The sequence below is a fragment of the Anomaloglossus baeobatrachus genome, chromosome 2 (assembly GCF_048569485.1).
Source record: "Anomaloglossus baeobatrachus isolate aAnoBae1 chromosome 2, aAnoBae1.hap1, whole genome shotgun sequence".
NCBI lineage: Eukaryota > Metazoa > Chordata > Amphibia > Anura > Aromobatidae > Anomaloglossus > Anomaloglossus baeobatrachus.
The window spans coordinates 235,327,058-235,399,146 of NC_134354.1; the positions used below are offsets into that span (position 1 = coordinate 235,327,058).

General features: G+C 47.7%; 1 protein-coding gene across 1 annotated transcript; it reads right to left on the bottom strand.

Annotated features, from left to right (window-relative positions):
* Nucleotides 1–35,993: 35,993 nt before the first annotated feature.
* Nucleotides 35,994–50,201, bottom strand: LOC142289762 (interleukin-10-like). The gene is made up of 5 exons (XM_075333694.1): nt 50,040–50,201; nt 46,761–46,823; nt 44,902–45,054; nt 39,909–39,974; nt 35,994–36,141 (listed from the first exon to the last, which is right to left on the bottom strand). Exons 1-5 carry the CDS (start codon nt 50,199–50,201, stop codon nt 36,049–36,051), a joined length of 537 nt encoding a protein of 178 aa, XP_075189809.1. The 3' UTR covers nt 35,994–36,048.
* Between the last annotated feature and the right edge of the window lie 21,888 nt (nt 50,202–72,089).

Genomic DNA, 72,089 nt, shown 5'->3' on the forward strand with positions numbered 1-72,089 from the left:
GATGATGGGGGTTGTAGTGCCTGCATGTGTGCGGTGATGATGGGGATTGTAGTACCTCCATGTGTGCGGTGATGAGTGCAGTACTGCCGGTGTTTGCCCGTCCGTCCATCCGAACAATCTGCTTCTAGATTCTCTACTGCTATATTACTAGTATACCTTGGTCTTAACTGTGACTGTGATTTGTTCATCTGATTATCTGATTATCTGTTATGCTGATGGTCTCAGTTTTCTGGACACTCTGTTGAATACTTGTCATCATTCCATTCAGTGGGGTTTGGGCTCTTTGAGGGTGTGAGGTCTCCTTTGGGTGTCATACCACTGGCACCCTTTATGTGTGTTTTCTGTAAGCTGTTTGCTTTTTTAATTGATTTTAATTGTCTGTGGCATTTGTGTCTTTGCTTTAATAAAGATATTTTTGTATATTTATCTATTTGGTGATCCCACTTTTTGCACATTCTTTTCCTTGTTTTTGTAGATTCTCTACTGCAGTATAGAGGTAAAGATTACCAAATCTTCCTATGCTTTTCATGAGAGGCAGTGGCTCAATGGATAGAGCTCATGCCTATGGAGAGTTCGTTCACAAGTTTGAGTCCCAGCCGTCCCGGTAAAGAATTTAATTAATTTTAAATTATAATTATTATTTATTTATAATCATAATTTAATTTAACTATGCACTGAGGGGAGGAGCCGGACATCAGCTGTGAGCCGCGGGACACACCTCTAAAATCGGAGAAGTTCCCGGAATGAGGCTGCATTGCTCGCTCCTCTCTCTCTTCTCTCTCTCTCTCCCCCTCTCTCCCTCTCTCTCTTTTTCTCTCTCTTTTTCTCTCTCTCTCTTTCTCTCTCCTCTCTCTCTTTTTTTCAAATTCAAATTCAAATATGCTTTATTGGCAGGACCAAAATACAATTAGTGTTGCCAAAGCAAGAGAAATAAAGTGAGTGTGGTGGGAGGGGATCAGGGTTATGGGGAGTTGGGGGCACAATTTGGGCTCTGAAAGTCCATTTAGGGGCCTTATGTTCCCCTCAGCTTATGACATGTGGTGACATATTGGGCGGCGATCTCCACCATTGATTCCTCTTCCCCCAGTAGGAAGCGGAGTTTCATGTCCTCGTCCATGGATGGAAAGTCCGGGGTATGGGTGGTAAATTTCTGGAAGTGGGAGGCCCTCACTGCTGAGTATTTGTCACAGTGCAGCAGGAAGTGCGCCTCGTCCTCCAGAGCCCCCTGCTGGCAGTGCTGGCACAGTCTGTTCTCCCACAGCTTGTATGTCTGTCGGTGCCGCCCTGTTTCCACCTCTAGGCTTTCTCTCTTTCTCTCTCTCTCTTTCTCTCTTTTTCTCTTTCTCTCTCTCTCTTTTTCTCTCTCTCTCTCGTTGTCTCAGTCTCTCTTTTTCTCTTTTCCCGCCTCTCTCTCTCCTCTCTCTCTTCTCTCTCTCTTCTCTTTCTCTCCTCTCCCTCCTCTCTCTCTTCTCTCTCTCTCTCCTCTCTCTCTCCTTTTCTCTCTTTCTCTCTCTCTTTTTCTCTCTCTCTTTTTCTCTCTTTTTCTCTTGCTCAGTCTCTCTTTTTCTCTTTTTCCCTCCCTCTCTCTCCCTCTGTCTCTCCACTCTCTCTTCTCTCTTCTCTCTTCTCTCTCTTCTCTCTCTTCTCTCTCTCCTCTCTCTTCTCTCTCTTCTCTCTCTTCTCTCTCTTTTCTCTCTTTCTCTATTCTCCTCGTCTCTCTCTTCTCTCTCCTCTCTCTTCTCTCTCTCTCCCTCTCTCTCTCCTCTATCTCTCTTTTTCTCTCTTTCTCTCTCTCTTTTTCTCTCTTTCTCTCTCTCTTTTTCTCAGTCTCCCTTTTTCCTTCCCTCTCTCTCTCCTGTCTCCTCTCTCTCTCTTATCTCTCTCTCCTCTCTCTTCTCTCTCTTCTCTCTCTTCTCTCCTCTTCTCACTCTCTTCTCTCTCCTCTCTCCCTTCTCTCTCTCTTCTCTCTCTCCCTCTGTCCCTCTCCTTACTCTCTTCTCTCTCCTCTCTCTCTCCTCTCTCTCCTCTCTCTTCTCTCTCTCTTCTCTCACTCCTCTCTCTCTTCTCTCTCTCTTCTCTCCTCTTCTCTCCTCTTCTCTCTCTCTTTCCTCTCCTCTCTCTCTTCTCTCTCCTCTCTCTCTTCTCTCTCCCTCTCCTCACTCTCTCACTCTTTTTCTCTCTTTCCCTCTCTCTTTTTCTCTCTCTCTCTTTTTCTCCCTCTTTTTTTCAGTCTCTCTTTTTCCTTCCCCCCTCCTTCTCTCTCTCCCTCTCTCCTTTCTCCTCTCTCTTCTCTCTCTCTTCTCTCTCTCCTCTCTCTTCTCTCTCTCTCTTCTCTCTCTTCTCTCTTTTTCTCTCCTCTTTTCTCTCTCTTCTCTCTCCTCTCTCTCTTCTGTCTCTCTCCTGTCGCTCTCTTCTCTCTCTCGCTCCCTCTCTCCCTCTCTCTTCTCTCTCCTCTCTCTTCTCTCTCCTCTCTATCTTCTCTCTCTCTCCTCTCCCTTCTCTCTCCTATCTCTCCTCTCTCTTTTCTCTCTCTCCCCTCTCTCTTCACTCTCTCGCCTCTCTCTTCTCTCTCTCTTCTCTCTCCTCTCTCTCTTCTCTCTTCTTTCTCTCTCTTCTCTCTCTTCTCTCTCCTCTCTCTCTTCTCTCCTCTTCTCTCTCTCTTCTCTTTCCCTCTCTCTCTTCTCTCTCTCTTTTCTCTCTCTTTTCTCTATCTTCTCTCTCTTTTCTTTCTCTCTCTCTCAGACCTGGCGATGATCAGCTGATGCGGTCACCTGACGGAATCAACTGACACTATAAGTCGAGCAGTGAGGCCGGCTTTTTACCTCCCGGCCGGCTAAACTATCAGCTGCTGCTGTCGGACAGGAGTCTGCATAGAAGTGTGTAGTTTGTTTTTTTGCACTGCTGCATCAGCTGATTGTATAAAAGCCATTTAAACAATCAGCTGCTGTGTCATGTGATTCAGGCCCTTGAACTTGACACATCATCTGATCGCTTTGCCTTCCAGCAAACCGATTAGATGATATTGGATCCGGATTGGATGACACGGGACCTTTGACCCAGGATTACTGCAGAGGGGGGTTCTTTATTTCAATAAAGATGGAGTCACTAATTGTGTTGTGTTTTATTTCTAATAAAAATATATTTCTGTGTGTTGTGTTTTTTTTTATCTGTACTAGAAATTCATGGTGGCCATGTCTAATATTGGCGTGACACCATGAATTTTGGGCTTAGGGCCAGTTGATAATATACAGCTAGCCCTAACCCCGTTATTACCCAGCGAGCCACCCGTCAACAGGGCAGCTGGAAGAGTTGGATACAGCGCCAGAAGATGGCGCTTCTATGAAAGCACCATTTTCTTGGGCGGCTGCGGACTGCAATTCGCAGCAGGGGTGCCCAGAGAGCTTGGGCATCCTGAGCTGAAGATTCCAATCCCCAGCTGCCTAGTTGTACCTGGCTGGACACAAAAACACACGCCATTTTTTTAAATTATTTCATGAAATTCATGAAATAATTAAAAAAAAAAGGGCTTCCCTATATTTTTGGTTCCCAGCTGGGTACAAATAGGCAGCCGGGGGTTGGGGGCAGCCCGTAGCTGCCTGCTGTACCTGGCTAGCATACAAAAACATGGCGAAGCCCACGTAATTTTTTTGGGGGGCAAAGAACTCCTGCGTACAGTCTTGGATGGAGTATGCTGAGCCTTGTAGTTCTGCAGCTGCTGTCTGCTGTCTGTCTGTATGTATGGAGGAGAGCAGACAGCAGCTGCAGAACTACAAGGCTCAGCATGCTCCATTCACTAGTGTATGCAGGAGAGCAGACAGCAACTGCAGAAGGCTCAGCATACTCCATCCAGGACTGTATGCAGGAGTTTTTTGTTCCTCAAAAAATGACGTGGTCTTCGCCATAATTTTGTATGTTAGCCAGGTATAGCAGGCAGGAACGGCTGCCCCGAACCCCCAGCTGCCTATTTGTATCCAGCTGGGAACTAAAACAATAGGGAAGCCCTTTTTTTAATTATTTCATGAATTTCATGGAATAATTAAAAAAAAATCGACATGGGCTTTGCCCCATTTTTGTGTCCAGCCGGCTACAACTAAGATTGGTATCCGCAGAACAGGTTAGCCCGAGCTTTCTGGGCCCCTCTGCTGCGAATTGCAGTCCGCAGCCGCCCCAGAAATTGGCGCTTTCATAGAAGCACCATCATCTGGCGCTGTATCCAACTCTTCCAGCAGCCCTGAAGCCGGGTGGCTTGCTGGGTAATAATGGGTTAATACTAGCTTTGTTTTACTAGTTAGTATTAAGCCAGAGATTCTTAATGTCAGGCAAGTTTGACCCGGCCATTAAGAATCTCCAATAAAGGGTTAAACAAAAGACACCGCACAGAGAAAAAATACTTTAATAGAAATAAATACACAGACACACTTAGAAACTCCATGCTTATTACTCCCTGTCAGCCCTCCATGATCCTGGTCTTCTGTCTTCTTTCACTTTCAACCCATGCAGCTCTGCTACATTAGACAGCACTGCATGGGAGGAAGAACGCTGCTGCTCCCGTGCAGTCTAATCACTCAGTGAGAGTGAGCAGAGGCTGGGGGCTGTAAGCGGTGATGTCACTGCTGACAGGCGGGTTACCATAGCAACAGTGCTCCGATCACGTGATTCCCGATGCCGCTATTCACCGGCTGTGGCAGCTAGTCCTTGCACATGGGCTGACTCTGTAAAGAGCGCCCATATGCAGGAACGGGGAAGCCGACCATGTGCCAGAGCATCTCGCCGGTACACGGAGATGCACAAATGAGCACCGCGTACCGGAGAGATGCACTGACAGGACCTAGCATAATGTCTAGCCATGTGACCAGTCTGTAGCCAATGAGATAATAGACACGTGACTGGTCACATGCTTTTTTTGACGTCACGGAAGGTCCTATCATCAGTGCTGGTTACCGGGAGGACGCAGCGATTATCGGAAGGAAAAGCGGCGGGTGACAGAGTGCAGGACGCGTCGTGGGGACCTGTAAGTGTAATGGCAATATTTATTAACTGTATGTGTACATGTATAATGTGTTTTTTTGTGTTTGTGTTTGCCTCACATTGTTTTCAATGGGTTTCGAATGGTTCGTCGAACCGAACCGAACTCGAATGCTAGGGGCGTGGCTCATCTATAATTCTGAGGTAAAAACTCACTAATACTGAACGTGTGCACATGACCTTAGCCTATGTTTACACAGAGTTTTTTTTTTCTGCAGCAAAATCTGAGCAAAAGCTGCAGCTTGTTATTAGAATGTATTTGCATTAAACCAATGGAAAAAAAAACCAATGGAAATAAAACTACAAAACTGCCCTATGCGAACATAGCATAACAAATACTAATGTAACAAAAACACTAATACTGAATGTGTGCACGAGGCCTTGGGCCATGTGCAGACACTGAGTATTTGGTGAATTTTTTACAACAGGTCACCACTCACCGGTCTCTCTCCACTCTTCAGGCTGCTGAACTCCAGCGTAGCCTGCAACAACGCCGTCTGCCGTCACGATTACAGAGGACGCTCCTTTTCGGCAGACAGGTGGGGCGGGACTCCCTCAGCTGCACCGCACCCACACCCGTGCCCTGTATATTGCTAGTACGCAGGGGTGGACACAGACTGCAGAGGGCCCCTGTGAAAGATCTTTCTGGGCCCCCCTTCATACCACAACAAAATGATGCAAACAAATAGATTTCACTGTTTATTACTAGTTTAGGACACAAGTACCAAATCTAGACAATAAATAAGCTCCATATTTACCAACTGAACATAACACAGAACAGTCTTGCCACCCTATTACCTTGCTGCAGCTTCAGCGCTGTCTCCATTGCTTCTATTTACATTGGCTGGAGATGGCACAACCTGGATACTCTGTGTGTTTTGCAGCTTGTCAGTGGTATGTGGCTCAAGTCTGAAGCCATTGATTGTCTGCAGCGGTCACATGAGACACCTGGGATGTGATGTCTGCAGCCATTGTACATAGAAGCATCAGTGAATGTGTGACGAACTGGACTAGCCAGGTAGTCACAGACATAACACCACACACACCCCCTCCCCTGGATAGTAACACCAGTCAGACAAAAAACCCTCGTTGCCTCCCTCCAGGGCCTGATGTCCACACCAGGTGGGGCGGAGCCAGGCGGTTGGCCCCACCCACCAAGGAGTTCACAGGCCTGGAGGCGGGAAAAGTGTCAGATTCGTTTTGGAGGTGAAAGTGTGAGGAGTAGAAACTGTCGGTGTCTGGGTAGGGGCCCAGACACAAACAGCAAGGTTGGCAGACGGTGGTGGCCGTCTGCAGGAGTTAGTGAATCTTTGCAGAGCCGTAGGACCGGGGTCGGGTGTTGGCCCGTCGGTGCCGAACCGGGGAGCAGAGTGAAGCTAAGCACACAGGCAGGGCCATCGGACCCCGACTAGACTTGGAGCCAGGGGTTTCCCAACAACCAAGATCCGACAGAAGGCAACAGTCCACACTGAGAGGATATACAGCCACCGCCATAGGCTAGAGATTCAAGGGCTAGCACCTGTGGGCAAAACGGGCTCCTACGGCACCTATACGCCGGGGAGCGGACTACCGGTGGGCAACCACAGGAGTCAGAACAGTCTAACAGTTGCGGTGAAAGACAGCCACCATCAGCCGTCCGGGGAGAGCACAACACTGCAGCCGGCTGCGGGACCCGTACATCCAGCCGTTTGGTTTACCACAGACTCTGTCATTGATTGTCTGAGTGAGTACACCAGCGCCGCGCTGTCCCTGCAACCCTGCACCCCCAGCAATCCAGCCTCCCTGTATCACCACCGGGCCCCGGGATCACCAACCCCTACCCACGGAGGGGACAACATCCTAGCTGCTCCCTGCCATCCTTCCTGGGATCCCCGTCACCAGCAGCGGTGGTGCTAATAATCACCACGACCCGTGGGTGGCATCACGAACTATCTCCCTAAACAAACCACCCTCTTTTCACTCGTGGACGAGGAGCGCTGCTCGAGTCCCCGGGTCGAGCCACCGAGCAGCAGCAGAAGCCCCGGACCCGAGCATGGCGAGCGCGTCTCCTCCGCCCGCGACAATTGGAATACTAGAGCTGTCAGGTGGAAGAAAGATAAGGATTTATAGTTTATTAAAGGGATTGCCCAGACAAAGGTCATTACCTGGAGGCCAGAGTGTGTAAAAATAACAAAATAAATTATTCACACCTGCTGTTGACACGCCCACCAGGGCCGTGGGGCACTTGGAATCGGGCCGGTTCTGTCTGGGGGATCACGGCGGCAGGGCCCGGCTCCGTGACCCTGGTGGTGTCGTTTTAAATGTGGGATATTTACAGGGGGATAAGTCATGATGCCACCTGTGGTATTCAGTAATGTATGGCCGACGCTGCTGGATGGGACCGCCGGGGCAGATGGTGATGCAGCAATGATGGTACAGCTCCCCACAGGTGGAGCTGGGCCCCAGTGCAGCCGTACGTAGGCTTTAGCAGATGATGTGTTTGAATAGCATGGGGCTTGCGGAGCAGACAATGAATCCAGGACAAAGTGGGATGCAGTCGTTAGCTGTTTACTCACAGTTGGCAGTTCCAGATTATCAGGCCGGCCAGTCAACTGCTGCCCTTAGAGTGCTAAGTCCTGCGGTAATGGGATCCAGCCGGTCCCCTGGTAATTTGGAGGCACAAATCCTGTGTCCCTTTCTGCAGTCCCTTTCCTGGTCGTCTTCGTGTGCTGGCTTCGCCTTCCTGCTCTGCGCCTCACACGTAGTGCCCTGAGCTGGTGTCCGCGGGCCTTGCTTGGGAGACTCCTCTGCCCTATCTCCTAGCTCTCTGTGGACATCTGTTCAGCAGATCCGCGTGTGGCTGCGGCTTCGGCACAAAAGATACCTTAGCCTCCAGTTTACTACCTGAGTCTGGTTGTTGTCCATTAGTCTAGGGGCCGGTTCCCCCTTGCGGCCTAGTTCCTCCACACCGGTGCGTTGGATATGGATGCGAAACCCATGAGTGGATCTCTCACTGCCCGTGGCTCTGGGACCCCTTCTTCCTCTCCTGCTTCCTTCTTGTCCTGGGATGAGCTCCACCGGCTCCAGTCCTCAGGACCTCTCTCTCATCAGACTGTCTTCCTTATTCTCTCCTCTGTGTCCTTCCTTTCTTACTTATTCTCTCTCCTGTTCTTCCTGGTTCCACTCACTACCTAAGCCCCACCTCAGACTGGCTCCGGTGCTGTGCTCTCCCTTAGGAGCATTCTTGCCCTCAGACTGGCCTGAAATGGTGTGTCTATGCTATGTGTGTGTGGACAGCGGTCTGTGCCCCCAACTTACTAAGGAATGGGGTACCACACCTCTGGCTAAGGTGCAGTACCTTTGTTGCAACTGGACCCTCAGGGGCGCCACACTGTCACCCTCCTGGACTCAGTGCAGGCCGTTCTGTGGTCTGCGGCCGCATTAATTATGTCACCATTCTAAGGGATACAGCATCACTGTAGCTTGTGATGTCTGCAGTTCAAGTCACCTGACAGCTGCAGCCGATCACAAGCTGCAATGTGTGTCTGGTGGAATGGTAACATAATTAATGCTGGCACAGACCACAGGATGGCCTGCGCTGGATCCAGGAGGGTGACAGCAGGTGGGAATAATTTGTTTTGTTAGTTTTACAAATTGTAATCTCCATTAGATTATTTCGCCAGACAATTTTTTTACAGTATATGTATTATTTCAGACAACTTATTTAAAGGGAACCTGATAGCTGATACCCATGAGCCATTGGCAGCCTGTACCAGGCAGTGGCTGTATGATCATAGCCAGGCATGTGTGAACCTGATAGCTGATACCCGTGAGCCGTGGGCAGCCTGTACCAGACAGTGGCTGTTTGATCATAGCCAGGCATGTGTGAACCTGACAGCTGAGAGCCATGAGCCGTGGGTTGCCTATACCAGGCAGTGGCTGTATGATCTCAGCCAGGTATGTGTGACCCTAAAACGCTGTGGAGATTTAGAGAACACACTTTAATAGATGTTGGGGACTGAGCCGCATCAAATACTAGTCAGACAGATGTGATGTCTAATACAGGCTGCTTGATCCACGGGCCACATGTATCCGCTGGCAGGATCCTTTTAAGCAGCGCTCTATACCACAGGTGGGTGCAGAAGAGATACAGAGGAAATACAACAAAAAATGAATGTTGTATTTTGTGGAGGCCACTGGAGAATCGGAGGCCACGGTGAGAGCAGCAGCACATGCCACTGCAGCAGCAGCTGCAGCTAGAGCACAGCCCCAACCAGCCACCCCCACCCAGGTCCAATGGTGGGAAGAGGAAGCAGAAAGGTAGAGAGAGGAGAAATGGCACCGTGCCAGGGTGGCAGCCGGATAGGAAAAATGGATGTCAAAAGAGGCTGCTAAAAAAAGCTCCCTTGAGGCTGGAAGAGGTCTAGCCAAGGATCAGGGACCCAGATGACCAGGGATGCCGCCGTCGGACCATCCCGGTCCCCTTCACCACCTGCTCAAGTATTTGCTCCTGCTGTCCGGCCCCATTCTCCACTTCAGGCAAAAACAGGCCCTGCTGTGGTTACTGCCGAAAATCATGGTACCCAGCACATTACCCAGCTGTTCACAACCTAGATGGTGATGGAGGAGAGCCCCCTGGATCCAGAGGAAGAACAAGACCGTATGGCCAATTTGAGAGCCCCCTGGATGTGTAGGAGGCCATTGTCCCCTCGTTCTTATGAGGCCTGGATGAGGAGCTTAGAAGCAAAAGGAAAGCTGCCTATGTGATGGCGGCCTTGTTGCAGGGGTTCGGTTGAAGGAGTGACCCCTAGAGGCTGTTGATGTTGAAGGCTGCGAGCATTGTTGGGCTTAAAATGTTGCCCATGTAGCCAGAAGTGCCAGAAGAGTTATGTTAGAGGGATGTTGCAATGTCCCTTGTGGCCAGGAGCGGCTTGAACTGTACTTTTCTTTTTCTTTGTTTTACCCCATCCATGTTTGCGCGCGTTGCACCCTCCTCTGCTGAATTCAAGGGACTGCAAACTTTGGAGCTGGAGCAGGACTTTGCCCTTGGCCCTGGACTTACCCTGCAGCTCTCATTAACCCCGTCTCATTGCACTGTGGACCTTGTCCTGTGACTTTTTCTAATCCTTTTTATGGACCTAGCCCATCCCCACTTGTCCCCGCCATTGACTTTTTCCTTTTTGTCCCTGCCATGGACTTTGTCCCTTATCCCCAAACTCTGAGAGACTATGTCCAGCATGTTGGGAACAGAAACAGGACATTGATGTAGAATGATTTAGTGCTTCCAGAACTTTTTGGAAGATTTTATGTGTTTTAAGTTTTTACCCCCACTGTCGTAGCCAGTGGGAGATACAGGGACTGTACCCTTGGACTGGAAGGGTCATTATTTTGGTTGATTATAATTGGACTAATTGTCTATTTCCACAAAGGGTCATTCAGGACTGCGGCTTCTGGGAAGAGCAAGCATAATAATGTGTCAAAATTTTATTGTTTGAGCTAACATGTTTTCATCTTGCAGGTTGCTGCATAGCCGAGGAGGGCTATGGTTAAAGAGGGGGGAAATGTAGGGGGTGACCTGACCCCTGCAAGCCTCCCTGAAGACCTGTGATCTTACACTGTGTACTTTTATATTGTGATTGTGTATTAATGTGTTATTGGTTTTACTTGTTATGGAAACAATGTGTAGGTTGTATTGGATATGTCACAGTCCCACCAGCTACCACAAGATGGCGCTGCACTCCCCTAGTTAGAGGCAGGAGTGTCAGGCACAAAGGGATAGTGGTGGGGTTGCTAGGGCAAGAGAGATACTCTGGCCCACGGTTACAGAAAAAAGAGGAGGGGAGGAAAAAGTACAGTTAGTGGTAGTGGGAAGAAGAGGAAGGAAGATGTGCAGACAGATTGGATCCTGGGAGTGAGAATAGAGCGCTCCTGCAGCTAAAGGGGAAGGTGGAAAGTGCACGATACGCAGAAAGCATGGGGCCATGTCTTAGGGGCAGCCGCCGTGACCACAGATTTTAGGGACTCCTGAAGTGGGAATCACCCTAGCCAGAATGTCCAAACCCACAGTGAGAAGGGTAGGTGCTCCAGGAAGCCGTTTGGACTCTGTGACTGCCAGAATGATGCAAATGATATGGAAATGTGTGTCCCGTCCAGAAGAGAAGTTGTGCCTCCATTATGGGGAAGAAGTTGTGTCTGAAATTGTGACTTGTAGTAAAGTTCAAGTGTTGGAAGAAAGCACAGAGTATGTCATTGTTGATTGATGAGGAGGAGGATTGATCACAAAGGTAGTGGAACAGCAACGCCTTATAGTGTGTCCTCCACTGCCTACATTCCACATGCAATCCCTTTTCCATGTAGCGCATCGACTGGGGACTCTACTAGAGATGAGCGAACCGGTCGCGGTTTGGCTCGAGCTTGGTTTGCCGAACGGAGATCTGGTTCTAGTTCGGTTCGGCGAACCGGTTCGACGAACCACTCAAACCCATAGGAAACAATGGGAGGCAATCACAAACACATAAAAACACATTATAAATGTACACATACAGTTAATAAACATTGCCATAACACTTACCGGTCCCCGGGATGCGTCCTGCACTCTGTCTCCTGCCGCTATTCCTCCTCATAATCGCTGCGTCCTCCTGGTAACCAGCAGTGATGACAGGACCTACGTGACATCATCAAAATAGCATGTGACCAGTCATGTGTCTGTTATCTCATTGGCTACAGACTGGTCACATGACTATGACGCGTCATGCTAGGACCTGTCATTGCATTTCTCTGGTACACGGTGCACGTTTGTGTATCGCCGAGTACCGGCGACATACTCTAGCACACGGTCGAGACCCCGTTCTGCTTCCCCATTCCCTTATTGACCGGCTGACACAGCCGGTCAATAACGGAGATCACCGTTGCCATAGCAACTCACTTGGTAGCGGTGACGGTGATGTCACCGCTACCACACGCAGCGGCACCGGAATCATGTGATCGGAGCAGCGTTGCTATGGCAACCTGTCGCTTACAGCCGGGAGCCTGTGGTCACTCTCACAGAGTGATTTCTGCACGTAGCACAGCGTCCTTTCTATCATGCTGTCTAATGTAGCAGAGCTGCATGTGTTGAGAAAAAAGACAGAACAGCATGGATCGTGGAGGCATGAGAGGGGGTAATAAACATGGAGTCCCTAAGTGTGTCTGTGTATTTATTTCTATTAAAGTATTTTTTTTCTGTGTGGTGTTTTTTTTTAACCCTTTATTGGAGATTCTTAATGGCCGGGTCAAACTTGCCTGACATTAAGAATCTCTGGCTTAATACTAGCTAGTAAAACAAAGCTAGTATTAACCCTTATTACCCAGCAAGCCACCCGGCTTCAGGGCTGCTGGAAGAGTTGGTTACAGCACCAGATGATGGCGCTTCTATGAAAGCGCCAATTTCTGGGGCGGCTGCGGACTGCAATTCGCAGGAGAGGCGCCCACAAACCTCGGGCTAACCTGTGCTGCGGATTCCAATCTTCAGCTGCCTAGTTGTACCCGGCTGGACACAAAAATGGGGCAAAGCCCACGTCGTTTTTTTTTTTTTTAATTTCATAAAATTCATGAATTAATTAAAAAAAGGGCTTCCCTATATTTGTAGTTCCCAGCCGGGTACAAATAGGCAGCCGGGGGTTGGGGGCAGCCCGTAGCTGCCTGCTGTACCTGGCTAGCATACAAAATTATGGCGAAGCCCACATCATTTTTTTTGTAGTTTTTTGGCAAAAAAAAAAAAAAATGCTTCCCTGGATTTTCCATTGCCAGTGAAGGTAACACCAAGCAGTGGGGGTTAGCAGCCAGTAGCTGCTTGGATTACCCCTAGTTAGCAATACAAAAAATGCAGCGGGAGCCCATATATATATTTTTTTTAATTATTTATTTAAATAACTAAAAACAAAAAGGGCTTCCCTGTATTTTGATTGCCTGACATCACAGTGCCGTAAAAATAAATCATTAAAAAAATGACATAGCGCTCCGCGGTATTTTTGATTCTCAGCGCAGTTAAAGCAGACACCTACGGGTTGCCACCCCCATCTGCCTGGTGTTACCTTGGCTGGCAATCAAAATACAGGGAAGCCCATTAATTTTTTTTATTTAAAAAAATAGTTAAAAAAAAAAATGACGTTGGGTCCCCTCATTGTTGATAGCCAGCTAGGGTAAAGCAGAAGGCTGTAGCCTGAAAACCACAGCTGGCAGCTTTACCGTGGTTGGGGATCCAATGTGGAGGTCGCCCCAGGCTCTTTTTTATAATTATTTTAAAAATAATAATAATTACAAAAAAAAGTAGGGTCCCCCCCAAATTGGATCACCAGCCAAAGTAAAGCGGACAGCTGTGGTCTGGTATTCTCAGGGTGGGAAGGTCCATAGTTATTGGCCCTTCACAGCCTAAAAATAGCAGGCCGCAGGCGCCCCAGAAGTGGCGCATCCACTAGATGCGCCAATCCTGGCGCTTCACCCCAGCTCATCCCGTGCCCTGGTGCAGTGGCAAACGGGGTAATAAATGGGGTTGATACTAGCTGTAAGGTCACCTGACATCAAGCCCAGCAGTTTGTGATGTCATGGCGTCTGTCAGATACCCGACATCACAAACTGTCAGTACTAACAAAAAAAAATAGACAAAAAAAAATGTATTTGAAAAAACATTCCCTCTTTCACCAATTTATTGTAAGAAAAAAATAAGGGGGTCACACGACGACTCTGGACCGTCTAGAATATGATGGGGTCATGCTCAGGGAACGTATCCCCCATTTTCTAGGAGTGCAGACCCTCCATGTGAGGAGTGTGGGTGCAATGAATCTGCACCCACTCTCCCCGGGTCCACAGCAGCAGAGTCCATGTCGTAACGGTTGCTACCAAAGCTGCAATGCCCTGCTCATGAGGTAAGGGCATGCCTAATCAGGATAACTATTCTACATTTCCAAATATTGGTATTTGCTGATATTATTGCTATTCCACCTACTATATATTGGGGATAGGATCTTGGAGATGGAATACCCCTTTAAGTCCAGTTATCCAGCTGAATGAATACTAAACAACAGAGCTCGCTATTTAGAAATGTTTTCTTGTGGCGTATAATGGACTCTCATGTTGGGTAGTCGTTCAGCAGGGCAACTATAAAATCAAATACCTCCATTTGGAAATGTAGTATAGCTCTCCTGATCAACTATATTCCTTACCTCATGAGCAGGGCATTGCAGTAATAATTATAATAATAATTTATTCATTTATACAGCGCTATTAATTCCATAGCACTTTACATACATTGGGAACACTGTCCCCATTGGGGCTCACAATCTAAATTCCCTATTTGTATGTCTTTGGAGTGTGGGAGAAAACCAGAGAAAACCCATGCAAACACGGGGAGAACATACCAACTCCTTGCAGATGGAGTCCTTGGTGGGAATTGAACCCAGGACATTTAGCTTACAGATGCATAACCACCACTCACTGTGTCTGAACACAGGAATCTGAGCTGATAGCCGCGCTGTGCATGCGGCAGCGTCTATTGTGAAGGAGAGGGCCGCGGGGGATCAACGCTGCGTAGGTACCGTAGGACACCGGGGAACACCGGTGGGGTTGTAGGGGGTGACCTGGCAGGGCCTGGGGAGGAGTTTTCTGTCGCATGTGTCATGGCACATGCGACAGAAATCAGAGGAGTAGGGTGAATGCGGCCGGCGCGCTGCTGTGTGCGCGGCCATCTTCAATTTCCGGGAGGGGTTGGGGGGGCACTTTGGCGACACCGGGGGACCGGAGGGGACCGGGGAAGAGATTTATCTCCCATCTGACATGTTTGTTCATGCCAGATGGGAGATAAATAATTTTTTACCGACGCTGTCATTTACTGTAACGTGATCATCGGTATACGGTGTATACCGGGGATCACGTGAGTGGGGACCTGAAAAACTGGCCTAAATCATGATCTCCAGGGTCTCAGCTACCCCCTGAAACCCCGGAGATTTTCTGACGCTGGGGGGCGCTATTCACTTATTTCTGCCTGCTGTTTATAAACGGCAGACCAGAATAACGCTTCATTCACACGACCGATCCGTTTTTGCGGTCCGCAAAAAATGGTTCGTTTTTTTTACGGGTGTATCCATGTGGCATCCGTTTCTGTTCCATATACGGTCCGTATGTCATCCGTGTGCTTTCCGTTTGTTTGCGTACTGCAAAAAAACAGAAGGAGGGAAAATACATAAATTTACCCAGGATCTGTGACGCCCTGGACCCTCAGGGGTCACAGGTAACAACACACAACACCACACACCCCCACCCCAGTGAGGCACCAGCAGCCAACAAGTCCTGACCGCCTCCCTCAGGTCTAGCCAGGCACACCAGGTGGGCGGAGCCAGGCGGATAGGCACGCCCTCTGAAGAGTCCGCTGGCCTGAGCCAGGGAAAGGACAAGTGAGTCGAGTGGGGAGAGGAGTAGTGAGAGGAGTAAAAGTGGCGAGCTGAGAGTCAGGGGCCTAGGACGGAGCCTAGGACCCCTTGGAACGGTCAGGCAGGCAGACGGTGGTGGCCGTCTACAGGTGTCCAGTCAGGGACTGAACTGCAGAGCCGTAGGGATCGAGAAGAGGGTGGTGACCCTTCGGACCCGAACCGGGGAGTTAACAAGTCAACCGGAGCACCAGGCAGGGTACTCAGACCCCATTCTAGCCCAGAAGCAACCGGGCTCAGACAAATCTACTGATTGCGGTCTGGACCTCAGGGGTTCATTCCCACCCAAAGTCCCTATAGACAGCAACAGCCCACCGATTCCGGATAAGAGCCACCGCCAAGGGCCAGAGATCCAAAGGGCCAGTGCCTGTGGGCAAAAGGGCTCCTCCGGTACACAAAAGCCGGGGAGCGGACTACCGTTGCTGAAGCATACGTGTCACTATAGCAAATTTAAAGGTGCAGGAGAAAGGCGACATCACCAACCTCACTGGGGACACACGCAGCCGGCTGCGGGCACCGATCTACACCGAACTTGGTTTACCATTGACTCTGTGTGGTTTAATCGTGAGTACACCAGTGCCATCAGGCACCGCGCCGCAAGCGAGCCCCTGCGTCCTGCAACCCCCCAGCTCCTGCCACCTGGCCCCGAGACTAACAAACCCCCTACCCACGGAGGGGTCAACACCTAGCTGCGAACCACCACCAATCCCGGACGAGCCCCCGCACCCTCACTGCAGCGGTGGTGCCCATCACTTCACCACGACCCGTGGGTGGCGTTACGAACTGTTACCGGTCACCGCGGCTCCGGCCGTGAAACCGGTCCACCCCAAACCAAACAGCCAAACCCCCCCTTTCCAGAGCGATGTGGTCCCCGGTCCGGAGGCGCTCGAGCCACCGACAACCCGAGCCCGGATCCGACGGCTCGGAGGAGAGCAGCAGAGCCCCCAGGGCGGTACAGATCCATAGCTTCAACCTAAATGAGGCGGTCACATGTTCACTCCAGTGCCATTTTCTACTGCTTTTCACAGCGTAGAGCGCTCTAGTGATTTTCTTTTGCTTGCACACTTCATATCAGTCTTTTCTGTCATTATAGTGGCAGAAAGACACATAATGTCCCACTCTCCTGCATTTTGTAATTTTGCACCCTTTGGTGCCTTTCATGTGGCACTAAGGGGTGCTTAGCCTTGTATTTAGCCAAAAAAATGAAAAAAAATGACGTGGGGTTCTACCTATTTTTGTAGCCAGCTAGGGTAAAGCAGACGGCTGCAGCCTCGAGACCACAGCTGGCAGCTTCACCTTGGCTGGTAATCCAAAACTGAGGGCACCCCACGCTGTTATTTTAAATTAAATAAATAATTTAAAAACAAAAAACACGCGGAGCCAAGCAGGGTAATGTTGCAGAGTCCCAGGTGGGCGGAGCCAAGTGGGGCCATGTGTGTGGAGTGCCAGGTGGGCGGAGCCAAGCGGGGTAATGTGTGCAGAGTCCCAGGTGGGTGGAGTCAAGTGGGGTAATGTGTGCAGAGTGCCAGGTGGTCAGAGCCAAGCGGGGCCATGTGTGCGGAGTGCCAGGTGGGTGGAGCCAAGCGGGGTAATGTGTGCAGAGTGCCAGGTGGGTGGAGCCAAGCGGGGTAATGTGTGCAGAGTCCCAGGTGGGTGGAGCCAAGCGGGGTAATGTGTGCGGAGTGCAAGTGGGTGGAGCTTAGCGGGGCCATGTGTGCGGGCAGCGGAGTGCAAAGTGGGTGGAGCTTAGCGGGGCCACGTGTGCGGGCGGCAGAGTGCGAAGTGGGTGGAGCCTAGCGGGGCCATGTGCGCTGAGGACACCAGTGCCGGGGATTGCATGGCTGGGGACAGGTGAGTGTGAGTGTGTGTGTGTGTGTACATGCCGAGTGCAGGAGGGGGCAGAGCCCTGCGGGGAATTGTCGGCTCCCTGCACACGTAACTAGGATAAATATCGGGTTGCTAAACAAAGCGCTTTGCTTGGATACCCAATGTTTATCTTGGTTACCAGCTTACCGCAGGCTGCCAGCGATGGCTCCCTGCACACTGTAGCTGTAAAAAGCCACGCTTTTGCTGATAGAACCGTTCTCGAATGTAACTGGAACTGCCGAACTTTTACCAAAAAGCTCGAGTTCTAGTTCGATCTAGAACACCCCCCAAAATCACTCGAACCGCAAACTGGAGAACCGCGAACCACGAACCGCGCTCAACTCTAGACTCTACTACAATCCCAGGTGTCGGCTGAACCTCCGACCGACCCTACAGTATTTGTAAATCCACAAATTTCATTTCGGGTGAATGGAGAGACAGATAATATTTAATATATTTATAGTAGAATATTTATGACACATGGGGCCTAATTTATTCTAGCATTTTTGCCTCTTGTCTAGTTTTTGGTGTTTTATGTTTTTCACTTGCTTACATTTGCACCAATTCTTCTTTTAATTTTTGCCTTCTTGAAGTCTTTTATATGTTTTTGTCTGTATATTTTATATTGCACATCCAAACTTTTACCACCTCCTGCCTCCTCCAACTCAAAAGTATTTTCAGAATTTGTCCCTTCCTCAACTATGAATGGACTAAAATGCTAGTGCATGCCTTCATCATCTGCAGCCTCGACTACTGCAGTACTTTCTTTTATGGACTTCCTGCTAACAGTTTCACAACTCACCAGTCTGTTCTTAAGGCCTCATTCACACATCAGTATTTTTGATCAGCATTACATCAGTATTTGTATTCTAAATCTAGGATTGTCTCCAAAATACTGAACAGGTATCGACCTTTGACATATAGTTTTTCTCTGTAAGTGCCACTCATGCAAATGTGCCGCCCCTGCAGCGGTCAAACCGCTCGGATCCAGGGGTTGCTGTGGCTCGAGGATCTCCGGACCTGTGGGCTCATGGCCACTTCAAATGTAAAGGTGGTATTTACAGGGGATAAGAGTTTGTGATGCCACCTGTGGTTTGCGGTAAAGGGAGTACCGCTGCTGCCAATGGGGGTACCCAGGGGAGATGGAGTGGGGCAGCCAGATGACGTTCCCTTCACGGGTAGGGGAGGCTCCAGGACTCTGGATCCTGGAGATGTAGGGGAGCGTGGTGCAGATTGGAAGCAGGGGAGGTCAGCATACTCACTCAGGTAGTGTTGGTAGTGATGCGACCACAAAGCAGAGTCTAACACCGAAGTAAACCAAGTCTCTGGGTGCCGCTGCCACTTCAGGGGAGCTCATCCGGGAGTCCGCTCCCGTTGGTATTGCTGATAGTCTGTACCTTGCCTCCATGCACTGTATTTTAGACGTTTTGAGTGACTCCTCTGCTTGAAGCTGTTGGGGTCCCGCTCCCCACTGTTAAGTAGGGAAGCTGTGCTCTCGATGGCTGACACTTAGAATTTCAGTGGGCCGTATAAGCTGGAAAGCCCTATCCCCCTCTTTGTATTGATGCCTTTGATCTCTGAGCTCTTGGGGAAAGTTCATAAAGAGACTATCCTCCACAGGTTAATTATCAGGTTGCGTGAGGCTACTCCCTGATCTAGGGTCCAGTACCCCGCCATGCTTGGTACTGGTTCGGTTACTAGGTACTCCGGTGCCGACCGTTCCCCAAAACTAAGCCTGGCACCTTTCTCCAATACCCTGTGACTGGGTCTCCGACTCCTTCGGTCCCAGTCCACCATCTGCAACCTAGCCAAAAGTCCCCAGGGAGCTCCAACTCCCAGCTCCTTACTTTTTGGGAGCTACTCCTCAATCTACTCTGACTTCCTCTCTCAGACTTTCTCCCTCCCACCAGTCTGCCTGACCCCTAGGCGAGTGGCCCTGTTCCACCTAAACCACCTACTGGTGTGCCTGACAGGGTGTGGTGTGAGGCGTGGCTAGGATTTGAATGCTGATGGAGCCATACCAAAGGTTAGGATCCCAGAAACATGAGGGGTTGAGTCCTGCACCAGAAAAGAAAGACGTGCAATACCCTGTGACACCGTGACTAGTTCAGGGGCGTCACATAAACACTGTTGCAAAAATACTGGCTGTTAATGAGGCCTAAGGGGTACTTTGCACACTATGATACCACAAGTGCGATGTCGGTGGGGTCAAATCAAAAGTGACGCACATCTGGCATCGCTGTCGATATCGTAGTGTGTAAATCCTTTATGATATGATTAACGAGCACAAAAGCGTCGTAATCGTATCATCGGTGTAGTGTCCGACATTTCTATAATGTAGCTGCAGCGACGGTACGATGTTGTTCCTTGTTCCCCTGCGGCAGCACACATCGCTGTGTGACAAGCCGGTGGAGCGAGGAACATCTCCTACCTGCGTCACCGCGGCTCACGCCGGCTGTGCGGAAGGACGGAGGTGGACGGGATGTTTACGTCCTGCTCATCTCCGCCCCTCCGCTTCTATTGGCCGCCTGCCATGTGACGTCGCTGTGATGCCGCACGACCCGCCCCCTTAGTAAGGAGGCGGTTCGCCGGCCATAGCGACGTCGCAGGGCAGGTGAGTGCATGTGAAGCTGCTGTAGCGATAATGTTTGCTACGGCAGCAATCAAAAGATATCGCTGCTGCGACGGGGGCGGGGACTATCGCGCTCGGCATCGCAAGCATCGGCTTGCGATGTCGTAGTGTGCAAAGTACCCCTAACTCTTTTGCCCAACTAATTCACCTTTCTCCTCGCTACTCCTATGCCTTTCCTCTCTGAAGATCCCTTCAGTGGCTCCTAATTCCCAAATGTATCCAGTTAAAACGGCTAACATTGACCTACAAAGCCATCCATAATCTGTATCCTCCATATTTCTCCAAACTAATCTCCTGATATTTTTCCACATGTAATTCCCACTCATCCCTTGACCTCCTTCTCTCCTCCACACTTGTACACTCATCAGCCAATTGCTTCCAAAACGTCTCCCAGGTATCCCCCATCCTCTGGAATTCTTTGCCCCAAACACGTCTTATTATCCTTCCACATTCAGAACCACCTTCAGGCAGAACTTGAAAACTCATATCTTCAAGAAAGTTTACAGCCTGCAATGACTGCACTGTCCCCTTACCACCACCGTAGCTGCTGCAGCCCCCTAACCTATTGTCTCCTTCCCTATTATTATGTAGATTGGAAAGTTTGGGGTTCATATCGGAAACCCCGTGTCCGATGCTGCACTTCGAACACGGACTTCTAAAAAACAGAAGTCTGTTCTACTGTTCAAGTTCAGCAACCGAAGAAAGACTGATGAAATGCTGCAGTGCAGCCAATCAACAAGCTTTTCGGCTGTGGGTACTTCTGGACCCATCACAGTCATGCCAAGTATTGGCGAGTCTGTAATTCGCTGGTGGAACACGTGAACTGACCCGTGGGTTGCATTGCCATTCTGAGAACTTCTGAGCCTGATGCAGACTGCCCTAATCCAAACTGTTGCATACTGCCCTAATACAGCTTGGTGCATACTGCCCTAACAGTCTAGTGCAGACTGCACTAATACAGCCTGGTGCATACTGCCCTAATACAGCCTGATGTAGATGGACCAAATACAGCCTGGTGCACACTGCCCTAAAAGACTGGTGCATACTGCCCTAACAGCCTTGTGCAGAGTGCCATAACAGCCTGGGCAGAGTGCTCTAATAGAGCGTTGTGCATAGTACCCTAATTGAGCCTAGTGCAGGCTACACTAGTATAAAGCCTTAATATAGCCTGGTACAGGCTGTCCTAATACAGCCTGATGCATACTGCTCTAATACAGACTGATGCATACAGCCATAATACAGCCTGGTGCATACTGCTGTAATAGAGCCTAGTGCATACTGCACTAATACAGCCTGTTGCATACTGCCATAAAACAGCCTGTTATATACTGCCCTAATAGAGCCTGGTGCATACTGCCCTAATACAGCCTGGTGCATACTGCCCAATACAGCCTGGTGCATATGTACCACCCCGCGCTCGGCGGCAACCAATCGGATCCAGGCTCGCTGGTGGGTGGCTCATGCGTCTCCGGACCCGGGGCCCCGTGGTCCACTTCGATCTGAAAGGGGGGCTGACGCTTTTAGGGGGATGTAGGTGTACAGCCGGAGCCGTGTTTGAGTTTGTGACGCCACCCACGGGATGTGGTGAAGGTAGGCACCACCGCTGCAGTTACGGGGGCACCCGGGGGAGATGTTATTCAGCAAGTTGTCAACCCCTCTGTGGGCAGGGATGGTGGCCCTGGGACCCGTTGGTGAGGTAGTTGGGCGGTGCAGGGAGGTGCGTGGCCGGAGGGCACTGTTGTACTCACAGTTAGTAACGTACACGAGTCTCTGGTAAACCAAGTTGATGGTGGTCGGTGCCCGCAGCTGGCTGCGTCTGGTCCACCACCCGGTTGGTGGTCTCTGCCTTTCTCCTGCACCGTGTTGTGTATTTGTGGGCTACCCGCGCTTCAGCGTCAGAAGTCTGCTCCCCGGCTTTGTGGATGTCGGGAGAGCCCTTTTGCCTGCAGACGCTGGCCCGTGGGATCTCTCTGCCTGTGCGGTGGCTTTCTATCCCCCTCGTTGGGCTGTTGTCTTCAGTCGGGACTTTGCGTGGGAAAGGACCTATAGTCCAGACCGCAATCAGTTAATTAACTCAGTCCAGTAGTTTCTAGACCTCGTTTCAGGGTCTCAGTACCCCCTCTTGTGCTCCGGTTTCCGAGTCGGTTTCCCGGGTCGGTACTGGCGGGACATTACCCTGTCCCAGTCCACCACAGTTCCACCGAGCCGTCTTCCCGCCTCCTGCAGGCTGGGGTCACTGTATGCCTCCTAGCCAAAGGTGCCCGGGCTCCAACTCTGGCACCTGTCAGACTGCTAGCCTGTACTCCTTCACTTCACTGTTTGACTAAACTCATCTGACTGTGTTTTCCTGCATCAGGATCTCTGAATGCCTCGGTGGGCGTGCCAACCGAATGGCTCCGCCCCCTGGTGTGTCCATCAAGCCCTGAGGGAGGTGACTAGGGTTTAATGGTTGGCTGATGACACCTTTTTAGGGGACAGGTGTTGTGCGGGGCTCTAACTGTGACTACCTGGCTAGTCCAGGGTGTCACACTTCCCCTTGGTTAACTACAGACCATCCGCGCGCTGTCCGACTACCACCGTTTATTTTGTTCTGAAAAACATAATAAAACATGTATACAAGTTGTGAGGCAGTGACAGGGGTAATATTTGAAGACCGCTATGTGTCCCCCAGAATGTGTCTGTAAACCCTCTGAGTTTGCTATAGCTATTACTGGGAGTATAGCACAAAGGGTAACAGGGAGACAGATCCCTCCTCCCAGTCCAGGTTTTGTAGCAATCCTCATGTCCGGCATTTTCATTTAAAATAATGCAGAGCACAGCAGGGTGTGTCTCAGTTGAGAGCCAGGCTTGGTGAAGCTAACACATGCCGTGTGAGCTGGGCTGGCTCTGTGTGGAGTGAACACAGGCCAAGAGTGTGAGCCTAGGAGAACCTTACACAGATCCCTGCGGTTAACGGGGTCCTAAGGTAACAAGACTTTTTGATGCAAAGAATTTGTCTATATGCACCGGCTGTGATCCGGAAGAGACTTTGACAGTGGGAAATTGGATCTATTTATGCTGCAACAATAAATAGACTGTTGGTGTGAACACGCTGCTGCCTCACTGCCTCACGTTTTTGCCCAAGCAACGCTGCTACCTCACATTATGGTGGAGAATGCGGGCACTGCAGCCTGGTTGCTAAGGGCAATGGCCTAAGAGGTACTTACCCGGGGAAAAAAAAAAAGGAATTGGTTTTTTTTTACTGACTGTTTGCGGTGGATCGGCGGGTCCACGAAGCTTACAGGCGTTGCAGCCTGCTTGCTAGGGGCAACAACCCAGTTTTCACATGTTTATGATCAAGCCTGCAAAGTTACAGTTTAACTCAGCAGCCACCATGGAGGATCTTGTAAAGCAGCTGGCCCAGGCTAATGCTCAGCAGCAAGAAACCAATGTCCAGCTCCAGCGGGCGTTCATTCAGCAACAGGAGACAAACAGCTTGTTGGCTAAGCAGCTTTCTGCTCTGCGAGAAGCGCTCCCAGCGGTAACTCCAAGTCATCCAGTCCTTCCTGCGGCCCAGGACAGAGTAAGGGAAGCACTTACGAGGATGAGTGCAGAGGATGACCCAGAAGCCTTTCTCTCCATGTTTGAGAGGACCGCTGAGCGAGAGAAATTGTCTATCGACCGTTGGACTGATGTCGTGGCCCCGTTCTTGGTAGGTGAACCCCAAAAAGCCTACCTGGATCTCAGCACGGAGGATGCCAAGGACTATGGCACACTGAAAGGTGAGATCCTTGCACGAATGGGGGTTAACACTTATCTCCGGGCCCAACGAGTGAATCAATGGTCCTTTGAGGAGGGAAAACCTGCACGCTCACAGGCCCATGTCTTACTGGACCTTGTAAAAAAATGGCTGCAGCCGGAGACCTTGAACCCCGGACAGATGATTGAGCGGGTGGTGATTGAACGGTTTGTGCGGACTTTGCCAGCCCCCATTCAATGGTGGGTGGGACAGGGGGACCCCGGTACCCTAGACCAGCTAGTGAATTTGGTGGAACGCTACACAGCTACCCAGGAGTTGGTCCGGGACTCTGCTTCACGGCGGGCACTCCGTAGGGATACGCCCCCTTCACAGTTGGTAAAAGAATCCCGTCCCTCCTCGGGTGCTGCCCCGTCTTCAGCCCTGGCAGAGAGTAAACCTCAGACTAAGGTTAGCAGGAGTCCCGGTTCCCCAAAGTCAGACACCCGAAACAGGGACACCTCTGCTGTTATGTGCTGGCGGTGCCATCAGCTCGGGCATGTGATGGCACAGTGCCCACTCACATCAGAACCCATGGACTGCAGGTACGCTCGCCGGGTATCAATGTATGCCCATACTGTTTGTACCGTAAGCACTGTTACTATGGGGAAGGAGCCCCATCTCTGCAAAGTACGTGTTAATGGCTATACAGCAGAGGCTTTGTTGGACTCAGGAAGTGTAGTGACTCTTGTACATGCCTCCTTGGTCTCCGGGGAAAACCCTACGGGACATAAAGTAGGGGTACTTTGTATTCATGGAGACCTACGTGAATACCCTATGGAAAGGGTCACCATTGCTACCTCGTGTGGAGAGGTACAACATGAAGTGGGGGTGATGAAAAGACTTCCATATGCTGTTATTTTGGGAAGAGACTTGCCCCTGTTCTGGACATTATGTGGGAGGCGACCTAGCCCTCCGAGGTGTATGATTGAACCAGGCCCTGAGCTGGACGATCCCGACTCAGGGATACCTGCCGTAGGGGTCACGAGTATAGGGACAGAGTGTAACCCTGCCAGGTTCCCCCTAGAGGTAATGGCAGGAGAGGTTGAGCCACCCGAGGCAATCCCGGAGTTGAACGTGTCTCCAGATAATTTCGGAACAGCACAGCTCCGGGACCCCACATTGGCTCCTGGACGTGGAAATGTACAGGTAATTGATGGGGTACCCCAGCTGCCTGGTGCCAGGCTGGAAACTCCCTACATGGCTCTAAAGCGAGAGTTGCTCTATCGGGTTGATACAATCCGGGGGGAAATAGTGGAACAGTTGGTGGTCCCTCAGCCGTACCGCCGTCAGACCTTGGAATTGGCTCATAACCACCTAATGAGTGGGCACCTAGGTGAAGAGAAAACGCGGGAACGCATGTTTCAGCGGTTTTACTGGCCAGGGGTCGGCGCAGAAATTAAGAGGTTCTGTGAGTCCTGCCCAGTTTGTCAGTTGACCGCACCAACGCACCGTTTCCATAGTCCTCTGATACCTTTACCCATTATAGAGGTGCCTTTTGAGCGGATTGCTATGGATCTGATCGGACCCATTGTAAAATCAGCCCGTGGTCACCAGCACATCCTGGTAGTGATGGATTACCCGACACGTTATAAGGAGGCCATTCCACTACGTCACACCTCGGCGAGGCTTATTGCTCGGGAGTTGTTTGCTATGTTCTGTCGCGTGGGTTACCCAAAGAAATCCTGACCGATCAGGGCACTCCCTTTATGTCTAAAATTACAAAGGAACTGTGCAAACTCCTCCAGATCAAGCAGCTACGCACGTCGGTGTACCATCCCCAGACTGATGGTCTAGTGGAACGTTTTAATAAAACTCTAAAGGCTATGTTGAAAAAGGTGGTCTCCAAAGAGGGGAAAGATTGGGACATGTTATTGCCCTATTTAATGTTCGCTATCCGCGAGGTCCCACAATCTTCCACCGGGTTCTCGCCATTTGAGTTACTGTATGGCAGACATCCGCGGGGACTGCTGGATATAGTTAAGGAAACTTGGGAACAGGAGCCCACCCCTCACAAAAGCACAGTGGAATACGTTATGGGTATGCAGGATCGTATCACGGCAATAATGCCCATTGTTAAAGAGCATTTGCTGGATGCTCAGGCAGCCCAAAGTACTCAGTATAATAGAAAGGCCTCCATCAGGTCTTTTAAACCGGGAGATCGTGTCTTAGTCCTAATACCTACTGCAGAAAGTAAGTTCTTAGCCAAATGGCAAGGTCCCTATGAGATCCGGGAGAAAGTGGGGGAAGTAAACTATAAAGTGTATCAGCCAGGTAGAAGAAAACCAGAGCAAATCTACCATGTAAACCTGCTGAAGGCGTGGAAAGACAGGGAATGTATGGTGGCTGACGTAACGTTGGACCTAACCTTTTCAGGTGCCTTGACAACAACAAAGGAGGAGTCCCCTGATGATGAATTGGGAGTAAGGATAGGGGATTCTCTCTCAAAACAGCAGAGACGGGAGTCTCGGAGATTAGTGCAGCGGAATACGGATGTGTTCTCAAGCCTACCCGGCCGAACAACCGTAATCCACCATGATATTGTCACCGAGCCTCAAGTAAGGGTACGCCTGAGGCCATACCGGGTACCAGAGGCTCGTAGGCAAGCCATTGCGGAGGAGGTAAAAAAGATGCTCCAACTAGGGGTTATTGAAAAATCCACGAGCGAATGGGCCAGTCCCATTGTGCTGATCCCGAAACCAGACGGTTCTTTAAGATTCTGTAATGACTTCCGAAAGTTAAATGAGGTATCGAAGTTTGATATGTACCCCATGCCCAGGGTCGACGAGCTGATAGAGAGACTGGGACGGGCCCAGTACTTCACGACTCTCGATGTCACTAAAGGTTACTGGCAGGTGCCGCTGACAGAGGCGGCAAAAGAAAAGACCGCTTTTGTCACGCCAGGGGGGCTCTATCACTATGTCATCTTGCCATTTGGTTTACATGGGGCTCCGGCCACGTTTCAGAGATTAATGGACATAGTGTTAGAACCCCATCAACCATATGCCTCCGCATATTTGGATGACATCATCATCTATAGCAGTGACTGGAGCACCCACTTATCTCAGGTACAAGCGGTAGTGGATTCTCTCAGAGCTGCTGGTCTGACGGCGAATCCAAGCAAATGTGCTATGGGTCTCAAAGAAGCCCGTTACTTGGGGTATGTGATAGGCCAAGGGGTTATCAAGCCACAAGTAAACAAAATCGAAGCCATTCAAAACTGGCCTCGTCCCCTTACCACAAAACAGGTAAGAGCCTTTCTGGGTATAATGGGGTATTACCGACGATTCATATCCAATTTTGCTGGAAGGTCGGCGCCTTTGTCCGATCTTTTAAAAGGGAAGAAGTCGGTCATGGTCCACTGGAATACACAAGCAGAGGAAGCCTTTCAGGTGCTAAAGGTAGTCCTATGTGGTCAGCCTGTCCTTGTCAACCCTGACTTTCAAAAGGAGTTTATAGTACAGGCAGGTGCCTCTGAGGTGGGTCTGGGTGCGGTTCTGTCCCAGGAGGTAGATGGAGAAGAGCACCCGGTCACCTATTTGAGTAGAAAACTCACCCCGGCAGAGAAGAACTATAGCATAGTGGAGAAGGAGTACCTGGCCATAAAATGGGCTCTGGAATCCCTACGCTACTACCTGCTGGGGCGACACATTCGCCTGGTGACAGACCACTCCCCTTTGGTCTGGATGAGGAATGCTAAGGAGAGAAATGCTAGAGTCACCAGGTGGTTTTTCTCCTTGCAGAACTTTCACTTTTCTGTGGAACACCGGGCTGGTAGGTTGCAGGGCAATGCGGATGCCCTGTCCAGAGGTCCCTGTATGTTGGCAAAAGTTCAACCCCGCCCGTTTGAACTGAGGGGGGGATATGTGAGGCAGTGACAGGGGTAATATTTGAAGACCGCTATGTATCCCCCAGAATGTGTCTGGAAACCCTCTGAGTTTGCTATAGCTATTACTGGGAGTATAGCACAAAGGGTAACAGGGAGACAGATCCCTCCTCCCAGTCCAGGTTTTGTAGCAATCCTCATGTCCGGCATTTTCATTTAAAATCATGCAGAGCACAGCAGGGTGTGTCTCAGTTGAGAGCCAGGCTTGGTGAAGCTAACACATGCCGTGTGAGCTGGGCTGGCTCTGTGTGGAGTGAACACAGGCCAAGAGTGTGAGCCTAGGAGAACCTTACACAGATCCCTGCGGTTAACGGGGTCCTAAGGTAACAAGACTTTTTGATGCAAAGAATTTGTCTATATGCACCGGCTGTGATCCGGAAGAGACTTTGACAGTGGGAAATTGGATCTATTTATGCTGCAACAATAAATAGACTGTTGGTGTGAACACGCTGCTGCCTCACTGCCTCACGTTTTTGCCCAAGCAACACTGCTACCTCACAAAGTATACTAACATATTTACATCAAGAAGGCTTTGTATTCATCCCTTACGGGAGGCATTTTGCTTAAACGTTACCAAGATAAACATTTTTATTAACCGGGAACGTGACGGGACCGGGTCCTTTCATTTGCCCACCCTAGCAAACCTAGCCCTGATGCTGCCTCTAAGAACTAGGTCAGCACCCCTTTTCCCCAGTCCAGGAATCGGGTTCAGGTCCGGGTATTGCCCATATGGGCCAGGTAATAAGTTGCTTACCCGGCAGTTTCTCAGAGGCCCCATGTCCAGGGGACCCCTGACCCGGAGGGTTGTCACCGGTTTGCATAGTGACGGGACCTCGGCCTCCTCTGCCGCAGGCCCTTCCTCCAACCAGCCTCTCCGGAGACTGTAGGACCTGAAAGGGTGGTCCGTGATTATTTACAAGCCCAATAGTTTTTGGGTGGCCTGCAAGTTCTCGGCCATGTCTATTTGTAACACATTAAAACTTTTAACTTGGTCCCAACAGGGATGGGCAGTATGGTAGCCGGGAACCGCTACCTCTTAACAGTCCTCTTCATCTTCATGGTTAGAGGGTGGCGGAGAGGGGCGGAAGTGCAGCTGAGCACCCATGTATGCACTTCTTACACCCAAGGCTTGCACGGAAATCTGGGGCAGCCCCACAGGCAGCGCCATTTCTTCTGGGAGCTGGGACATCTGGGTTTCACCGTGGGAGGGCCTGGTCTCCTGACGGGTCGGCTGGTCTGGAAGGGTTTGCACGGCCTTATCCTGCCGGGGTGCTTTCCAGGAGGCGGGCCTCTCATTTGCCCACACTACAGCCACCATCTTTTGCATCTCCCGCTTCCAGCCCAAGGCTTGCTGCATCGACTCGACCCGTACCTGAATACAGAACTGCGCCAGCTTCCTCTCCAACCACGTCGCCGTTCCCGGTGGCAGCCGATCCCATGCCGCCTCAGCTCCAGCATCCAGGGCGGGAGCCGCGGCCTCCTAATCGGTCGCCCCCTCTGGCTCCGAGCTGGCTATCAGGAGGTCCTCCAAGCCGGGCGCCATTCCCGTCGCGGCCGGGTGGACTGCTGGGGCCGACGTCCTTCCTGCGGCAGGCGGGTCACCACCAGCTGCTGCACGGGGAGTCACCACCGGAACCTTGGGGCCCGCTGCTCTTGCGACCGGAGCGGGAGCTGTACCTTTCTCACTGGCTGCTTCCCCCATGGGTGCTGCCGCTCCAGCGGTAGGCGCGGGGCTCGCATCGGGTTCAGGAGCAGACATCCTCCATCTGCTCCCCCTTGGTCTTTTGCCGACATTCTTTTTCTTTTTGCTGGAAGTTTCGTTTTGTGACTACCGGGTCACTTTCCGGCCGTGTTCCCAGGGGGCGGGGCTTCAGCTTTCGCGCCCTTTCTGCGGGGAAGAAGACTCTGGCGGGAATCTTCGCGCCAAAAGATGGTGGCAAGATGGCGGATTCCGAAAACTTTACAACGGATCACCGCTGGCTTCACTTCAAGGCGCACTTCACTAGGTAAGTGAATGGGTAAGTATCCTGTTCGTGACGCCAGAAGAGTTGATGTGTACTGCCCCGTGCTCGGCGGCAACCGAGCCACTCGGATCCAGGCTCGCTGGTGGGTGGCTCGAGCGTCACCGGACCCGGGGGCCCCGTGGTCCACTTCGATCTGAAAGGTGGGCTGGCGCTTTTAAGGGGATGTAGGTCTTCTGCCGGAGCCGTGTTTGAGTTCGTGATGCCACCCACGGGATGTGGTGACGGTAGGCACCACCACTGCAGTTACGGGGGCACCTGGAGGAGATGTTATGCAGCAAGTTTTCAACCCTTCCGTGGGCAGGGATAGTGGCCCCGGGACCCGTTGGTGAGGTAGTTGGGCGGTGCAGGGAGGTGCGCGGCCGGAGGGCACTGTTGTACTCACAGTTAGTAACATACACGAGTCTCTGGTAAACCAAGTTGATGGTGGTCGGTGCCCGCAACCGGCTGCGTCTGGTCCCCCAATCGGTTGGTGGTGTCTGCCTTTCTCCTGCACCGTGTTGTGTATTTGTGGGCTACCCGCGCTTCAGCATCGGAAGTCCACTCCACGGCTTTGTGGATGTCGGTAGAGCCCTTTTGCCCGCAGACGCTGGCCTGTTGGATCTCTCTGCCTGTGCGGTGGCTTTCTATCCCCCTGTTGGGCTGTTGTCTTTAGTCGGGACTTTGGGTGGGAAAGGACCTATAGTCCAGACCGCAATCAGTAAATTAACTCAGTCCAGTAGTTTCTAGACCTTGCTTCAAGGTCTGAGTACCCCCTCTTGTGCTCCGGTTTCCGAGTCGGTTCCCCGGGTTTGTACTGGTGGGCCACTACCCTGTCCCAGTCCACCACGGTTCCACCGAGCCGTCTTCCCGGATCCTGCAGGCTGAGGCCACCATATGCCTCCTAGCCAAAGGTGCCCGGGCTCCAATCCTGGCACCTGTCAGACTGCTACAGGCCCATCACACAGGCCTGTCCTCCTCCACTTCACTCTCTGACTAAACTCATCTGACTGTGTTTTCCTGCCTCAGGCTCTCTGAACTCCTCGGTGGGCATGCCAACCGCCTGGTTCCGCCCCCTGTTGTGTCCATCAAGCCCTGAGGGAGGTGACTAGGGGCTAATGGTTGGCTGATGACACCTTTTTAGGGGACAGGTGTTGTGCGGGGCTCTAACTGTGACTACCTGGCTAGTCCAGGGCGTCACACATACTGCACTAATGCAGCCTGGTGCATACAGTCCTAATACAGCCTAATGCATACTGTTATGCACCAGAGACGGCCTCCCTCGTCAGTCTCCCTTCCCCGAGATCCCCTCTACGGCCACTGCTCCGCCTAGGTGCCAGTCTCAACGACTGCCCCAATCTCATGACGTTCTGCGGGCTGAATCTGCACAGTCAGATTCTCAGTGCAGAAAACGGGTCACTGCACATGTGCGGGCTGAATCTGCCCTACCAGAGTCTAAGTGCAGAAAACGGGCCACTGCTGAATCTTCTTATCAGAGTCTGTGTGGAGAGCACGTCACTGCACATGTGCGGGCTGAGTCTGCTTAGCCAGAGTCTGAGTGTACCGCCCCGCGGCCTCGGCTGCGGCCGCCGAGCCGCTCGGATCCATGCTCGTGTACTGCGGGTGGTGGCTCGAGCCTCTCACGGACCCGGAGGTCATGTCGCTCTGAAAGGGGTAGTGGCGGTGCACGCAGGGGTTTGGGTGGTGGTTTAGTGGAATGGGTAAAGTTCGTGACGCCACCCACGGGTTGTGGTGATTGTATGGTGGACACCACCACTGCCGTTGACTAGGACTCCCAGGGACGGCTGCGGTGTTCTCCCTGGACAGGTTGGTGATGGCTGTCATTTTCCTGCACCTGTGTTATATAGGTTTTGACTCCTGTGCCTGGACACCGGTAGTCCGCTCCTCGGCGTGTAAGTGTCGGAGGAGCCCGTTTGCCCGCAGACGCTGGCCCTTTGGATCTCTTGCCTTTGGTGGTGGCACTTATCTTGGCTGGTTGGGCTGTTGCCTTCAATCGGGACTTGGGTGGGAATGAACCCCTGAGGTCCAGACCGCAATCAGCAAATTTGACTATCAGGGCGGCTTCTAGCCTTGTCGGGGTCTGAGTACTCTGCCTGGTGCTTGGTTCCAATCAGCTCCCCGGTTCGGTACTGGCGGGCCACCGCCCGACCCCGGTCCTACGGTTCCACCGACCGTACACCAACCCCTGCAGACGGCCACCACCATCTGCCGATCTGGCTGGAGGTGTCTGGGCTCTGACCCAGACAATTGCAGTTCCACTGGCGGGCCTGGCCTCAGGTCCGCCTGTGTGTGTCTCTCTCCTCTTCAACTCTCTGCACTCCACTGACTGACTGACTGACTGACTGACTGATTGCCTGTTTTTCCCGCCTCCAGGCCTGTGAACTCCTCGGTGGGCGGAGTTAACTGCCTGGCTCCGCCCCACCTGGTGTGGACATCAGACCCTGGAGGGTGTCAACAAGGATTTCTGTGTGATTGTTGTCACCTATCCGGGGAAGGGGTGTGCGTGGTGTTGTGTCTGTGACTACCTGGCTAGTCCAGGGCGTCACATAAGTACAGAAAACGGGCCACTGCACATGTGCAGACTGAATCTGCTTATCAGAGTCTAAGTGTGGAGAACAGGTTACTGCACATGTGCGGGCTGAATCTGCTCTCCCAGATTCTAAGTACAGAAAATGGGCCACTGAGCATGCATGTGATGTGGCACCTTCTGGCAGGTCGCTTGAATTGCATCTTAGTACTGATGTGTGTGCTGGTTAAGCGTGCTGTGCACCGCATACAGATAGGTCGCTTGAATTGCGTTACAACGCATATAAGCAGGTGGCTTGAATTTTGCGTTACTTTTCTGTTATTGTTTTTAGGTCTGTGTGCAATTAACACAGGACCTAGTGTGCTTCCTAATACCTGGCTTTACTTTATTTTGTTGTTTTCCATATTTCAGAATTTGTACAAAATGCGTATTTTTAACAACAGCCAAGCTTGCTCCAATTTTTGATATTGCCTTCTGTAAGGGACATAGAGGGTTGGAATGCAAATAGCCTCTTCAGAAGGAAAAGGTCTTGATCTTTTGTGCCACCTATTTATGTTACTTGCAATCCTAAAAGTTAATATCAGCCTTTTAACTAGCCTTGCCACATGACTTAATAAGAATCTCAGCCATGTGGCATGGCTTGTTAAAGGGTCGAGGGTTGCTACGTACAGTAGTTGGCGCCAGATATCAAGTCCTCTTCCTTCTGAAGAGGCTATTTTCATGTTAAAATTCTCAGAGCTCAGAGGAGCATTGCATGGCCTGTAAGTCTCCTTACGTTGTCTTGGCACTCTCCGCAAGGAGAAACATCTCACCCTATTACCACCAGAAAGGGTTGGTGAAATTTTACAATTTACAAGTATTCAATACAACAAAGTATATAAATATATATCTGTTTGTAAAAAATGATACCAGCATGACTTTTTAACAAAATATTTTTATTACAAAAATATATCACTATATAACAAATTAACTTCAAGTTATAAAACAAGAACAAAATCATCTTACAAAAATATAACTTAGACAGAGGTATATTTGTTTTTTTTCATCTATGCAATGTATAAGATAGTCATCCATTAAAATAGAAATACTTTTACTAAAAGTAACTGTCTCACAAACATATTACCACATAGATACTGTATCAAAAAGTTCGATAGAAAGAATTGCCTCATCCCATAGTTGTAAACATCATTAAAAATGATCCCATCTTCTAATTAACACTACATCCTATTTATAAGTTAGGCAAATATAACATATCATGTAACACAATCCTTGCACCTCAGCTTTCCTGGAGCGACAGATATATACAAAATGTATTTGTTTGTAAAATTATGCTAAAATGAATATACATTTTTCATATTTATGTCCAAGGACAAAAAGTTTTCTACTTTAATTAAACTTAATATAGTGTAGTGAGGAGCAAGCACTACCATGCTCGGGTGCTCGATACTCATAATGAACAGTTGGACGCTTGGACGGTCTCGACCCATGTACTGAGTATAATGGAAGTCATTGGGAAACTCAAGCATTTTTTAGGAAGATCTTCCAGCAAAATGCTCGAGTTTCTCATTGACTTCCATTATACTCGGTACACGAGTTGAGCCTGTCTGAATGTCTGATTGCTTGTTATGAGTACGGAGCGATCGAGCATAGTAGTGCTCGCACATAGTAGTGCTCGCACATAGTATTGCTCGCACATAGTAGTGCTCGCTCATCACTAATAGGGAGTCACTAAAAAAGTATTCCCACAATTGTAAGTTTTCCTTCCATAGAATAGGGAAACTTGGTGATGGGACTCACAGTAATCTCCATAAAAGACCAGTGGATCTCTAAAAGTAAGAATCTCTGCTTAGCCCTTGATTGAATGGATCAGATATGGGCATGCTCAATTTCTGCTCCATTCATTGTCTAAGGGATCTTAGTTCTTATGGCAGAGATCTATTTTTATCCTTTTTTTAAGGATCATTGCATCAAAAATTCAATATGTCTGAGAATCAATGAAATGAAAAGGGGATCAGCTCAATGCAATCAATGACTGTACGATCCTAGATTACGGATGGCATCTCTGCCAGGACATAAAAGAGACAGCAGAGGAAGAATATTCAACTTCATGGGGTAAAACCTTTTTTTTATCAATGAAAGAAAATATATCCAATGAACAAAATTAAAGAATATAAATACAATGAACAAGAATATGAATCCAAAAAACATAGGATGTCATAGTTAAAAACCAGGCATGAATACAAATGACCGACTGGGCAATTAACATAATGATGATTTAACTACGAAACTATGAATGTCATGCCTGGTTATTAGCTATGACATGCTATGTTTTTACCCTCACCATTGGAATATATTTTCTTTCATTAACAAAGAAAAGGTTTTATCTCGTGGAGCTGAATCTTCTTCCTCTGCAGGGAGAATCGGTACCTTTATGTAAGACAATGTTTTAAAAAAAATATGACACTTCTTATAACACTTTGGCCCTGATTCATTATGACCAGAGATTTTCTCCTCAGTCTTGATGAGGGGATGTGGTAGAGGTAGGAATTCCCGATCCATGAAGAGGTCCATGCCTCTCCATGAATTTGGAATTTCTAAAGAGTGAGTTCATATCTGCCCCTAGCCAGAAATCTTATTCCATTGAGAACTAGAGAGATTTTTGGCGTGGGGAACATCACCACAGCTCATCGAGAACTACGACGACTCCACTCATTTTAGCGGAGCTATGTAAAACTGTCATGAAAACAATTTGGAGTTGCGGCAAAATTCTGCAACTTTTCAAAGCTGTTATGACATTTTTTGGGGGTAAAAACTTTGTTGAATTGGGGACTTTGATTTTTTTTCCTTCTTCACATACTGTGGGAAAACTCTTGGAGAATCAGTTTTAGGAGTAGGCAATGATGGATGCCATACAGTCAGATCCACCACTTTGTATGGATTAGTATAGCTATAAATTTCCATCCAACTGGTGAATATGGCTCTTTTCATTGTATTCACGAGGAGCTTTTCCAGGATTAACAGAAATCAAAGACAAAAAACAATGCTTAGAAAAAAAATACAGTACAAGATGATAAAAATACAGGATTTAAATATCTTCATAGTAACAAACATAACCAATATAGCACTAAAACATGAAATGTATAGAAATGTACATGACAAAAGACCCCAATACTTGTACAATTGAGTATTTGCAGCATACGGCATCATGACAATAATCAACATGATCAAATATCAGCCTCCCTAATTCTTGGAGATATACAATATTTCACATTCAACAGAATGATCTTCATTTGTTCCTCTCAACTAACAAAGTTTATTTTGTATTTCATTTATGTTTTTCTATGTCTTTGATTTTACACCCAACCAAAGAATTAATCTCCTTTTCATAGAATAAGTTGTAATCGTCTAATCACTGGCAGCCCAATGTCAGGGATCCCTATCAACCACTAATTAAAGGGAATCTGCCACCAGGATTTTGTTATGTAATTTCAGAGCATCATGATACAGGGGCAGAAACCCTGATTGCAGTGATGTGTCACTCACCAGAATAAGATTCTCTGCCCCATATCATGCAGCTCTCAGATTACATAACAAATACCTGCTACTAGATTCTCTTCAGCTATAATAACAGCAAATTTGACTGTGAGCATATCCCAAGTGACATTTTAGTGCATGTTGAGGCAATGATACTTGAGATACTCTCACAACTCTTCAAGCTTTTGTTTTTATTTAGTAAGTCAGATACAAAAGTGGAAAAATAATTTTCAAAGTACAAGATATATGAATGGGTGAAGTATATTCACCATTATTATTATTCACCATTTTCAGCAGAGGAAAAAATAATACAGTAAAAAAAACAGATGAAGTCAAATAAATTCTAATATTTCTTTCTGGTCATCAGATACTCTTCAATGTAATCAATAAAGATGTCAAACTCCCCAACTGCTTTGTAGATCCCTTGTTCCTTTAACTGTAAGTTGAGAGAATAATAAACATTTTTAAATAACATTATTTGAATGCACAGTGGATGTTTAATAGTTAACTATTATTAAAATCTATATGTGAAAAGAATGAACCATTAATTTGTGGCTCAGGTGTCAAACACTTGACGTTTTGGTCTATTCTGACCTTTGTCAAACCAACAGAGAGGTATCGAGCCAGACAGAATGGCGAGAGTTGTGGGCACTAGTAGTGGTAGAGAGCAGGACGCTCGGTGTGATCCGACTGGGACCCATGGCTGTGTGTGTATAGTCTGGACCCAGCCACTCTCTGCCCTTATTCAGATTGATGTCTGCTCACACATGGTGAGGTTTTAATAATAGAGAGCATTAGGTGCTGTCCTGAATTGGGTAGACTTTGTCACAGTGGGATAACTTTGTTGTTTTTTTTTATCAAAAACAGTACTAACTAAGTACTCTATGTTTATTTATATGCACTATTCTTTTATTTAGTTATAGCAGGGTATACATCCATAGGATTGTCTTTGTCCCACAGCCAGTGTGAACGTGCACTTATAACTAGGGATGATCGAATACCTCACATATTCGGCTTTGCGAAAATGTTCCGAATAGGTCGCTGCTATTCGACTATTTGCGAATATTCGATGCGCAATGTAAGTTTATGATAAACTTAAATAACAACTATTCGGAACTATTCGGGCTTCCCATAGACTTACATTGCGCATCGAATATTCGCATAGCGGCGACCTATTCGGAAAATATTTGTGAAGCCGAATATTTGAGGTATTCGATCATCCCTTACTTATAATGTGCATGTGTACCAACTGACGCTCCAACTAATTTGTTTTGTTTTTAATTATTATTACTAGTAAAATAACTATTACTACTACTACTACTACTACTACTACTACTACTACCACTGCTACTAGAAAAAGTACAATCACTTTTATTACTAAAGTAACTTTTATACCTTCTACAAAAACTTTTTCTGTCCCTACTACTACAATTACTATTACTACTAAATCAATTATCACTATTGCTAAAACTATAAATACTACACAACTACTACTGTACTTGCTACAGTTACTAAGATAACAACTATTACTACCACATGAAACTACCACTAAAACTATAACTTCTGCTAAATAACGTCTTCACTATAATTACTATTATGACTAAAACAACTACTACTACAAACACTACCTCTACTATTAATATAACTACTATGAGGACTATAGATGTGCTACATTTTTAAAATTTCTATCTAAAAAATCCTCAAAGTACACATCACCATCATTACGTGTTTAGATAGATTGTGCAACTGCAGTTAAGTAATTAATGTCATACATAGAAGACAGCACTTGTGTAATGGATAGTAAAGAAAGATGAAGCCATTTATCACATGTACCCTGATGAATCATTCATACTTCATGTCATTTATCATGTACTTCAGAATGATTCATATATTTAGCTATCTATTTATCTATACACAAGCACATATACTGTATATGTCGATATACACACACACATGTATTATTATATATTTTCTAGGAAAGTCAGGGCTGAATCCTAGCTCTTCAGGGTTTGATTAAATGCACCTGCCTAGCTTTTTACTAGAACCACAAAATGGGTTCACTGGGCGTTCAGTGGGCTGGTGGAACAGAGCAATGTGTGGATTCTGCTGGGAGCTGCAGATACTGTTTATGGCTATGTGCGCACGTTGTATTTTTTGTCGCATTTTTGCGCGTTTTTTGATCTCAAAACTGCATGAATTTCCTTCACTAGCAAGGTCTGTGACATTTTATTTTTGATGTCCGCACAGTGCAGTTTTTTTTAGCTGTGTCTTTGTGGTGACCACAAAGATGCAGCATGTCAATTCTTTTTGCATTTTTCACTGCGTTTTTCACCCATTGAATGCATTGGACAAAAACACATAAAAAACACAACCAAAGGCTTCAAAAACCGCGCAAAAATGCCTGCATTTTTTTATGCGTTCCTGTGGGTGCATTTTTGTACGTTTTTTTGGGGGCCAAAAGCGCTGCATCTTTTTGGTCAGAAAAAAATGCAGCGTGTGCCTATTGCTGACCAAACTCAGCCAGTAGCATGGCCTGGATTGCTGCATGGGTGCAAGACTGTGGTTTGTAAGTTGGCAACCTCAGCCACAATCTGAGAGGTTGATGATTGTGATAAAAATGGGTGAGCCTGCTCTTATATCACTTGGTACATGAACAGTTTATATCCCTGTCATACCTTTGTGCCCAGATAAGATTGTTTTGTTTTGGTAACCACTAAAGTCTTAGGGGTACTTCACACACAGCGAGATCGCTACTGAGATCGCTGCTGAGTCATGGTTTTTGTGACGCAGCAGTGACCTAATTAGCGATCTCGCTGTGTGTGACAGTGAGCAGCGATCTGGCCCCTGCTGTGAGATCGCTGCTTGTTACACACAGCCCTGGTTCATTTTTTTATTGTTACTCTCCCGCTGATAAGCACACATCACTGTGTGTGACAGCCTGCGGTAAGCTGTAACCAAGGTAAACATTGGGTAACCAAGGTGGTTACCCGATATTTACCTTCGTTACCAGCCTCCGCAGCTCTCACGCTGCCAGTGCCGGCTCCTGCTCCCTGCACACGATAAGCTAAGCGGTGTGCGCTGGTAACTAAGGTAAACATCGGATAACCATACTCGATATTTACCTTAGTTACCAGTGTCCGCAGCTTCCAGACGCCGGCTCCGTGCAAGCGCAGCGTCGCTTGCACGTCGCTGCTGGCTGGGGGCTGGTCACTGGTCGCTGGTGAGATCTGCCTGTTTGACAGCTCACCAGCGACCATGTAGTGACGCAGCAGCGATCCTGACCAGGTCAGATCGCTGGTGGGATCGCTGCTGCGTCACTAAAGTGTGATGGTACCCTTAGGAAAGCAATACAACTTCAGATGTTTGGGCCAGAACGCATTGTCTGCGTGAAATGCTACCAACTACAAGAGTGCATGATTCCCTTATATATATATATATATATATATATATATATATATATATATATATATAAAATATATATTACACATTGCGTATATATGTGCATTGTATATACATTGCATGTTACCACAACAAACAGAGACACACAATCCCTTTCCTGTATACCAGCACAGCTGTAGATACCATAGTTCCTTCCCTATATATTTCCTATATACTGCGTGATTAGCACTTTCAGAGACTAAATAAGCTTCTTCAATAGAGATGTTGGCAGAAGGTCGAACAGGTAACATATTAGCTGAGAATATTGCTTAATACTCAAAGCCATTTCATAATTTTTTTCAAGCAGGAAATTTTGTTCTTGTTCTGTTAATGAATAGGCAACCTGTTTTACCCTTTGATTACTTATGGGTTTTTCCGGTTTTAGGTAAATACAAATGTTATTCTTTGTCTAATGAAAAGTTGTGCAACTTGTGAATGTGTATGTCTATTTTCTGTATCAATTTCCTCAAGTTTTCACAATATTAGCTGTCTGTCTATTTGGACTCTTCACTGCTTGCTTCCAGATTCCAAAAATCAGTCCTGATCATGTGCTGATCACAGTGGCACATGGCTTATCATAAGAGATAGCCCTGGTAATTGTAACAAGCCATGCCACTATGCCTTGATCATATGACCAGGGAAGATTTTCAGCATTTTTTTTAAACAGTGAATTTATCATATTTACACAAAACTAGTATTCCCCTTTTAAATCCACTAATTACTATGATGGTAACTAACGAAAGGAAACAGAAAAGGCACACATACCGTATTATACTTTTTCTTCATCTGTTGTACTGCTTTGCTTTTTCTGTCACATGGAAGAAAATGTTGCTGTAAAAAAAGCAATACAGAATATTAGTGCCATGATGTGAGAGACTGTCTTTTGGTTAAAATGACAACATAGTAGGAGAGCGACTGCTCAGTTGTAGTGCTTTCAGAATTCAACGGATTCTACACTAAGAAGCAAATTCAAGAAGTCCACCAGAACGTCTTTTGATATATCCTGTTCGGAGAAATTAACTTATCTTTACAAACATATACAGAAGGTGAAATAAGTTTTGAACATGTCACCAATTTTTCAAGCAAATATATTTCTAAAGGTGCAATTTACATGAATTTCTCACCAGATGCTGGTAACAATCCATCCAATGCACAAAAGCAAAAAAAAAAAAAATCAAACCATAGATGTCCATAAATTAAGTGATGTGTAATAATGAGAAGTGAAATAGGGAAAAGTATTGAACTCGCTGACTGAAATCTATTTAAACTTCTTACAAAAGCTTTTGTTGGTGATGACAGCTTCAAGATGCCTCCTGTATGAAGAAACTAGTCACATGCATTGCTAAGGTGTGATTGTGGCCTATTCTTCCACATAAACATTCTTTAAATACTGAAGGGTTCTGTGGGCTCCTTTCGTGAACTCTGAGCTTTAGTTCCTTCCAACTGGATTCAGGACAGGTGATTGGCTGGAACATTCTAGCAGATTTATTTTCTTTCTTTGAACCCAAGAGAGTTTCCTTTGACGTGTGTTTGAGATCATTGCCTTGCTGAAATGTCTAACCTCTTTTCATCTTCATCATCCAGGTAGATGGCAGCAAATTTTTATCAAAAATGTCTTGGTACATGTGTACATTCATCCTTCCTTCAATTATATGATTTTGTGAGTGCCATATGCTGCAAAGCATCCCTACACCATGATGTTCTCACCTCCAAACTACACTGTTGCTATAGTGTTTTGAGGGTGATATGCAGTGCCTTTTGGCCTCCAACATGGTGTGTATTATGGCATCCACAAATTTCAACATTGCTCTCATCTGACCAGACAATATTCTCTCAGTATTTCCCACGCTTGATCATACTTTTCAGCAATGAAGTCTTGCGTGGTTAGCGTGCATACAGGCCATAGAATTTCAGTGCATTTCTTATTGTTTTCCTTGAAACAATTGTACCTACTGATTGCAGGTCTTTCTATAGCTATCCACAGTGGTTCTTGGCCACAGAACAACTGTTATGATGATTATTTTCATTTCTCTGTCTGAAATCTTCCTGGGAGCAACTAGTGCTGGTAGATTTATGGTGAAATGATAATCTTTTAACTTTTGGATTGTCACTCCAACAGTGCTTACTTGAAACTTCAGTAGTTTAGAAATTCTTCTGTAACCACTGTCATTAGTATGCTTATCAACAATAATGTTGCAAAGGTCTTGAGACAGTTCACTGGTTTAACCCAACATAAGATGCTTCTTGTGTGGCACCTTGGTAATGAGACACCTTTTTATAGGCCATCAGTTAAACGAGCTGATATTTTTCATTAAGTAGAGGAATTGCTTTCTAATTATTGATACATTTCAGTTGGTGTCATGACTTTTCATGGCTTTTTGAACCTCTCTTTCTTCATATGTTCAATACATTTTCCCTGTGTCATTACTCATTATTACACTTAATTTATGGACATCTATGGTTTGATTTCTTTACCTGTGTGGATTGGATGGGCTGTTATTCACATCTAGTGATAAATTCATGTCAATTACACCTTTAGAAATATATTTACTTAGAAAATTGGTGATGTGTTCACTACTTATTTTTCCTGATGTATATGCGTGTATAAGTATTGTAGTAACAATGTTTTAAGGCCAGATTCACAAGTGAGGGTACATTCTGGTAGTTACAGAGGAATTCCACTTGATCTGTTATCTCAAACCAGGCCTTCCAGCTAAGATAAAATCTGTCACCAGGTTTTTGACACAATCTGAGAGCAGCATAATATAGAGGCAGAGGCTCTGATTCCAAGAATGTATCACTTAAGGCCACTTCACACATAACGAGATCGCTAACGACATCATTGCTACGTTACAGTTTCTGTGACGAAACAACGACTTCACCAGCGATCTCATTATGTTTGACACGTACTAACGATCCGCCCCCTGCTGTGAGATTGTTGGTCGTTGCTGAATGTACTGGGCCATTTTTTGCTTGTTGGAGTCCTGCTGGGCAGGATGGATCTGTATGTTTGATACCTACCAACGATCTCGTTAACGACCTAGATGAGAACTTAAAGTGTGACACGTAGACGTGTAGTTGCGTCACCTATTCCGCGCCCCCTCTGCACCGATTGGTTGGCACTGAGAACAGTAAACAAACACTCAGGAATGAAGGAGGGATGAATCCGGGTGCAGATGCAGCTTCGATCCGAAAAGCAAGCAAGCAACCGGGAACAAAGTATGAATGAATCCGGGTGGAGTCGCAGGTTCTATCCTCAAAGCAAGGCTCAAAAAGGGACAAAAGATGAAGCGATACAAAGTTGCCTTCTAGGCCGGCCGCCTAATCAGAACGCAGTATTGGCCATCAATCGGAGCAGAGGGGTGTGGAAAAGGTGATGCATATGCACGCCTACGTGGGTTACAGCGTCAAACACTACGCCCCTATTCGAGGTCGGAATCGTTACATAGCTGCTGTGTGACAGGGTCCCAATGACCAACAAGATCGTTATACAGGTTGCTGAATCATTACTAAAGTCGTTGGGAAAATGACTGTGTGACATCTCACCAACGATCTCACCAATGATTTAACCGATACGGAAACTGTGACGTAGTAACAATCTCGTTAATGATCTCGTTATGTTTGACTGGACCTTTACTGGACTGTTTGTTGTAGCTTTGATAAAAATTACAGTTTTAACAGTAAAGGCCGCTTTACACACTGCAATCTCGCTAGCGAGATCGCTAGCATGCGTATCTGCCCCCATCGGTTGTGCGTCACGGGCAAATCGCTGCCCGTGGAGCACAACATCGCTCGGAACCGTCACACTACTTACCTGCCTAGCGACGTCGCTGTGACCGGCGAACCGCCTCTTTTCTAAGGGGGTGGTTCGTTCGGCGTCACAGTGATGTCACTAAGCGGAGGGGCGGAGATGAGCGGGACGTAACATCCCGCCCACCTCATTCCTTCCTCATTGCTGCCAGCCGCAGGTAAGGTGAGGCTCCTCGTCCTGCAGTGTCACACATAGCGATGTGTGCTGCCGCAGGAACGACGAACAACATCGTACCTGTAGCAGCAACGATATTTGGGAACTGGACAGCATGTCAAAGAGTAACGATAAGGTGAGTATTTTTGCTCGTTAGCGGTCGCTCGTACGTGTCACACGCAACGACGTCGCTAACGAGGCCGATGTGCGCCATGAATTCCGTGACCCCAACGACATCACGTTAGCAATGTCGTTGCGTGTAAAGCGGCCTTAAGAGATAATCACTACAGGACCTGTTAACCTGCTGAAAGGGAGTCCTCCTTATTCATGAGCTCTGTATAAAACCATCCACATCACGGATTGGCAGCTTTCTTTCTATGCACAGTGTACACAGAAAGCTGCCACTCAGGGATGTAGGTAGAGCTATAGAGAGTTCAGTATTCAGACATCTGTTGGATCTGTATCAGATAGAACAGTGGTTTTACCAAAACTAAACCATACAAATGATACATTGGCAAGTGACAGATTGCAGAATTCCTCTCTTTTACCAGCATGAATGGGCAGATGTTTGACCGCATGTATACAATTTACATACTAGCTATCATGTGCCAAGTATATTGTTATCTGCTTTTTTCAATAGAAGAGGCTTACAATCTAGTTGGTTTGTGACCGGAAGGTTGCAAATTATTCACATGCGGTCGCTGGAGATGGAGAAGGGCTTAATAAAGCTGTCGTAGGATGAAAGATGGATGTGGCCAAAATCCTGGAAATGTAATTTATTGTCAACATGTTTCAGAGTACATATCACTCCTTCATTAAGAGTAAGCACGCACTTTGCTTTTTACCTGCTTTTTACCTGCTTTTTCAACTGCAGCATTTAATGCCAAAATGGAGGTGTTCTGCTTTTCAAGCAAAGTCTATGGGAATTTGGGTTTCTTGTCCGCACTATGCAGTTCAAACTGCAGCCTTTTTGTTGCAGAACTTTGGTCAAAAAGTCAGCTTTGCAGTGCAAAACCCAAATGGCAATGTCAATTGTTTTTGCCATTTGGGTTTTGCACCGCAAAGCTGAGTTTTTGACCGCATTTCTGCCACAAAAAGGCTGCAGTTTGAACAGCATAGTGGGGTTTAGAAACCCAAATTCCCATAGACTTGCTTGAAAAGCAGAACACATCCATTTTGGCAATAAATGCTGCAGTTGAAAAAGCAGGTAAAAAGCAGGTAAAAAGCAAAGTGCGTTCTTACCCTAAGACAAATCCCCGTAGAAGTGATGAGGGAGTGATCTGTACTTTGAAATGCGTTGACAATAAATTACATTTCCAGGATTTTTGCATCATCCATCTTTCTTTCATCCTATGGATTACCCCCTCTTCTCCACGTGACACTTCATGCATTTACAGTAGTTGTAACTGACACAACCTCACAAGTTGAGCACATATATCACTATTTCTTTCCAACTTTAACCCGAATAAGACCCTATCTGTTTCTCTAGTTCCTTTATCGTAATACAGGAGTATCGTTACTGTGTGTGCATCGCACAATGTCACATTTCGGCAGTCTGCAGTCACATAGATTGACTGCAAACTTTTCTTTTCAGCCTGGAAAACCCAGTGGAGTCTGTCTGTTTTTGTCAAAGTGTTTATTTACTGCACTTTTATAACAGAAAAATTGATTTCTTATCCCCTTATGGCCAACTGTGTCTTTAGAACTGAAGATACATAACAAAAATGGTAATTTTGACTTATCTAATTATTAACAAGCAGAAATAATATGTTTATATACAATCCATATACTCACACAGCGTTTTATGGTCTGTTTTAGATCTATCAGCTTGTCCTTCATGAAATGAACATTTGATTTCACATAATTTTCGGCACCTTTTGCAAGTGGCAGGACATCATCCAAGTAGAAGCGAATCATTTCAGTTACAGTTTGGCAACCAATTGAACTCTGCAAGAGCAGGGATGACAGGTTAACATCAATTCTTGTTAAAAAGCTTTGGCCAAATTTATCAACTATAACGTGATGTTGATTGGTCTGGTGCAACTTTAGCAATAACACTGCTATTTAGAACACTTTTTTTTAAATATATGTTTCTACTGGGGGGATTTTAAAAAAAAACAAAAGCAAAGTGACAGTGCAAAAAACACAACCATTCATTATTGCAGCATTTAAGCTGCATTTTTGCTGAGTAAAGCTAACTTTATTAAGCATGTACTATAGACAAGTGATATAATCAGCAACAGAAAATGAACCAAAAGAGGCGCAAAACCTGCTTTTTGTGAGCAAAAAAACAACGTGTGAACGTAGCCTAATTCAGCAGAGCATGTGATATTATAGGCCTTATTTTATAATTACATAGTTGACATGGTTAAAGATACTGTACAAAAGTCTATCAAATCCAGCCTATAATCCTACAGTGTTGATTAGTGGTCCAGTAGACCCCGGTGCAAAATTTGGACCTGTTCCCCTCCAAATGTTGGTCACACGTATGGGCCCTTGTAGCGTTCTAAATTCTATAGACATAAATGTTGCCCCTTTCCTTTCATTATTCATCCTATATTAATGTCCTTCATCCTGAGCCTCTTCTTGGTAAATATGTCCCCCATCCTGGACCCCTTCCCTGTAAATATGTTCCCCATCCTGACATATATGCCCCCCATCTTGGCATATATATCTCCCATCCTGAGCCCCTTCCTGGTTAATATGTCCCCCATACTGAGCAACGTCATGGTAAATATGACCCCATCCTTATGAATATGTCCCCCATCCTGGTAACTATGTCCCCCATTCTGGCCTAGAAGTCACCCATCCTGGGCCTGTTTCTAGTAAATATGTCCCCCATCATGGCATATATGTCTCCATCCTATTATATATATCCTTATCCTGGGCCTATCCTTATCAATATGTCCCCCATCCTTGTATATATGTCCTTATCCTGGGCCCCTTCCTCTAATGCAGTGTTCCTCAGCTCAAGTCTTTACAAGCTACCTACAGTGCATGATTTAAGGATTTCCTTACTGTTCCACATGTGATAATTTAATTGTCTGCATAGGTGATGATTCCAACACCTCTGCAATACTAAGGAAATCCTGAAAACATGCACTGTTAGTGGCTCTTGAGGACTGGAGTTTGGGAACACTACTGTAACACATCACTATCCCTCAAAAAGCATTCAATTCAACTTTCTCAGCTCCCACGTTGCATGGAGTCCTACTATGTAGTCGGTGCAGTGGCCTACAGCTGGCATTGACGTGCCTGTTATGGCGATGCACGACATCAATGCCATATGCATGTCCCCAGTCACGGTACTTCCGGCGTCAGCTGCCAGCCTCTGTTTGACTTACAGTGTACATTGCAGTGCAGGGACCCATCGGATATCTGTGCAGCAATATATTTCAGTTAGATGTGTGTACTCAGTAGGTACTGGGATCTGAGGGACACTAAACCCATGGGGCTAATTGCGGTCATGACCTCTGTGACCATGATCCTTACACCTCTGGTGTTGATCCATAAGAAGGCAAAAACCCCTGAATCAATGTGTCATTCTTTGCAGTTACTTATTTAGACCACATCTAGAAGCTGTTTTGAACTGTTACCAAAACAACTAAACACATCCTATAATGGCTTGTGGTGATTTTAATACGCTACTTTACCTTAAAGTCATCCAGCAAATCATTTTCAAGTAATATTGTGTCAAGGGCATTGTCTTTCATTTGCTAAAAGATAAAATAAAAACACTAGATAAGTTTGATAGAATCACATTTTATATATATATATATATATATATATATATATATATATATATATATATATATATTTATAGTCAAGTAAATACATTTTTCCATACAGGAGTACCATAAAGAAGAGTCTTCAATATCAGTAATTAAGCATTCAAGGGAGTTTGGGGAATTTTTAATCTCAGTATTTGAACCATGGATTTTGTGACCCATTTTTTATTATTATTATTATTATTATTATTATTATTATTATTATTATTATTATTATTATTTATTTATACAGCACCATTGATTCCATGGTGCTGTACATGAGAAGGGGGTTACATACAGAATACATATACAAGTTTCAATAGACAGACTAGTACAGAGGGAAGAGTACATAAGTGGACTAGTGAATAGCAGAATCACATGGATGTTATGTTATAATCGAGTCTAAAGGTTGGGTTGGACTGTCCTTAGGCCTTGTCACAAACATTAATCTCAAAGATCTTGAAAAAGGGCTGAATTTGGCACCACTTAAAAACAAGATGTATTTTTTATAGACTGGTTTACCAATATGTTTGACAGTGAATTATGCTGTGTTATGTTTTACACTTTTTATGCTATGTACACACATTGAGGATATGGTGAGTTTTTTACCTCAGTATTTGTAGCCAAAACTAGGAGTGGAACTATCAGAGGAAAAGTATAACAGAAACACGGGCACCACTACTGCATTTTTTACCCACTCCTGGTTTAGGCTTACATATACTGAGGTAAAAACTCATGAAATACTCAACTTGTGCACGTGGCCTTAGAATGCTCTCCATGAGCTTGAAGATAAAATGGTGGATCAGGGCTCTGCAAATAAGCAACATCGTTCCTTAGGGCCACTAAGTATGTTAACCATACATGTTACAATTTTAACTCTAGACTGGAGGGCCAACCTAAAGGGAATCTGTCATGTCCCCAAATATTGTTACCCTTTAAATATGAGGTTAACCTGAAGCTTCATAATGTTCTAAAGCAGCCCAGCCACAGGTCTGAAAGCCCGGATACTGGGAAGAAATGAACTTTATTCCTTGTAGTAAACTTTGACTTTCAGTCATAGAAGTGTGCCCACGTGGCTTCAGTTCCCTTTCAGTATATAGTGAGTGACGGCTGTAAACATTCCCTGGCACTGACTGACTGAAAGCCGGTTCTTCACTGATATTATGTGTATCAGTGCAGAGCTGGCTTTCAGTCATTGTACCAGGGCGCGTGTACAGCCTCTGCTCACTATATACTGGACATTGACTGTAGCTGGACTCTCAGTTTGGCAGCCGGGCAACTTCAATAAGCTATTAATATGCAGGTTAATAGGGTTTGAGGACATGACATGTTCCCTTTAAGTCTTATGTGGGAGTAGTATCAACATTGAATCTATTATTTGAACAAGCGTATATTTCTTAGATGAGTCACTGTGAAATCATGCTAGAACAGTGCTCGTCTATGTGAGAAGTGCCGTCATAGTGAAAAAACGAGTATTTCCTCTACTATTGCCATCTGTTAGGTTTGTAGCTTGTTTGGTTTTCTAGATTAGTATTACTTTATGTATAATATTAGGAGCATTGCCAAACCGAGAAATCTAAGAATGTGTGAGGACACGAATCACTAGATCTTCTAGAGATATCTAAAAACGCTTTCATGTAATATTGTAATGGATTTACAAAAGTAATTTCAAAGGATTTTCCATGATACCTGCTTCCATAAAATATTGAGGTAAGAAAGCACTATATTGCTTGCATTAGTTCTATACCGTTGTCTGGTGACCTCATATTCTGAATGTGGGGCTCGTGTTTTGTAACAATTGGGAAAGAGAACTGACAGAATGCAAATGTTAACTGGAGTTATGAGAATGTTTACATCTTTTATGTAAGGCACCGTGGGTTTGTGACTCACCAGCTACAGGAGAATTTTATTAAGAAATATATGCATAGACAAATAGTAGGTTGTTGACCACATCTGTATTTTCTGCATCTTCCTCCTTTCACTACTTTACTTATCATGCTGCATATTAAAAGTAACTAAGATCAAAGGAAATTTAGCTACAGGCAAGAGAGAAGCATCACATCCACATACGGTAGTTATCTACAGGATCATGGAGGTGATTGAGGAGCAGCATTATATATATATATATGTATACACACACAGTATATACAGTATATATATATATATATATATATATATATAAAGGAAGGATAGCAGAGGAGCCATATCAGTACAAACGGGTACAGTAGCAGCTTTCCATCCACCAAGCTGTGTATAAGGTCACAGAGGTATGAGAGGAGCAGCATTCCTTCCATCAAATATATGGGCTCTTTGCAGTCCAAAAGCTCATCATAGTGAACAATTCTACCTGCTTTGGAGGTAGACATGGCCCTCCTTACCTTTTGGGTCCCTGTGTGGCCGCACAGGTTGCACCAGTGATATGTCCGTTCCTGAGTAATTTCTATTAAGCACTGTAAAATATTGGCGCTATATAGGCAAGCACAATAAATAAAGTAATACAATATTTACCAGGATGTGTTTTACATGCTAATAATTACATCCTATGATAAAACTAGTATGTTTCAGGTAGTCTTTTGTCAACTTTGGGCTTCAATTTACTATACAGTCATAACTCATGTATAATCAGAACCCACTCTACCGGTCACCCCACATTAGACCAAAAATAATGTTATAAAAGTTGTAATGGAAAAAAAATATAGAAATGAATTGAATGGCAAAATGCAAGAATCACTTAAAGGAGTTGTCTCATCTTTACAAGTGGAGAATCACTTAAAGGAGTTGTCTCATCTTTACAAGTGGAGAATCACTTAAAGGAGTTGTCTCATCTTTACAAGTGGGCAAATTGTTAAAGTCCTTGTAAAAACAAGCAACTTTGCAATTTACTTCTTATTAAAAATCCTCTCCGTTCTCAAAAATAAAGGGCTTTTTAATGTGATTGTTTACTGCTCATTGCCTAGGTTACTGGCCACCTCTGCAGTCTGTCAGTTGTGGTCGGTTTTCTAGCTAGGTAGCACAGGAGTTGCTAGTACTTTTGCTGCTCTGAAGTTCAATAAATTGCTGGATCTGAGCAGCCTCAGTGTCACTACACACATCCGATGCTGGAAAGGCAAATACATGATCCATTACTGGAGAAACATAAGAGTATGCTTTAGTTATTGTACTTACAAAGTAGTCCTTGACTTTCTGGAATGTGGATCTCAGATCTCGGAGCTTGGCAGGGAATATGTGCATTACTCGTTGACAGCTTCCTTCCACATCTCCGCTTTGACTGTTCACTGTCTTGCAGAAGAATAAAACGAACACCAGAAACCAGCAATAAGGCTTCATCTCTACTAAGATAATTGTTTATCTTCACAAAAGCAAGAAAAAAATGATACAAAATACCACGGTCCATTGTCCTGTTATATACTGAGCCTAATGTTTCCTGTTTCCTCCCCCAAATGTCATCATCAAATCTCTTCTAGTAAATATATTTTTTGCTCACATGTGTCGCATATGTAAATTATTTTCCAAATATGTGGTCTAAAGATTCATTTCAATTTATTTTTATTCGAGTCATTATAGTAAATGTTACATTGTATCATTTTTATATGTACACATTTTTTAAATGGTGTTAATTAATTTTTTAAAGGTATTTTTTGCCATTTTTGCACAGTATAATATGATTTTATGGGCTTACCTTTGTCGATATGCTAAAGACGCACATTTTTCTGTGATTTTTAATTTCTTGAGCATTTATTTAGTCAGGTTTCTATTCTATGGGATTTACTATGCAGCTAAACTTAGGTTTCAACTCAATTTCTTCTGTGATGCATGCCTAATACCATCTCAACTAGTGTACAAACCTTAATTAGTATTTACATTAATGGGCAATAAGAAATTACACTAATCCTTTAATTGTAGCCTTTCTGGCTACAATTCAAGGCAGAAAATTATATATCCCTTCCCCAAATTGGAAATATATACAATATATGTGCCAACTTGTGGCTCTTCAGTTGCCAACTTGCCAACTAGAATATAGAGCTAGTTTGTAAAACTATCCAATCCAATAAATCCAATCCAATCCAATAAAAAATGACTACGGGCACCATAAAATATAATGTATATTATATATTTATATATATATATATATATATATATATATATATATATATATATATATATACATATATACGGCCAGAAATTATATAATTTTTATAACAAATGTCTTCCCACAATCTGGGAGTTTTAGCTATAGCCATTATGATCTGAGCTCTATGATGACAGTTTACTATTTGTATAGTATTTTTGTACCCGGAGATTTAATATATAAGGCCGGTGTCACACTTGCGATTGCCTCACGTGTATCTTGTGCTAGTTTCGCGGTGCATCACTAGTCACGGACTCACACTCTGCTCACAGGAGCGGGTCGGTTGCATGCATCTCTACGCAGCCAACCCGCTCCTGTGAGGAGAGTTTGAGTCCGTGACAGGTGATGCACCGCGAAACTCACGCTATATACACGCGAGGCAATCGCAAGTGTCACACCGGCCTAATACTGAAATATGCAATTGAAAGGGGACTGAAATGCAGTTACATTAATTTTTGTTTTCAAGGTGTTCATTGTGCGTTAAAAATCAACTGGCAGGTTGATTCTTTCGATAAGTACAATTACCGCAAATTTCAAAAATGTAAATACTGTATGTAAAAACTTGGCTTGTGTTACCATTTTGTGAGACCTGTAAGATTGTTCCGTCAGTGGAGCTGTGTTAGGGTTTTTTTTTGCATTGTGTGCTGATTGTTCTATTGATAGTATATTAGTGTTTAGATAGGAAAGTTTGATTGCTACAATTTCAGTTTTAGGGGAATAGGTGTGAGGGTTTAAAAATGACAATTCTCAATATTTTTTCCTTTACCGTGTTTATAACTTTACATTTTGATAGATTAAACTTTAAAGGAAACAAGTTTAAAAAGAGGGCAATTCCGATCTTTATTTTCTATTTGTAAATATTTTTTAAAACTTTTTTTTTTATTTTATTTCTCCCCTCAGGGAAAATAAACCTGTCACCAATTATGCCAGAAATGGCATAGATCGATGCACGCAGAGATGAAACAGTCAAGACTACATACCCTGTGAGGCTCTTCTCCCCTCGTTTTGTCTTTGATCATCATGTGATTACTTGTTCTACATATTGCAATACAACTGTATTTCAGTATGTAGCTAAAATCAGTCTCCTAAAAAGTCCATCCTGGAGCTAAGGCTTTACAGGAGTACCATTATTGAAGGCCATGAGGCTTTCAACAGGCCCCCAGCTGCCATGACAGCCAATCAAAAATAAATGATCACTTTGACCAGGACCAATTGATGCCCGAAAAGTGTGTCCTGTGCTCCTTTAAAACTGTTGTTAGAGATTGTCAATGACATTTAAAGGGTTACAAGCAGTGATTAGAGCTGGGCTTGATCAGAACAGCTGGCATTTGCAAGGTATAGTTTGGGCTCAGTACCATCAGGCGTGTAGAACCGAGCCCCAGCTATTTTGATGCTCGGGTGCTCAGTACTCATTTATATCTTCCGAAAAATTGCTTGAGTTCCCCATTGACTTCCATTATACTCTGTAAACTAGCACCTGAGCATCAAAATGCACCTTAAGCTTACCGAGCACCAAGCAGTTTGCTCATCACTAATCATGAATAGTGATGGGTGAATGTGCTTGGCACTGCTTGCTACTTAATCGAGCATTAGTGTGCTCGAATACTCCAGGAGCTCTGCCGTGTATTGCGGATGCTTGGATATTTCATCAGTGAAAAAACGACCACAACACACAGGCTGGGTTCATAGTATGATATGTGCAGACACCCTAGAGAGAGTCAGTCGCAGTCTCTGAATGGCTCTCCTGGGGGATAAAACAATGGTCTCAGATCTAGCATGACCAAAAAAACAAAACCTCAGTCGTCTCTCCTGCTGGAAATGCTAAGTTTATGGCTGGTTGTATGTTGGCGAACACCTGTATAGGCCAATCATTGACTTTCCATAATGCTCAATACTCCCGTGAAGCTCATCCAGGCGTCTGAACAGGTCGAATCGAGCAGTGAGCATTCAAGCATTTTAGTGCTCGCCCATCACTAATCATGATCCATCTTAGAAAAAAGTCAGAAATTTTCAAATTGGCCACTAAGACTAATATTAGTTAGACTTATATTTTCTGTTCAGCAGTCACATAGATTTAACCCCTTCACCCCAGAGCCTGTGTTCACCTTCTTGACCAGGACAAATTTTTCAATTTTCACCAGTGTCAATTTATGATGTAACAACTTGGGAACGGTTCAATGAATCCCAGTGGTTTTGAAGTAATTTTTTCGTGACTCATTGTTCTTCATGATAGTAGTAAATTTAGGTCAATATCGTTTGTCTTCATTTAGGAAAATATCTGTAATTTGACAATTTTTTAATTTTTATGCCCTCAAAAACAAATAGTTATACCGCACAAATGAGAAACATTTATCACGTATACTTTATATCAGCATAAATTTTGAAACTTTTTGTGTTAGGAATCGTTTTTAATTTCTCCTACTAAATTTACACATCTTATTTTTTAGGAACCACTTAACTTTTGAAGTGACTTTAAGGGTCCTATGTGTCCCTCGCGGTATTTAAAATCACATTCAGGAAGCTTATTATCCCTTCTGGTGCTTCACAAGAATAATAGGAAAGTGGAAGAAAATAAAGAAAGATTACATGTTTTTCACTAAAATGTTACTTTATCACCACATTTTTCATTTTCTCAAGGGTAACAGGAGAAAATGGAATATCCAATTTGTTTAGCGTTTTCTTCTGAGTACAATAATGCTCTATATGTGGCAGAAAACTACTTTTTAGGCACACAGACGGGCTCCGATTGGAAAGAGCGCTATTTGACTTTTTAAGCACAGATTTTACCGGAATAGAATGTGCACACCATGTTGCATTTGAAAAGTTCCACAGCAGAAACCTCAAACATTTGACCCCATTTTGGAAACTACACTCCTCAAAAAAATTATGTAGGGGTGTGGTGAGCATTTTGAACCAAGAGGCACTTCAAATAAAATTTAAAAAACCCAAAACATTTTCTCCAAAAATGTTGCTTTAGCCCAAAATTTTTCATTTTCACAAGAAACAAGTGCTGTTTTTGGAAATAGACTTTTCTCGTATGGTTTCTGGGCACCATGACACATTTTTAGAGTCTGTGTACTGCCAAAAGAGCTGTAAAGCCCACAAATGATCCCATTTTGGAAACTACACCACTCAAGGAATTCATCTAGGGGTGCGATAAGCATATTGAACCAACAAGTACTTACAAAATTATAAATCATTTGGACATAAAAATAAACATAATTAGTTTTTTTCCCACAAAATGTTGTTTTATCCCCAAATTTTTCATTTTCACAAATAATAATAGAAAAAAAGAGAGCTAAAATGTATAAAGCATTTTCCTTTGAATGGAGCAATACCCAATATGTGGTCAGAAACTACTACTTTGTACACGACAGGGCTCAGAAGAAAAGAATGCCTATTTGGCTTTTAGAGCAACAATTTAGCAGTAATTGTTTGTGGGCACCACTTGCAGAGCCCCCTGAGGTGCGAACACAGGGAAGAAAAAAAATACACAACTGACTTCATTTTGGAAGCTATATTACTCAAGAAATTCATCCCAAAAGTGTTTCACTAATTTCTTTACCATTGGGATGTGAGAAAATAATGAAAAATAACATTTGTTATGATAAGTAAATTTAGATTAAAAAGTTTAAACTTTACCATGGCTATAAAGAAAAATATACCCCAGGTACTCCCAAGTACGGCAATACCCTGCTTTATTCGGTCCTACATAACTTAGCTTTGACTGCTGGTGTGGCAGTTTTCATTTGATAGGTGGACGTGCTAGTGTCAGACCCCACAGATCTCATATTGAAAAACTATCCAGCGGATGGATAACCAATTATTAGATCCGGAGAACCCCTTTAAGTATATTCTCCCATCTGCAGCAGTGCCATTCATGTTAATGTTAAGAGTGGTTTGGTCACCTTGGGTGGCTAAGATGAGGGGCCAATTTGTCTTCCAGGTGTTTATTTTACTGGATTAGTTTTTTGGGACTTTTGTTGCTCTTTTAACACCGCAATTTTTGCGTGGCACAGTGAACAAAAAATAAAAATTCAGAAATGTTTTTTTTTTCACACCATTCACAGTGCAGTAAAAATGATCAGGCACCTCTATTTTTCAGGCCAGCAGTACAATCACAGTGATACCACATTTATATAGTTGTTTTTTTTTAATTGTTTTAATGTTTTGCTACTTTTGTACAGTACAAGGAAAAACAAATTATTGTTTGTAAAAAATGGATTTATCATATTCTAGTAGCTTTAATACCTTTTTATTTTTTGTCTACCGAGCGATATAATGGCATGTTTTTTTTGGGATGAGATGATGTTTTTATTGATACCAATTTTGAAACTTTTTATTTGGCTCGCTGGATTCATCTCTTCTATTTGTGCTGGTAAGAGCTTCTACCATATACCCGTGCTAAGAGCCTCTATAATCATAGCAGCTTGATCCTACAATATATTGGGTAAGCTGGAAAAACTTTTTCTTTTTTAAATTTTTTAAGGATGTGATTTTTTTTATCACTTTGTATGCTGTTTTGGGTGTCAGTATGAACAAGCTATTTTTTGGCGTGTTTTTATTTTTTTTACAGTATTCACCAAAAAGGTTAACCAATATGACAATTTTATAGATTGACTCGTACCAGACACAGCAATACCAAATATGTTTTTTTTTCCTTTACTTTTGTGTTTACAGAAACACAATATCTTTACTTGCAAAACATTTTTCTCTTCTTTTTTTTTCGTACTTTCGCTATTATTTTTTCACATTTTTCCAAACTGTATATAACTTTTTTTTTTACTTAGTGCTAGTCTAGGACATCAACCTTCCCCACTCTGATTGCTGGTCCTATACTCTGCAGTGCTTTTACATTGCAGGGTATTAGATCTGTCAATCACACACAGGTAGGAGGAGTTTCAGATACTGCTCATGGCAGGTCCTTATAGGCCACCGTAGCTGGGCGACCCTGTGGCTATTATTCGGCCAGGGGTCACCTTGGAGACCACTAGGAGGATTTGATTGCAAACGCATTCTGCCAACCTGAGTAAAAAGTGACCCCCATCCCTCCAGCAAGCAGATAGCAACAGCAGCGTCAGAGGGGTTAAACGCCTGCAATCAGCACTAGCATTGCTCGTGGTCATTGTTACAGGGTGTCAGTCATCATATATAGCTGAAACCATACAATAGACTGCTTATGTGCAGTAGTCGCCTGCTGAGATCCTGATATTTGAGAAATCTTTAATTTAATAAAGTATTTAACAATTGTTTTAGTACTAATATATATATATATATATATATATATATATATATATATATATATATTATATGTCTGTTTTGTAAAAATATGTGTTAGTTAATTGATGCTTATATTTAGGAGAAAGGATTTCCCAAGCACACCATATAAACAAATGCTGTAATGGATGACACATACAGAGTGAGTTGTGATTCTCTACAATTACACAACTAATATGTTCCCCGGAAAAGCCCTACGTTAGTTCTCAACTTGACTCAGCGTTTTATGATTGCATTGTAATTGTACATAATTCAACATTTTAAATAATGTTGTAACTATTATTCTGCATTTTTTCAGCTTGGACTTTTAGAATTAGTCATACTTTTGATATTGGGAAGCGATGCACACTCACCAATCCATGACTTATTTAACTGTACCAATTGAATTTAGCAAAAAATAAAATTCCGAAAGTAAAACCGTTTTCTTCAGTTTGTTACATATAAGTAGGGGAGAGGCCACATGATTCACTGTGGAGTAGAGCCTTGCGAAAGTATTCACCCCCTTGGCCTTTTTACCTATTTTGTAACATTACAACCTGTGTGTGTAAATATTTTTGTAATCAGATTTGTGTGTGATGCATCAGCAATAAATAGTCTAAGTTAGGGTACTTTCACACTTGCGTTATTTTCCTTCCGTTACAATCCGCCCTTTTGGGAAACAGCGGAATCCGTTAACGGATTCCGCTGTTTCCCATAGACTTGTATGGTTGACGGATTGTACCAAAAGGAGCTGCGTTGCTTCCGCTGGGCGACGCTCCGTTGCTTCCGCCCAGCGGGAGGAACGCAGCATGTAACGTTATTTTGAGCAGCGGAATCCTCTGGATTTCACTGCGCATGCTCTTTTTTTTTTTTTTTTTTTTTTTTTTTTTTAAATCAAACTTTATTTTGGCTCGCGGTGGCCGAACGTTCAGCTGAGCGCCCGGCCGTCGGCAAGCGACAGCGCTCAGCTGAATGACCGGCCACCAGCATGCCCGGCCGCCGGCAAGTCACAGCGCTCAGCTGAGCGCCCGCCCGCCGGCATGCCCGGGCGCCGGCAAGTGACAGCGATCAGCTGATCACCCGGCGGCCGGCTGCAGGGAGCGATCAGCTGATCACCCGGCGGCCGGCTGCAGGGAGCGATCAGCTGATCACCCGGCGGCCGGGAGCGATCAGCTGATCACCCGGCGGCCGGGAGCGATCAGCTGATCACCCGGCAGCCGGCTGCAGGGAGCGATCAGCTGATCACCCGGCGGCCGGCTGCAGGGAGCGATCAGCTGATCACCCGGCGGCCGGGAGCGATCAGCTGATCACCCGGCGGCCGGGAGCGATCAGCTGATCACCCGGCAGCCGGCTGCAGGGAGCGATCAGCTGATCACCCGGCGGCCGGCTGCAGGGAGCGATCAGCTGATCACCCGGCGGCCGGGAGCGATCAGCTGATCACCCGGCGGCCGGGAGCGATCAGCTGATCACCCGGCAGCCGGCTGCAGGGAGCGATCAGCTGATCACCCGGCGGCCGGCTACTGGGAGCAATCAGCTGATCACCCAGCGGCCGGCTGCAGGGAACGATCAGCTGATCGTTCACTATAGTCTGCCGCTGGTAAAACCGGGAAAAAAAAAAAAAAAAAATCAAAACGAATTGCGTTGTTTTGCAGCATCCGTTGCATCCGTTGTGTCACTATATGCAACACATCCGTTGCATCCGTTACACAACGCAATGCAACGGATACCGTTCAACGCAAGTGTGAAAGTAGCCTTAGGGAAGGGAAGTGAGAAAAATTCTAGGCAAAAACTTAATGTATGGGATAAAATAAATAAAAATTGCCTTGTGCATATGTATTCACCCCTTTTGCTATGAAGCCAATAAAAATGTCTGGTTCAAACAATTCCCTCCATAAGTCACATATTTATTGAAAGGAAATTCTCCTGTGTTCAATCTAAAGGGGGCTTTACACGCAGCGACATCACTAGCGATGTCGCTCGTGAAAGCACCCGCCCCCGTCGTTTGTGTGTCACGGGCAAATCGCTGCCCATTGAGCACAATATCGCTAGTACCCGTCACACATACTCACCTTGCTAGCGACGTCGCTGTGGCTGGCAAACAGCCTTTCTTTCTAAGGGGGCGGTTCGTGCGGCGTCACAGCGACGTCACACGGCAGGCATCCAATAGAAGCAGAGGGGCGGAGAGCAGCCGCACGAAAGTCACGCCCACCTCGTTGCCGGAGGATGCAGGTACGGTGTTGTTTGTCGATCCTGGGGTGTCACACGTAGCGATGTGTGCTGCCTCAGGAAGGACAAACAACCTGCGTCCTAAACGAGCAACGACATTTGGGAAATGGACGACGAATGATTTGGTAAGTATTTTGCATCGTTAGCGGTCACGCATACGTGTCACATGCAATGACGTCGCTAACGAGGCCAGATGTGCGTCATGAATTCCGTAACCCAGCGACATCCCGTTAGCGATGTTGTTGCGTGTAATGGGGCCTTAAGTGTTACATGGTCTGTCAGTATATACACACACTGTTAGGGCCAGATGGACGGGCAGACCCGGGAGGTGGATCCACTGGGCCGAACTCCCCGATGAGGGAAAGGAGTCCGGTAGCCGGAGCACTTTAGGTAGCAGGACAGTCCATGCACTGGAACACAATGGAGAAGTCCCTGGGACCACGAGGTCACTGATGGTGGTCCGGGTGGCGGAGCTCAGGTTCGGAAGCCGTGATGATGTCAGGCGGGGTCCGGAACCGTTGGAGCGAGATGACGGGTCACCGCAGGGAACCGAGATGGTACGGACTGTCAGGATGGCAGATGGGCAGCGTTCGGGGTTCGAGATACAGCAGGACCGGATGGCGATGCAGGATCGGCTCTAGAAGACAGAGAGGTAAGTATCTCACAGAACACAAGGAGACCTGACTCCTAGCTTGGGAAAACACGAAGAACAGGCCCCGCTCCCTTGGACATTAACCCCCTATATACCCTGTACCTGTGTGCATCATTTCCTGTCAGTGGACACTGGCCCTTTAAGAAAGGGTCAGTGACCGCGCGCGCGCCCTAATGCGCATGCGCGCGGCCCGGGTGCCAGAAGCCAGGACAGGAAGCTGAGAGGAGGACGCAGCAGAGCCGGCCAGGGACTGGGAAGCCGACGGGCGCCGGGAGCGGGGACCAGGAGGCCTGGGAAGCGCGGGCACTGGAGGCTGAAGAGCGGGGAGCGTGGCAGGTGAGCCGGGGAGCGGAGCAGAGGACCCGGGGAGCGGAGCAGAGGACCCGGGGAGCGGAGCAGAGGACCCGGGGAGCGTGACAACACACCTTATCTGAAAGGCCACAGAGGCTGCAACGCCCTTAAGCAAGAGTCACCACAAACCAAACAACACCATGAAGACCAAGGAGGTCTCCAAACAAGTCAGAGACAAAACTGTTGAGAGGAACAAAACAGGGTTGGGTTCTAAAAAAATATCCCAATCTCTGATGATCCTCCGGAGCCCCATCAAATCCATTATAATCAAATGGAAAGAACATGATAAGAGAACAAACCTACCAAGAGAGGGCTGCCCACCAAAACTCTTGGCCTAGGCAAAGAGGGCATTAATCAGAGAGACAGCATAGAGACCAAAGGTAATCATGAAGAAGTTGCAGAGTTCCCAAGCAGAGACTGGAGTATCTGTCCATACAACCACAAGAAGTCTTACACTGCACAGAGTTAGCCTTTATGCAAGAATGGCCAGGAAAAATACTTTGTGTGGACAAAGGTGCTTTGGTCAAATGAGATCAAAACTGAATTTTTTGTCCACCAAAGTAAACGCTATGTCTGGTACCAAATTAACACAGCCCAAGAGCACCATCCCCACAGTGAAACATGATGTTGGCAGCATCATGCTGGTGAATGTTTTTCAGCATCAGGGAAAGGGAAAATGGTTTGAGTTGAGGGGAAGATGGATGGTGAGAAATACAGGGATATTCTTAAGCAAACCTTTTTCAGTCTATCAGTGATCTGAGACTTGGATGGAGGTTCACCTTCCAACAAGACAATGACCCAAAGTATACAGCTAAAGCAACACTCGAATTGTTTAAGGGAAAACATGTAAATGTATTGGAGTAGCCTAGTCAAAGCTCAGAACTTAATCCAATTGAGAATCTGTGGTCAGACTTGAAGATTGCTGTTAACCAAAGGAAACCATCTAACTAAAAAGAGCCGGAGCACTTTTGCCTTGAGGAATGGGTATATAACCCAGTGGCAAGATTTAGATAGCTCATAGAGACTTATCCTAAGTGACTATTCAGAAGGAGTCTTTAAAAACTACTCACTTAAGGGGATGACTAGTTTTGTGTAGTGCCCCTGAAGCCATCAGGGAGCTACAAGGTTCTGCATCCTCACTGGGATGCAGGGCCTACCACTCAAAGGGCTTCTTTGACTTTTTTTTATTATTACCCCATTGGGCTACATTGGGGCAGGTAAGTAGATAGAGCCCACTTACCTGCCCTGCTGTCAGCCCCTCTCCCCCGGCTCAGAGCGGTCATGTGACCGCTCCTGCCGCGATTTTGCTGCTTCCGGTCTTTGCACGTCTACATGGGCAGGGCCATGTTGACATGCAAATGTGGAGCAGCATGTCACCTCCCTGCTGGGTGTCTACAGTGCGAGGAGTCACCGCCCCCTTCCCTGCACCCTCCCACACATTCCCCCGCACCTCCAGTAACCTCCCCCTGCACTGCTGTGGGGGTCCGTGACCTGGGGGCAGGGCCTGGCGGCAGCTGCCGTGGTGTCAGCTCCAGCACCGGGCCCCCTGCCCAGGATCGCACATTCAAATGTACCGGCATCACAGATCACCGATGCCGGTACATTTGAAAGTGCTGATGAGAAGCAGCGCAGCGCTGCTTCTCATCACTGTCCCTCCGGCTGTCTGTGCAATCTGCAGCACAGCGGTGACGTCACTACTGTGCTGAACAGAGCACAGACAGCGCACGAACGTGCAGGAGCGGCGGGGACCGAGGACAGGTGAGTATGTACTCCACATGTGTTCCCTATGGGGATGGGGATGGGGGGGCTGGCAGAGCCATATGTGTGCGTGTGCAGAGCCATGTGTGTGCGTTTATGGTGCAGAGCCATGTGTGTGCGTGTACGGTGCAGAGCCATGTGTGTGCGTGTACGGTGCAGAGCCATGTGTGTGCGTTTACGGTGCAGAGCCATGTGTGTGCGTGTACGGTGCAGAGCCATGTGTGTGCGTGTACGGTGCAGAGCCATGTGTGTGCGTGTACGGTGCAGAGCCATGTGTGTGCGTGTGCGGTGCAGAGTCATGTGTGTGCGTGTACGGTGCAGAGCCATGTGTGTGCGTGTACGGTGCAGAGCCATATGTGTGCGTGTGAGGCACAGAGCCATATGTGTGCGTGTGCAGAGCCATGTGTGTGCGTGTGCAGAGCCATGTGTGTGTGTTTACGGTGCAGAGCCATGTGTGTGCGTTTACGGTGCAGAGCCATGTGTGTGCGTGTACGGTGCAGAGCCATGTGTGTGCGTTTACGGTGCAGAGCCATGTGTGTGCGTGTACGGTGCAGAGCCATGTGTGTGCGTGTGCGGTGCAGAGTCATGTGTGTGCGTGTACGGTGCAGAGCCATGTGTGTGCGTTTACGGTGCAGAGCCAAGTGTGTGCGTGTACGGTGCAGAGCCATGTGTGTGCGTGTGCAGAGCCATGTGTGTGCGTTTTCGGTGCAGAGCCATGTGTGTGCGTGTACGGTGCAGAGCCATGTGTGTGCGTGTACGGTGCAGAGCCATGTGTGTGCGTGTACGGTGCAGAGCCATGTGTGTGCGTTTACGGTGCAGAGCCATGTGTGTGCGTGTACGGTGCAGAGCCATGTGTGTGCGTGTACGGTGCAGAGCCATGTGTGTGCGTGTACGGTGCAGAGCCATGTGTGTGCGTGTGCGGTGCAGAGTCATGTGTGTGCGTGTACGGTGCAGAGCCATGTGTGTGCGTGTACGGTGCAGAGCCATGTGTGTGCGTGTGCGGTGCAGAGTCATGTGTGTGCGTGTACGGTGCAGAGCCATGTGTGTGCGTTTACGGTGCAGAGCCATGTGTGTGCGTGTACGGTGCAGAGCCATGTGTGTGCGTTTACGGTGCAGAGCCATGTGTGTGCGTGTACGGTGCAGAGCCATGTGTGTGCGTGTACGGTGCAGAGCCATGTGTGTGCGTGTGCGGTACAGAGCCATATGTGTGCGTGTGCAGAGCCATGTGTGTGCGTGTACGGTGCAGAGCCATGTGTGTGCGTGTGCGGTGCAGAGCCATATTTGTGCGTGTGAGGCACAGAGCCATATGTGTGCGTGTGCAGAGCCATGTGTGTGCGTGTACAGAGCCATGTGTGTGCGTTTACGGTGCAGAGCCATTTGTGTGCGTTTACGGTGCAGAGCCATGTGTGTGCGTTTACGGTGCAGAGCCATGTGTGTGCGTGTGCGGTACAGAGTCATATGTGTGCGTGTGCAGAGCCATGTGTGTGCGTGTACGGTGCAGAGCCATGTGTGTGCGTGTACAGTGCAGAGCCATGTGTGTACGGTGCAGAGCCATGTGTGTGCGTGTGCGGTACAGAGCCATATGTGTGCGTGTGCAGAGCCATGTGTGTGCGTGTACGGTGCAGAGCCATGTGTGTGCGTGTACGGTGCAGAGCCATGTGTGTACGGTGCAGAGCCATGTGTGTGCGTGTGCAGAGCCATGTGTGTGCGTGTACGGTGCAGAGCCATATGTGTGCGTGTGCGGTACAGAGCCATATGTGTGCGGTACAGAGCCATATGTGTGCGTGTGCAGAGCCATGTGTGTGCGTTTACGGTGCAGAGCCATGTGTGTGCGTTTACGGTGCAGAGCCATGTGTGTGCGTTTACGGTGCAGAGCCATGTGTGTGCGTGTACGGTGCAGAGCCATGTGTGTGCGTGTACGGTGCAGAGCCATGTGTGTGCGTGTACGGTGCAGAGCCATGTGTGTGCGTGTACGGTGCAGAGCCATATGTGTGCGTGTGAGGCACAGAGCCATATGTGTGCGTGTGCAGAGCCATGTGTGTGCGTGTGCAGAGCCATGTGTGTGCGTTTACGGTGCAGAGCCATGTGTGTGCGTTTACGGTGCAGAGCCATGTGTGTGCGTTTACGGTGCAGAGCCATGTGTGTGCGTGTACGGTGCAGAGCCATGTGTGTGCGTGTACGGTGCAGAGCCATGTGTGTGCGTGTACGGTGCAGAGCCAAGTGTGTGCGTGTACGGTGCAGAGCCATGTGTGTGCGTGTACGGTGCAGAGCCATGTGTGTGCGTGTACGGTGCAGAGTCCGATGTGGGGCTGTTATTTGCAATGCTGTAGTGATACCAGGTCAGGTGCTGGGGAAGAATATACTGACAGGGAATGTGTGCAGGGGGCGGGCAGAGGGTGCGGCTGGACACTGGGGTGGGGCTGGACACTGAGGCTGGGCGGTGACAGCTGTGACTGGGAGGTTTTGCACAGGAAGTGGTCAGTTTGCTAGAGCTGAATGTAAACAAGAAGCTGCAGAGAATAAAGGTATAATTCAAGAGGAACAAAAGTTAGAAAACAAAAAATAACAATGTAGGTGTGATTTATATGACAATACAGCACAGATAAACTCAAACATTTTTGTTAAGCTAATGTCGGACAACCCCTTTAAGGCCCCGGAAATCCCATGACGGTCACACACAAACACTCCAGGTAATGCAAGTTTTCCCCAACAATCCCCCATACAATGGTGCAAAGCTAGGGTCAGACCAATAAATGGCCGCCTTGAGGTGTAGCCAGTCCAGTCCACTAGTTGACCAGGTGGGAGGGGCGGACAGTGGACAGTCAGTACAGAGGAGTGAGAGAGTGAAGGTGGATGTGAGGAGATGCACTGATGAGGAGTTTACAGTAACCTGGTGCCCAGGAGGGTAGTTGCCGGTGGAGTACTCCTGGAACTACGCTTCAACGGGGTACAGGACCCTAGGTTAGGTATAAAGCTCCAGGCAGGCCTGATAACACTTGCACAGCGAGGGGACCATCAAGGACCTCGCTGACCCTAAAAATCCGAGACTCAGTAGCAAATGGAAAACCGGGGATAGGACCAGAGACTCCAACCCCCCCGGGTTCCCACTACTGTCATACGGATAGCAGTGGAAAAACCACCGGACGGGGACCCCATGTTGCTCTATGCCACAGGGACCTGTGGCGCCCTGGACTAGCCAGGTCGTCACAGGTAACATACAAACACCCCCACTAGACAGTAACATTAGCCAAATACAAAACCCTTGTTGCCTCCCTCCAGGGTCTGATGTCCGCACCAGGTGGGGCGGAGCCAAGCGGTTGGCCCCACCCACCGAGGCGTTCACAGGGCTGGAGGCGGGAAAAGTGACAGTTTAGTCTAGGAGGTTGAAGTGAGAGGAGTAAAGTGAAGGGTGTCTGGGTTTGTGGCCCAGCACTGACAGCAAGTTTGGCAGACGGTGGTGTCCATCTGCAGGAGTGGGGAATCGACGCGGAACCGTAGGAACGGGGCCCGCCGGTACCGATCGGGGAGCGAAGTGAAGCCAGCACACACAGGCAGGGCCATCGGACCCCGACCAGGCTTGGAGCCGCCGACAATAGTCAAATCCGAGTGTGACCGGAACCCCAGGGGTTTCCTAACAGGCAAAGACCCGTTAGAAGGCAACCGCCCACACCGTGAGGGTAAACAGCTACCACCTAAGGCTTAGAGACCCAAGGGCCAGAACCTGCGGGCAAACGGGCTTCTCCGGCACCCATACACCGGGGAGCGGACTACCGTTGGGGATCCATCGTAGTCAAACGAGTACACAAAGGTGCACGGAAAGACAGCCGCCATCACCTGTCCGGGGAGAGACACTGCAGCCGGCTGCGGGACCTGTCCATCTAGCCGTTTGGTTTACCGAGGACTTTGTGCATCTCTTGCTAAGTGAGCACACCCGTGCCATCCGGCACCGCGCCGCGCTGCCCCTGTAACCCTGCACCTTACCAACCCTGCCTCCTCGTCACACCACCGGGCCACGGGACCACCGACCCCTACCCACGGAGGGGGAAAACAACATCCCAGCTGCTCCCCGCCATCGCTCCCGGGATCCCCGTCACCAGCAGCGGTGGTGCCCATCTTCACCACAATCCGTGGGTGGCGTCACAGACTAAATCCCTCAAACCAACCACCCTTTTCACTCATGGGCGAGGAGCGCCGCTCGAGTCCCCGGATCCGGCCCACCGCTCGAGCCACCAAGCAGCAGCAGCCGCAGCAGCGCCAGACCCAAGCGTTAGCGAGCGCAGCGCAGTGGCGTCCTCCCCGCCCGCGACAACTTGGCGTCACGAACAGGATTGAACCGATCTACTTACCAGTAGAAGTGCGACTTGTGGTTCCCGCCGGCGGTGTAAGGCCGAAAATTTTGAAGCGCCGCCATCTTGGCGTGAAAATCTCCCGCTCGAGCGTCTTCTCCGAGCAGGGAAGGTGCGAAAGCGAAGCCCCGCCCCCAACAAGCGGAAGTGTTGAAGAGAACCAAGGGGGGACGGGAAAAAGATGTTTGCGCCCGACAGAGCTGTTGGAGGAGTGGCGGAGGCAGCTGCCGCCGCACCCGTAGTTGGAAACGAGGTAGCCCATGCTCCGGCCGCAGGAGCAGGGGAGGCCACGGGCCCAGCGGTCGCCCAGGTGATGCCGTTCTCCCTGCCCTATGTGCCCGATGCGACATGGCTACCGCAGTACGATGGGAAGCCTGATGCTTTGCAGGTGTTCCGGAAAAAGATTAGCCCGGTCCTTGATTTATATCCCTTGGCTGATAGGCAACGGGCAGCGGTAGTGTTAAGACAGCTAACCGGCGAGGCTGAGCAGGAGACGGAGACCTGGACCGATGCGGACCGGGCCTCGGTGACTACCATTTTCGAGAAACTACAAATCGCTTTTGAGACCCGCACAGAAGCGGAGCTGCGGATGCAGTTTTATCAGTGCCGACAACGGCCTGCGGACAATGTAAGAGACTACGCCCTGCGCCTACAAATAGCCCTCCGTACGCTGAAGCGGGTGGACACTATTAATGATGCGGACAGCAATAAGATACTAGTAGAGCAATTACTGAAAGGGCTGGGGTCCGTGGAAGACTGCAAGCAGCTGCGGCTGTGGGCCCTAGAACACCCCAATCTGGACTTGGCAGTGCTGAAAGAGCGGGCCATCAAGGCCCTGCAGGCCCCAACGCCAGACGCTCCTGAGGTGGCTCCATGGCCGGCTGAGACCACTCCTATCACGGTGGCACCTCCACCCCCAGGCCCTACCGGCTCCTGCAGCGCCCATCGGGATGATGGAGGAACTAGCGGCCCAGGTCCGCCGCATGGATGGAGACCTAGCCAAGATCCTCGCCGCACTCCAGCTTCCGATGAGAGTCAAGCCCCCCGGAGGGATCCAGCTCGCTGACAGCCCGGAGGACGTCCCCTTGATGCAGCGGAGAAGGACCAATGATTCACGGTATGGACCTCCTATTTGTTACAGGTGCAACAAGCCTGGCCACTATTCTCGGCGGTGCCCGTTAAACGAGCAACCCCTGGCGCCAAGGGCCAATCCTCAGGAGTAGATACCAATGGCCCCCCCGATTGGCGAGACCTGTACGTCAGAGCTCGCCCCATCATCCCCCTGGCAGTGGACGGCGTCCCGCTCATGGCCCTCTTGGACACAGGATCACAGGTAACCACTATACCATATACACTGTACCAGCAGTATTGGGGCACTGACGAACTTGCCCCCTCTGGTGATAGCCTGACCCTTATCGCAGCCAATGGACTCCCGCTAACCCAGGTGGGGTACAAGCAAGTGACCCTGACTGTGGGACGTGCAGAGTTAAAGAATCAAGGGATGCTTGTGGTAATGAATGAACCCAGTGATCATACCCCCAAAAGTAATCTTAGGGACCAATGTGATAGAGCATTGTATGAGTGAGGTGCTGAATCTGTTGCAGCAGTTGGCCGACACAGCAGAAGGAGGCCGACAGAGGGCTGTGCAGCGTGAGATCCGAGCCCTTCTGTATCGGCATCAAGTGAACTCAACTGGCGGAGAGATTGGTGGAGTGAGGGTGATGGATGTGGCCCCCTTAGTAGTGCCACCCCGAAGTGAGATGATGATTTGGTGCAGGGCAGCAGTAGGCCCCCAGGAGCGCGACTACCCGGCGATGGTGGAACCCACGCCTTCTGAACACTGGCCCACGGTGATGGCGGCCAGAGGGGTGGTTGACGTTAAAAAGGGGAGAGTGCCTGTAAGAGTGCTGAATTGTGGAGAGGAGGAAGTCAGGCTCCCCCGTTACGCTACCCTCGCCAAGTTGCTCACCCTAGACCCTCACACCATTCACGAAGCCGCCCCTCCTCCCTCAGCATCCCCTGCCAGTAACCATGCACCCCCTGAACAGTTAGAAGAGTGGTGCCAGGAACTACACGTAGGTACTGAAACCACACCCACGCATCACAAAGAGGGGGTATACAGGGTAGTGCAAGAGTACGAACAGGTTTTCAGCAAGCACCCATTAGATTTCGGGAGGATTAAGGGGATTCAACACCATATCCCTACAGGCCTACACCCACCCATCAAAGAGAGGTATAGACCCATTCCGCCAGCACACTATCAATGCGCCAAAGACATGTTGAGGAACATGAAGGAGGCAGGGGTCATTCGGGATAGTTGTAGTCCCTGGGCAGCCCCACTGGTGCTGGTAAAGAAGAAGGACGGCACCATGAGAATTTGTGTGGATTACCGGAAGATCAACCAGATCACGCATAAAGATGCCTATCCTCTCCCCTGTATTGAAGAGTCGCTAGCTGCACTGAGAACTGCTAACTTCTTCTCTACCCTTGACCTTACCAGCGGATACTGGCAGGTAGTGGTCGCACCAGAGGACCGTGAGAAGACAGCATTCGTCACTCCCATGGGACTCTGCGAGTTTAACAGCATGCCGTTCAAGCTGTGCAATGCCCCTGGAACCTTCCATTCCAACGGCTCATGGAGTGCTGCCTGGGACATCTCAATTTCGAAACGGTCCTACTGTACCTGGACGATGTGATCGTATATTCCCAGAAGTATGAGGCCTATCTGGAACATCTGGCTGAAGTGTTCACGTCCCTACCCAAATATGGGATGAAATTGAAGCCCTCTAAGTGCCACCTACTGAAACCCAGGGTGCAGTACCTCGGACATGTGGTGGGCACGGAAGGCGTCACCCCAGATCCCGAAAAGATCACTGCCATTCAGGACTGGCCAAGGCCGACCACGGTGAGGGAGGTGAGACAGTTCCTGGGCCTGGTGGGCTACTATCGCCGCTTCATTAAGGGATACACGAAGATGGTCGCTCCCATGCAAGACCTCCTCGTGGGACAGACCAAGGGTGGCAGGCCCTCTGGAACCCCGTTGGCGTGGGAAGAGAAGCATGAAGAGTCTTTCCGCCAGCTGAAGACGGCTTTGACCGGGGAAGAAATCCTGGCGTACCCTGACTATAGTCTCTCAGTCATTCTCTACACCGATGCCAGTAATGTAGGCTTGGGAGCCGTCCTGTCCCAGGTCCAGAACGGAAGGGAAAAATTGATCGCCTACGCCAGCAGAAAGCTCCGGCCCACGGAGAGGAACCCTGAGAATTACAGCTCCTTCAAGCTTGAGTTCCTAGCCCTGGTGTGGGCCATTACCGAGCGATTCCGCCATTACCTCGCAGCAGCTAAGTTCACCGCCTATACGGACAATAATCTGTTAACCCATCTGGACACGGCCAAGCTGTGCGCGTTGGAGCAGCGGTGGGTGGCCAGGCTGTCTAATTATGACTTCACGATCAAATACCGAGCCGGCCGCAAGAACACCAACGCGGATGCACTATCCCGGATGCCACACCTATCAGATGAGGGGTCGGAAGGCGATGATCTTGAAGAAATCGAGCTGCCCGCATTTCACCAGCCACCAGTCGAGAAGTTGCATGTCCAGCAGCAACAGGCGAGCCGCTACCCAGTCAGGGATGGCAAGAAGCCCAAGACCAAGCACCTGCCGTCCAAGTGGTCAAGACCATGATTGAACAAGGTTCCACTAGAATGGACCCTGCTGCTCCTTCCGAGGCCCAACGGCTGTGGAAAGAACGAGCCCGGCTGCATCTGGACCAGGGGAAACTGTATCGGGAACTGATCAACCCGAAGACCCATGAGAAGGTTCGTCAGCTGGTGATTCCTCAGGCTAGTGTGCCCACAGTTCTACGGGCTTACCATGACGGTGCCGGGCACTTTGTGTGGAAGAAGCTGGAGATGCTGTTGAGAGAGCGGTTCTATTGGAGTGGGATGCGGGAGTCTGTGGAGGCCTGGTGCCGAGAGTGTGGTCCCTGTGCACTGAGAAGAAGGGACTAGGCCAGCCAGAAGGACCCTCTACGCCCAATCATCACCCATCAGCCGCTGGAGTTGGTCGACCCGGACCACGTCAAACTCACCCCTAGCCGAAGTGGGTACACCTATGCCCTGACCATCGTAGACCACTATTCGAGATTCATGGTGGTTGTCCCAGTCAAGGACCTGACCGGTCGTACTGCTGCTAGAGCCTTCCAGGCCTACTTTTGCCGACCGCACGGGTACCCGGAGAGGGTGCTTACCGATCGGGGTCCGGCTTTTGAAGCGGAGGTGTTTCAAGAATTCTGCCAGTTGTACGGCTGCAAGAAGATTCGGACCACGCCTTACCATGCCCAGACTAATGGCATGTGTGAGAAGATGAACCATCTGGTCCTGGGTCTCCTTAAGACGCTACCGTTAGAAGAGCGGAACCTGTGGCCAGAAAGGCTGCCTGACCTGGTCGATATGTACAATAACATCCCCTCTAGCTCTGCCAAATGTACACCAGCGTATTTGATGAGAGCTCGGCCAGGCCGGTTGCCGGTGGTCCTAGAGATGGGCTTGGAAGCTCCAGACGCCCTTCCTTCGACTGCTGGATGGGATACTCGGCAGAGAGCGCAGTACTGACAGGTTCAGGAGTACGTAGAAAGGAACCTGCGTCGGAGCCGGGAACAGCAAGAACAGTACTTCAACAAGCGGGCTCCAGCTGGTCCCTTTAAACCTGGGGATGTAGTGCTAAAATGAAAAAGAAGAACCCATAAGCTTGATAACCAGTGGGAAAAGACCCCGTATGTCATACAACCCACTGAATGGGGGAATGAGAAGGCCTACCAGATCAGTCGTGACCAGGGGAAGACTTCGGCCACAGTTTCCAGGGACCACCTGAAGAGGTGCCCATCTCCATTGAAGGTGGCAGCTGAAGTTACGGCCCCCAGACCAACCGGGGAGAAAGAAAAAGTGGTGATCCATACCGTAATGGGTGATTTCCCAGCAGACTGGCCTACGCAGAATGGCGCAGTGCTTATTCCAGTGATAATGTTCCCACAACCCGTGGAGGAAAAGGAGACGGAAGTAACCGCCAGTGAACCAGTGCCCAGGGCTGCACCAGTACCCAGTCCCTCTGAGTCTCCGCCGGCCCCACACAATAGACGGGAGGAGAAACTTACTGTCTCTTCTGTCCCCTTGCCCTCCACTGATAGCATTGGGCCCAGAAGGTCCACACGCCCCAACCTAGGCCAACCCCCGCTTAGGTACAGGGAAACTACTATTTAGGGGTGTCATATGTTAGGTGTGTAAATATGTAAATGAATGACAAAAATCAACCGAAAAGATCATCTGATTAGCTACAGTGATTATTCCGGCCGTTGCCGGCTAGTTGTCCCCGGAGGGACTCTGTGTGTTTTTACCGCCCACATGAGAAACTGCTCACGAACACGGCCATGAATTTGCAGGCCACCTACGAACTTGTGGGCTTGTAAATAGTTTTGTGGGATCGAAACCGTTGCCGCCTCCGGAGAGGCAGATTGGAGGAAGGGCCTGCAGCAGAGCAGGCTGGGGCCCGGCCACCACCAGGACCGGTGGCCATCCTCCGGGGGTCAGGGGCCCCCCCTTGGACGTGGGGTCCCCTGAAGTGACAGCCGGGTGCGAGTTACCATACCCGTTCCCGCTCGGGCAGCCTAAACCATGACTGGGGTCAAGGGATGCTGCCCACTTCTTAGGGGCAGCATCAGGGCTAGGTTGCTTGGGTGGGAGAGCGGAAGACATCCGTCCGTCCGTCATTATTAAAAATGTTTTTATGTGCAACGTTGAAGTGACCTAACAAAAATGCTTATGTTTGAAATGTTTACATGTTAATTTATGTTTTTACAGTTTTGAAAAAAAATAAAACCGGTGATGGACGGGCAGCCCGCGGACGGTCTGCATTTCACCAAGGGGGAATGTGGTGCCCTGGACTAGCCAGGTCGTCACAGGTAACATACAAACACCCCCACCCCCACTAGACAGTAACATTAACCAAACACAAAACCCTTGTTGCCTCCCTCCAGGGTCTGATGTCCACACCAGGTGGGGCGGAGCCAAGCGGTTGGCCCCGGCCACCAAGGAGTTCACAGTGCTGGAGGTGGGAAAAGTGACAGTTTAGTCTAGGAGGTTGAAGTGAGAGGAGTAAAGTGAAGGGTGTCTGGGTTTGTGGCCCGGCACTGACAGCAAGGTTGGCAGACGATGGTGGCCGTCTGCAGGAGTGGTGAATAGACGCAGAACCGTAGGACTGGGGTCGGGCGTTGGCCCGCCGGTACCGACCGGGGAGCGAAGTGAAGCCAGCACACACAGGCAGGGCCATCAGACCCCAACCAGGCTCAAATCCAAATCCGAGTGTGACCGGAACCCCAGGGGTTTCCTAACAGCCAAAGACCTGTTAGAAGGCAACCGCCCACACCGTGAGGGTAAACAGCTACCGCCTAAGGCTAGAGACCCAAGGGCCAGCGCCTGCGGGCAAACGGGCTCCTCCGGCA

Coding starts and splice junctions, on each gene's coding strand:
- LOC142289762 (XM_075333694.1), bottom strand. CDS start 50,201: ATGAAGCCTTATTGCTGGTTTCTGGTGTTCGTTTTATTCTTCTGCAAG. Junction 45,055..46,760: donor ATTTGCTGGATGACTTTAAG/GTAAAGTAGCGT, acceptor CTGCTCTTGCAG/AGTTCAATTGGTTGCCAAAC. Junction 36,142..39,908: donor TGAAGAAAAAGTATAATACG/GTATGTGTGCCT, acceptor CTCAACTTACAG/TTAAAGGAACAAGGGATCTA.